The sequence below is a fragment of the Perissodus microlepis genome, chromosome 6 (genome assembly GCF_051167445.1).
Source record: "Perissodus microlepis isolate ML-2025 ecotype Zambia chromosome 6, ASM5116744v1, whole genome shotgun sequence".
Classification (NCBI taxonomy): domain Eukaryota; kingdom Metazoa; phylum Chordata; class Actinopteri; order Cichliformes; family Cichlidae; genus Perissodus; species Perissodus microlepis.
In genome coordinates, this window is record NC_140466.1 from 21,707,078 (window position 1) to 21,768,025 (window position 60,948).

The following is a 60,948-nucleotide window of genomic DNA, read 5'->3' on the forward strand; positions in this document are numbered from 1 at the left end:
TGTCGTCTTCTATAGTGACTCACAGGATGGCTGTAGATCAGGGCTATTGGCAGAGGTTTGTTTGACGGAAAAGGTCTGGTATGCGCCCAACTGGAAATAACATTGGCGGTAAATAAGAAGCGACTGCAGCATCAAAGGATGTAGCATAAATCACAAAGAATGAATTTTTATCAGCCCCAAATAATGTAAACCAGCAGTCCTCTATGAAGTCTCCAGCTTTGTTTCAGTCATGCCTTTATAGGCAGGGAAATGTTCCAGAGTTGATGCATGGGAAGTATGATAACCTGACTTATCAACAATGTGCTTTATCACCTCTTTAAGTCTTGAACTGTTTAAATAACAGAAGTCAAATAGTGAAGTCGGTGCATTGTTAACATGCCACCTTTCACCTTTTTGTACTGTCTGGTGTGTCTGTTCCAAACTTATTATGTGGAAGAAAGTTCCTGAAAGCACACCAAGCCTTTCACTCTGTTTTTCTGCGTGTTTGTGTCCTTAATGCTTCCTAGCCGTCACAGTAATGTGGACGTATGTTCCGTTGCTTCCGTTTCCCATAACCCTTACTCAACACCATCAGTCCCCAAAATTCATCTATTGTTCAACCTGTTAGTAATTCTTCACATTACTGCCAGTGCCAGTCATCCATTGAAACTGCTTGTTTTTGTTGTTCCAAGTGTGAGAGAGTTCCTGTTGCCCCGACTGATGGACTTTTGCCCTCAGAAAGGACAGAAAACTTAGTTGTTGGTTTCAATCCAAGTCAACTTTCAGGCCAGCAAGAACAACATGTTCTGTGAGTCAATTGTGAGCATGCAGAGGGTTTCTGAAATGAAAAGTATATAAAATTACAAAACTGGAATACTTTAATACTATTATAACTAGCCTGCAGCGTTTTTTCAGAGTGGTGTGTAGAAGAAAATTCCATCACAGACACAATTTTTAGTGACTGCAAAGTTACGTATGCAATGTACACTGAGCGTGATGTGTGAAACCAATGCAAATGGAGAAAATTGTTAGTATTATAGTAAGTTTTAAGATCTTATTATGAATTTGATGTATGTGAAACAGCTCATGGAACATATCACAGTTAATAAGGTTAAATAGTAACATGCTTGGGGGAGGAAATAAAAGCATCCTGTTTCTGTCACAAGATTGATGTAGGCACCGTGAAGTCACCCACTGGTGTTTCGACTCCACATATTGAAGCTTCAGTGTTATTTATGACCACTTTATTAGGTATACCTTTCTAATAACCGTTTTCTTTCAAGCAGAGGTTCCGCCCTGTACTAGAGAGGTTTTATTTTTATTTATTTAACCTTTAGTCCCATTGAGACTGAACGTCTCATTAACAAGAAAGACCTATTTTATTTGTGGCAAAGATTCAACAAGGTTCAACCAAGCAATTTTGGTCCGTATTTAGGAAAAAAAAAAAGTTGTTCATCAGCTTTGAAACGATCCACAGGAATGGGAGTCGCTGAAACTTGAGTGATAAATTTAATTAGTGTCCAGCTTTGTGTCACGTATGTCACAGACCTCTGTTTTGTACAGTCGAGTGCGAGGAGAGTCACATCAGGGCTCCACCCTTATCTTTGCCTCCCACAATTATACTCCTCAGATTCCCCAGCACTTTCTCTCAAAGCAGAAGCACTAATCTAATGTCATGTATCTTATCTCACATCCTTCTATAATCTCCTGGCTGATGGGCGCAGTTTTCCAGATATCCGGCTATGCAGTGACGTTTTTGTCAACATATATTTGCTGGCAGGAAAGGGCGTTGGCTCGATAAGAGTAATTTATGTAAAATATTTCAGGCCAACTGACTTGATGTATAAGGTTTACAACAGAAGTGAGCATAGTTCTGTCCATATGATGAAGTAAGCAGTTCAATATTTACTCTTTCTTTTCTTTTTTCTACTAAATAAGTGTTTATTGGGGATTTCTTAGAGATGATTCTCATAGCTGCTCTTTGCTGCTGCTTTATTGCTCCATGTTTATGATTAAAATGACACATTTTTTTTTTACCTGTTTACTGAAGCATATACTAAGCACAGACTCACAGCTTTCATTTGAGGGTATCCACATTCAGATTGGATGTAGGGTTTAGGAGTTTCAGCTCCTCAACATGTGCCACCCTTTAAAGGGGCCAAAAGTAATTGGACAATTGACTCAATTTCATTGGGAGGTGTGGGCAGTTACTGGAGTTGATTTGAGGTGTAGTTCTTGTATTTAGAAGATTTTGCTGTGACCAGACAGTAGACAGTGGAGAGCTACTTGGCCTTGTTTTCAAAGGAGCTCTCCGTAGAGGTGAAACAAGCCATCCTTAAGCTGCAAAAACAGAAACAGAAATTGCTACAATAGTAGAACATTGGTGAATGATCGCAGAATCATTCCCATGGTGAAGAGAAACTCCTTCACAACAGCCAACCAGGTGTACAATACTCTTCAGGAGATTGGCCTTTTGATATCCAAGTATACCATAGAGAGAAGACTGTGAAAGTAAAAACAGAGGGTTCGCTGCAAGGTGCAAGCCACTCATCTCCCCCAGAAAGACCAGATTGGACATTGCTAAAAATCATCTAAAAAGCCAGCACAGTTCTGGAAAAACATTCTTCGGACAGATGAAACCAAGATCAGAATAGAGTGGTGAGAATGATGACAAGAAAAAATTATGGAGAAGGCATGGAACAGCTCATGATCCAAAGCATACCACATCATCTGTAAAACACAGCGGAGGCAGTGTGATGGCATTGGGGTGCATGGCTGCCAGCTGCACTGGGACTCTAGTGTTTATTGATGATGTGACACAGGACAGAAGCAGCCAAATGAATTCTGGGGTGTTCAGAGACAAGCTTTCTGCTCAAATCCAGCTAAATCCAGTCAAGTTGGTTGGTCGGTGTTTCATAATACAGATGGACAATGACCTAAAACATATAGCCAAAGAAACCCAGGAGTTTATTCAAGCAAAGAAGTGGAATATTTTTGAAGATCCAAGTCAGTCACCTGATCTTACCACAGTCGAGCATGCATTTCACTTGTTGAAGATTACATTTTGGACAGAAAGGGCCACAAACAAACAGCAACAAGCAGCTGGTTGCTGCAGTAAAGGCCTGCCAGAGCATTAAAACGGAGGGAACCAGCATCTGGCGATGTCCATGATTTCAAGACTTCAGGCTGTCATTGCCAGCAAAGGGTTTTCAACTAAGTATTAGAAATAAACATTTTATTTTCAGTTATTTAATTTGTGAAGGGAATGTGTTAATAATGTATGTCATTTGAAAGCGCTTTCCCCCATTGTTCAGTAATGTTTTTTATCTTGCTAGACAGCAAGCGAGTTTGTTTGTTTTTGTTTTTTTAAATGACGCTATCCACAGAGGTTGTTGTTGGGTTTTTTTGCACTGCATGTCATAATCTCTAATCTGCCAAGTCTGAAGGGCACGCCTGTCTGTCTTTCAGAGGCTTGTTATTCAACTGAAGCACTATGTGCAGCATAATTTCTATTAGGACGTCACAGTGGCTCTAATAGCAGTGTTGTTTTCTCCCCCTGTACTTCCAGATTACTAGCCCATCTGTGCTTCTTCTAAGTTTTAATCGGTTACTGATCTTCCTGTAGCTCATTTTTCATCATTACAGAGTCTCAGAATAAGATTTCTTATATTCCTTTGGTAATTCTTTTCCATAGGGAACCGAATTGTGGAGATATACGGATAGAAACTCCTGTTCTATGGTCATTTTATGAACAAATTCATGCAGCTGAAGAGAAATAATCATTTTCCCCCAGTTTTGATTCAATGAATCAGAGGGTTTTTTTCTACCTTTGCCAGCAGTGCTCACAGGTGTTTTTCAAGTCTGTTTCATTGACTTTCTGTTTTGAGGCCTGTGCATTTTTAATGCATAAGCCCCCTTTTAAGCTTTCTTTTCTTGCTTTCACATATCTTGTCGTCACATCTTCACAGTTATCGATTAGTTTATATTTTTTAAGCACTTTGACACTTAAATTGTAATATAAAGACGTATAGCCACTCTTTTTGTGTTCTGTGATTAACTGGAACAATCAGTTTTTACAGTATTGATGACAATTTAATGACCCACTTCCCAGTGGGAAGATGCATCACTGGCCATCTATTTTTGTACTTCCTGTTGCGGTTTCATAGCTGTGACACCCTTTTTTCCTGCCTCTCTCTGGGCAAGTTATGTAATAGAGGCAGTTTACCAGTTCAGTTCACCAGCACACTTACTTTAAAATAAGAAATCTTTAATTCTGGTGTGATGGGTAAATTTTGCAATTTCTGTAGCTGTTGTTATTTTTAAATAAAAGATGTAGAAAAATAAAGATGTAGCACCATTTCTCACTGCTTCCAGGGAGTCATCCACTTCTGAACATACAGTATGCAGATAAATGTACGGGTCCACCGACGTGTTACATCTACAGGAATTGCTCGGCCATGGAGCTCCCAGCACACAGTTTTTGGGCTGATGTTAATGCCAGAAAAAGTCTGGAGCTCTGCAGTTAATGAGTCAGCAGAGCGTTTGCGACTTTTGCACTCTATGCCCCCTAGCACTCGTCAGCCGTGCTCCGTAACTGAGTTGACTTAATCCAGCGGTGGCATCCTATTACAGTTTCATGCTGAAATACAGTGAGTTCTTTAGAATAACCCATTCTTTCACCAATCTTTACAAAGTGTAAAGGCAGATTGAATGGCCAGGTGCTTGATCTTATACACCTATGACAGTGGGACTGAATGAAATGCCTGAATTCAAAGGTTAAGAGGTGTGGTCTAGTACTTTTGTCCATATAATGCAATGCTGGCAACCTTAGTATTCCTTACTGGCCAAATTCCACATTTCCACAGCCTTATGATTACAGTGCAAATTATATTAAATTAATTAAATAGGAAAAGTGTCGTGACAAATGTTACATTCATGGTGTCAGAGCTTTCGGAGCTTTTTCGCTTGAATGACTCCCACATTCCCTGAGACCAGACCGCCTTTATCAGTCAGTGTGATCGCAACTGACTGCTAATTAATCTAATCTCTGCTTTCACTGTCAGTGTAAAGTCGTTCATCTCTGCTTAAAAAGATTCCTGAGCCTCTGCGTGAGAGTGATGTTTGCCGTTTAGCTCAATCCGGATATGTTGCTGAGCTGGAAAGGTTCTGTGTCATCCATGGATTCGTGTCACCTTGAAACAATGGTGACTCAAAGGTAGAGGCTTCTTAAATGGTTTGACTTCATCAAATGCACTGACCTAAGGGCAGGTGACAAACTGCCAGTCCTGTATTGTCAGCACCGTTTAGTCACAGTCAGGCTTCTGTGTTCCCCTCTTTGTCTCTGCACTCTGTTTGGCCTGGCTCTGACTGGTGTGCCTAAGGAGGGCAAGACTAAGAATAGTTTGGCAGTGGCACTCTGGATTAGCACATCTCTCTAGGTCAGAGGTGTATCCATGAGGATATTTGTGCAGATAAATCTAGCTGGAGCAATCATCGTTGCCATTAAAATTGCTAAAATCCTCCTGCTTTTAGAGCACCAAAATTGGGCAAAAAGGCCAGTACGTCCTGGAAGCGACCGCGTGAGGAGGCTCAGAGGTTTTCTATAGGCAAGAAATACGATTTTCAGAAGTATTTTATTGATAAAAAGAAATGTAAACATGAGGATCAATATTTTAATGTTAGTTTGCTAAAACTGAGAAAATTTCCACTATGATTTTGTAGCATTTTTATATTACAGTGGATTAAATGATTATGTAAGTGAATGTCATTGGGAGAGTTGGCAGCTGAAGAGCTAGATATTAGATAATGGAGTTATTTTAAGACAGAAATGCAAACGTGTGCCTCAAAATAAATGTGGTAAAATAAATGTTAATGTTTGTCTGTATAGTCTGGATGTGAAAGAGGAAGAGGAATAAATGATGAATATATATGCTGCCCACAAGTGGCCAACGTGGGTTTAGCAGCAATGTACTTTACATATATGATTAATTGCATTTATTTTGTAAATATTTCAGATTGTTTCGAGAAAATCTGTATAATCTGTAATTCTAGGAAATGTATTGCTATTTTAACAAAATTGAACTGTTTCTATTTATATGCTGAATAAATCATCAAGTTGGTTGCATTTGTATTTTCACAGCTCACATTGTTCTTCACTGTGTCATCGCAGGTGTGAAAACCCACGTGTGTTCAAGCTGGGCCTGATCTCAGGGATCTGGTGGGCGCTGGCTCTGCTTTGCTGGATCAGTGACAGGATATTCTGCGAAGTGTGGTCATCTGTCAACTTTCCCTACCTACACTGTGCTTGGTAAGCTCAAAGTCGACTCAAAGTCAAACTCAGTGCTGTATAAGGTGTTAATGGTATCATTTATTCACAATGTGTATTTTATCCTGTGAGACTAAAAGGCAAAATAAGTGCTACAAGACAGTTACAGTTGCACTGTATACTTTTTTTCTTAAAACAAATGAATAAAAAATGTCAACCAGTTTTCATTTCAGGTGATTTATGTGTTTTATATGAGGAGGAATGGGGAGGGGAACTAGGCAGTAGCTTCAATAGACTGAAGGTAAATCAAACAGAAAAGAGGAATTTGAGAAATTAAGTCACGTGAAATAGAAATTTGTAAAAACCACCTTTCAGCATTAACTTGAATAACTTGTTTTCCGTATGACTTTATCAGCCTCTCACATCATTGTGGGGGAACTTTGGCCTAGCGTTCTTTACAGTGTTGCTTTATTTAATTGAGGTTTGTGGGTATTTATGCACAGCTCTCTTAAGATCATGTCACAGCATGCTGTCATGGACTTTTTTGAGATAAGGGACTTTCTGCTTCACAGAGTGAATGGGTTAAATGCAGAGAGGAATTTCCCCACGGGGATCAATAAAGTATACATTATTATTATTATAATTATTATTATAATGTCTTGAACTTTAACATGTGACATGCTAAATGCGGTTCTGAGATGTAGCTGTTGTTATTTTGCAATTTCTCTGCATGGTCTCAGGTGAATTGGCTGTCATTGTGAGAACCAATACCTGAATGTTTTAGACCAGCAAACTGTCAAAACTTCTGGTTTTATAGAAGTGTTCACACTTACTGGTAATTAGTTAATCAAGTGCAGTTGTTTACTAGAACCTGACTGTTACGTACCCTCTGAATTCCTATGAAAGCCATACAAGTTTGCTTATTTTAATGTTTTATTTTTCAAACTGCATAGAGTCCTGCGAAAACTTTCTTTTTTCACATGGCTGCAGAAGTAGTTGGAAAAATCCCAAAAAGTTGATTCTGTTCATCTGGATGTAGCGTTTTCAGTGGGAGAAACCTTTTGTCACTCATTCAAGTGACTTCTTCAGTCTCAGCTGACTGCAGGTTTCCCCAGATTTGTTTTAGGGAAAACAAGACACTGTTAAACTTTTACAGCTGTGCCTGTAAATCATTTCAGAGATTAGGCTTATTCATGATCATTTTGCTCTTACAGGCACATCCTCATCTGTCTGGCTTCCTATTTGGGTTGCGTTTGCTTCGCCTACTTTGATGTTGCTACCGAGGCACCGGAGCGAGGTCCCGTCATCATGTTCTGGCCCAGTGAGAAATGGGCCTTCATTGGTGTGCCATATGTTTCCCTACTCTGCGTCCATAAGTCTACTATAAAGGTGACTTAAAGCAACGCTGATGCTTCCACACCGAGACACACCATCTGTGACTCATCTTGCATCAACTGGTGCTCTTGTGACTTGAGGATATACGTGATGCACGTCTTGGCCGAACGAAAGGATTTTGGATTTGGCTCATGTTTATGCAACTCGGTCAAAGAACAACAGGTTGTTTTACACGATACACAACTACTCTTAAATATCAAAGCCAAGAAACCTTTACAGTGTTACAAACGTATCTCAGGCTTTGCATAAGAGGTATTTAAAATCTCTTAAGAGTTTAAGTGTTAGTATTTTACATTTCATACTTCTTTAAAGAGAAGATTTTCTACATTTTCTGGGAACTGAGAAAACCTCACTGTAAAGAGTTATGTTGCCTTTACAAGAGTAAAAAACATAGCACCTCATGAGTGCAGTCATGAAACCATGTTTAGAAACAATAAAGCACTGGATTTATTAACTGTGATTAATGCGTCACGCATTAAAGCGTCACGTTGCTAATACACTCAGCAAATCAACAGCAAGCTTTATTGGTTCATAAAATGTTACTAAAGCGTTACACAAAGGTCATTTATGCAAAGCTTTGTGCTGTACGCCTGCCCGCCCGTGCTTTCAGGCTTTTTTTTTTTTTTTTTTTTTTGCTTTTGCTTTCAGGCTTTTTGCTGAAAAACGTCAGAAACACACGGGACATTTCTGCTACAGATCTGTTCAGTTTTACTTTAAGGATGCTACTGTAATTTTTCTTTTTTTAGAATACTAAATGAGGAAAGTGTTTAATATATACCTGTATATATTTCCTAATTAAATAGGCAATAATACTCTCAAGAAAATAATACCATTCATATATTAGTGAATGACCAGGTACCTTTTTAATATTGGCACCCAATGTAGAAACCCAAAAATCTGAATGTGATGTGAACGTAGCATTTTAAGATATAATATCTACATTTATTTAATCAAACAATTAGCTTGCTTGTGTTTAGCCTCTAATCCCGAATGTTTTTTCTTTCAACCCAGACTTCTCAACTGACCTTCAGGGCTATTATTATTTCAAACTTTGTTTGGCCTTAAACACTAAATAATGGATTCCAAAGAAGAATGAAGGTGATTGTGCTTTGCAATTTTAGAAAATGTTTGGAAAGAAGATGCAAAACCATCCGGTATCTGCTAGCAGTTGTAGTCTTTGGAGGTATGATTTGTTAATTTCTCCGTCCAAAAGCTAAAACTTTAATTTTCTTTTTATTTGGCAAAAAAGGAAAAAAAATGCATACAGGATACAAAAGGGATGTATTTTGAATGCTGCAGACTAAATCCCTGAAACACAAAGCTCTCCAAAGCATTTTTTTTCTTTTTTACTTTGTTGGACATGTTCCTGAAATCTGCCTCTAGCCTTTTAACTAATATCATTTTACCCCTGTCCTCCCGCAGAGGACTCTGGGAACTCAAACAACCAAAATAACTTGTGCAATCATGAAAGGTCAAATGAATCATGTTTTACAAAGAAAACGAGTATTTTGGTGATATTCTGAAGCAATAGTTTTGTAACAACATGATGTATTTTCTTATTATAAACCGTTTATATTTTTCTACGTGAAGTGCAGCCAAAGGTGAAGGGGAATAATTTTGATAAAGCATTATTACTAACTTTGTTGATAAACATTTTTAATGTATCTTCATGAGAAGCCTTTTGGGTGAACTGACAATGGAAAATGTGAACAATGCAATGAGTACATAAAACTGTGCTGCAAATTATACAGGGAAACGATGACGGTGGGTTTGTTGAGTGATGATACTTGGGAAGTAAGTCAGTGAATTAGTATCAGATCAAGGACTTTGAAAGCAGCAGCCTCTTTCTGTCTGCATCATGAAGGTTGTCTTGGCTATGACTTAATGTGTTTTTATTAACCTACATGTATATAGATCTCAGCATTTCTCTGCCTGCTTTGACAGTGCAAATAAACTGCACAGAAATATTTATTTTCATTAATGATCCTTTTTTTGTAAATGAATATGTGTAATAGATTAGATAATTAATATATTATTTTATGCAATAAAACTCAATAAATCCCCCAAATGACTGTTTGTGTCTATTCCATGTTTATCTTGGAATAAATACTTTATCAGAAGTGCTTGTTTCACTGTACACTTTTGCCACTCTTGTAGGTTTTCAGCAGGCTGACTTACAGTGATGCAGAACACAATTTTAGTCACTAGGGGGCGAGATTTTCCCACATCTAATTAAATAAATCTATAGAACTGTCACTTTTCAATGTAAGTGAATAAAATAAATAATAAAAATTGTCATTGAATTAATCAAATATTTCTTCAATTTCATACCAAAAGTAGTACATGTGAACAGATTTTCTTTTTAAAATGACAAATCCAATAATATGCATAGCAATATAAAGTCATGTGAACAGCTAACAGCATTCTTACTTGTTCAACAACATTAGCCAGGTGCTGCTAATCAAATCCACTTGATTAAATAAATTAACAATTGCGAGCGCCTCTATAAAAGTAGGCCTCATTTAGCATGTTAAATGATAGTAAAAAGGGGGTGGGGGTCTGGCATTGTTTGAAAGGGTTGCCTCTTCTCTATAATATGGTAGAATGGTTTAGGTTTGCAAATTCAAGAATGCCGATTCTGTTCGTTCTATCCCTTTCTCTGTGAAAGAAACATTTTGTCACTCATCCAGGTGACTTCAAGTCTTCTTCAGACTGAAGAATTCACTTGGATGAGTGATGAGACATTTCTCCAGCTGAAAACATAATGTTCAGATGAACAGCTTTCTGGGATTTCCTTACCTGGATGATTGAGCATACATCTAGAGATTAGACTTGCAGGTTTGCAAGTTTCATCTAAGAAAAGTGCAAGACTTCTCCTTTGGATAGAGGAGGCTAGCTAGTTAAAGCTTGGTCCAAATTGTGCCACACAACAGGACAATGATCCTGAGCACAGCAGCTGAAAAAGAAAAGAATCAAGGTCCAGTTAAAGCCCAGACCTCAGCCTGACTGTAACAGTGAGGTGGGACCTTAAGTGAGTGGTGCACAAGTCGATGCCTGCAAATTTCCATGAACTGAAGCAACGCTGTAAAGAAGAGTGGGACACAATTCCTCCACAATGCTGTGAGAGACTGATAAAGTCACATTTATTGCTGCTGCGGGTGGTTGTACAAGCTACTGAATCACGAGGATGCTTATTTTTTCACATGTATATTTGCCCTAATCCACATGTACATTATAATAAAGGCCAAATGTATTTTAACAGTATGCCACGCTGATCAACTGTAAAGTTAAATGTAATTTCTAAGAAGGTACCGATGTTTAAAACAGCAAAATTACAAGTTCAAAAGAACACTGTAAATAAAATATAAAGCAGGGACAGTTACACTCTCCAAAAGGCGTAAACATCACATCCACCTTATAAAGATTAAGCCTAAGAAAGTAGAAAATTTAAGTGCGTTTTGAAAATAAACAATAAAGAAGCATCGCATCTAGGCAGTTTGTGTCTCATTAAACTGGAACTTTATTTTGTTTTTCTTTGCTGACATTTAAACACAACAGTGAACCATGAGATCCAGCCTGCTTTATTTCTGTGTTCTCTGGAGTTCTTTCTTCATCGGGACTAAACAAGTCTTTGGAAAAGACAATGTGAGGTAATGTGTTAAAAACATGAAATCTTAAATATTCAATAAAAACCTTCAAGTAACTAAAGGAAACACTTAATTTATATTTTCTGTAACTACACTTGTAATTATACTCTTTATACTTTCTATTTCAATTCTTGTTGATAAAAGCATAAAGTTCGCATTACAAAATGACCTGTAATAAAGTCTGGTGAAGCAACTCAATCCTGTTTCTGTCTCAAAAATATATTAATTTTAATATTTAACAACAACTAAAATGTCCATATTTTTGACTTATTGATTGATTTAATACCCTGCAGCCTCAAAAAACTGCATAAATGAATTATTATTTATTCCACGTCAACTTGAATTACTATTTCAAGCCTTATAGCCTTATTATTGCCTAATAGCCTGATGGTTGTGATGAAGTTTACTTATGTATTCCTGTCGTATATCAGCCACGTATTTAGTTAATGGGTAATAAATTACGCTATAAATGATTAACTACCTCATAACCAGTACTATCTGCCACTGTAATGGGGCTAGAGACCCTCTCATGGAGGAAGTCCCGCCTTCTCAGATCACTAAAGGAAATCATTGGTTCCTAGACATGGCAATCAAATAACAGCCATGTCTAGATTACGGGTCAGATAGGAGACCGTCGGTTTTAATCTGGTTGACTTTCAGTGTGGTTTATTTCAGCGTTACACCTCTGAGGATCTACGCAGGGTAAAAGCTGAGATCTGTAGAGGGACGCCGACGGACTGTGAACGCCCCCCGACGGCTTCATCTGGGACTTTTATCCGCACAAAATCAAGATGGTGTTAATAATTAGACGCTAGAAACGGCGGCATGTGTTGAGCCCGTAAAAAAATAATTAAAGGGTGTTTCCAGAGGATCCCGGCTGCCAAACACAGAACAGCTGCAAATGTGATTCCTGCTCGTTGCAGAGGCGGCGAAGGAAAACAAAATCCATCCAGATGATGTCAGGAAAGCATTTCAAGGCTCACGAAGTGAGCTGCTGCATCAAGTATTTCATTTTCGGATTCAACATTATATTCTGGGTAAGTCCCCCGTCTGCTGTTTGCGACTTCAGGCCTGCCATCGTCAGTTTAACACGCTCTTTGTTCCCAATCAGCAGCTGTGAGGTGCATTTATGTGTGCGTATGTGTTTGTTGTGGTGTTCTGTGTTGTCCTGGGTTTCGATTCGCTTCCACTTTCTCTTTTGCTCCTGTGCACTTGCTCCCTGTCACCCATCAGCCCGCTTTGTTTTCGTGTGTCCTCCATCAGAGTGAGAACAGCTCTCTCTCTCGGCATCATCGCGTGTTTACATGCCCGTAGCCTTCAGCTGAGGCCTTTTTTTCTTCTTTTTTTGTGGTGATGTTTAGGTTGAGAAATCAGCCGTCACCTTTTCTATGCATGAGTGAAACCGCAGGGGAAAAAAAAAAAAACATTCCGTCTTTTAAACCCACAGTCACCGTGGGCCGCCAGTTCCTGGCTTGAAACAATAACCTGCATGGGTGCTTTTTTCACAGGTTGTTGATGAGGGAAGGTGGGGTAGGCTTTACTAATGGTTAGTTAAGTTATTAACAGAGCGATGCTCTCGTAGAACCGCAGCGATTAATCGATTTAAGCAGTGACTGTTTTGATCGATTCATTGTTTTATCTCATTTAAAGCAAAAACGCTGTCAGTGAGTCCAAGTGTTAATTGTTTGATATTGGCTGCCTCTCCAGTACTTGCATTAAAGTAAGTAGAATAATCAGTGGATTTAGAGGATTGTCGCAGAAAACAATGCCTAACTTATAAGTGATGTATGAAATAGTGTGGCCTGGTTTGAATAAGAGACAGCAGGGACATTATGCTCATCATTGATTGTTCTGTCATATTTTTTTAACCATCCGTCAGTCAATAAACAGTTTGGTTGAAATAGCAGAATAAAACTTCACATAATGTAGTGATCCAAGATGCTCAAGAAAACGTTGAGAGTAAGAATTTTGTTTTTGAGGGTGTGTCGGCAGAGCTATGCAGCATTAACCTTTTTGGATAACAGGAGCTCCTTTGTAAAACATGCACAGGCCACTCAGAAGGGTCATACCTGCGTTTGAACCCAGGATTGTCCGGCCTTGAGGCCATAGTGCTAACCACTGAGCCCCGGTGCTGCCTGAGACATTTGTTCATTATCATATTTGGTGCCAACAAATGAACTGCTTGCTCCACAGCATCATATACGGCATGTTCTTTGGATGGATTAAATATGGGCATATCTACTTTTGTCTACATACAAATACAAATACAGATACAGTAAATTGCAGCAGTCCTACTGATAGGCACCGTTGGCCACATAAGGCCTTTTTAACAGCAGGGATTTTGTCTTGTTATTGTGGGGAAAACACAGATGCTGACAACATCTCTGATGATATTAGTAACAGTTCAAGTGTCCTGGTAAGTCATTGTGGTGTGGGAGTGTGGGACTTTCGGCCCAAGCCCCTATCTTTTCTTATCTTTTATTCACCTATTTATATCAGTAATTTTGACTTGTGCTAGCTGACATAAAAAAATTAAATAAAACAAAGAAGCTAAAAAATACACTAAATTCAGCACATGCTACTTAAGCCATGAATGGCATTGGTGTGCCCAGTGGTTCTTCACGGATTGTGGACTGATAGAGACAAAGGCCTTTTGGGCTGTGGAAAAGCTCTCAGCCAACTGTACAGCAATCGGCCCCTTTGAGCTTTGTGTCATTCAGGTATCATCAGTAGAAGCTGCTTATGTCACAAACAACTGTTCCCCTGCCTTAACAGCTGTCTCACAAACAAATACTTGAGATGGTCTGTAAAGTTCATTATCTTTAATCTAAAAAAAGTCCTTAGTGCTTCTATCTGGTGAATAAATGGGTCTAATTCAACAAAAGACTTCAGTTAAAATCAGTTATTCAAAAACCTATTATTTCTCATCTTTATTTTAGTGCTTGTTAAAGTCCTGGTAAGTTAGTGGGGTTTTAATTTTATTAGTGAAGGTGTTCTTGGATAAAAACATATCCAACAACAATAATTATTGTTGAAATCCTCACAAATTAAGTGGCATATAAAGTATACTGTTTTTCTCAAATTTCTCTTGTCATGGTTTGTCAGTGAATATGTATCACAGTAGACACTGAAGCGTAAATATTTTTTACCGAGTTTGTCTCTATGCTTTTTTTTTTAAGTGCATTGTGGTGAGTAGGATGTAAAAAAGTTATTTCAAATAGAAAACCAAAACTCATTGCAAGTGAATGTGAAAGTAACAAAAGGCATGGAAATGTGACAATTAAATAAGGTGTTTATTAAAAACATATTAAAGTAATTAGCACAAGATTTAAAAAGTCTTGTAAACACAAACTACCATAAAATATTAAATCATAATACTGTCATAGTAATAATATTCCCGATTACTGCTTCTACACTGCGGCGTACAGTTATGTACAGTCAAGCTGTTTCAAGATGCTTTCTAATGTGGAAGCCTCCTGCTGATCCTGCAGACTGGGATGAGAAATATTTAGTAATGGACCACTGCCAGGAAAATCTCTCTGTGGTTTCTGTCAGTGTGCGTCTGTGTGATGACTACATGTAGCAGTCACAGCAAAATAATCCTGCTCTCTTGTTTCTCTCTTTTCTGCCTCTGTCAGTTCCTTGGAGTAGCGTTTCTTGCCATTGGTTTGTGGGCATGGAGTGAAAAGGTTAGTCGTGTATTAATGTGTAATAACAAGTTGCAGGACTTATTTCTGTGAAGCTTTTTACTTACAGGTATCTGCAAATATTCCATAAACCCGGCATATCGTTGTGGTTTATACTCGACTGTGTGCAAGGAATGGTCACAGTGGCTTTACTGAATCAGAAAGGAATGCTGTGCTTTCCTGTGGGACTCATGAACAATGGGCTATGAATTGATCTGATGCATTTCACAGATTTGTTCATTGTGTACTGAGAGTCCAAAAAGCAGACAATCTACTGAGAGCACTGTTTCACCAAAGTACATTTGAAGATCTTGATTGTTATCTCATCCTACATACGTGACTACAACTAATATTATTTAATTATTTGTTAATTGCTAAATTATTATAATGGGTTGATTAACTTTAAGATTAATATAATGTCAAATGTATGGTGTAAAAAGTGTGGGTTAAATTAGACTGTTAGCTTTGGACAAAAACAAACAGCTAGCCAGGCTCTATCTAGAGGTAAGAAAATCTCCATACAGCATCATGGGCTTGAATGTATTCTTTTTCCAGCACAGAATTATTGTACAGTATGTACCTTTAATCTTCAGAAGAAAAATAATGGCACAGGTTTAAATTTTATTTGGATTTTCTCTAATCCACACAGGGTCAAAAGTATAAATGCAGGTTCAAATATATACATATTTATAATATCTGGTCAAATGTCCCTTAGTTGCACCTTGGTAGCCATCAACAAGCTTCTGCCATAATTCTGCCTGAATACTTGACCATTCACCTTGGCAGAATTGGTAAAGTTCCTGGCATGGACCTGGCTTTTAAGCTTAGTCCATAAATACCCAAAAGGGTTGAGGTCAGGCTTTGGGAAGGCCACTCCAGAAGCTTAATGTTAGCCTGCTTTATCTATCCCAAAACCACTTTTGATGTGTCTTTGGATCATTGCCCTTTTGACTTGTCAAAAGCTGCAAATTTCAATCGAGCTTGAAAGTTTTGGTTTTGGACCAGGGGCTTCTTTCTGTGATGAAACACTCGCTTGACTGGAGACAGTGACGCTGGTGTTTCAGCAGTTTCCAGTTCATAGCAGGCTTGAACCTTAATTTTTGAACATCCTAACCAATTACCGTTCATCCGAGTGTGACAGTTTGGATCTTCTACCAGACTTTAGCTGGAACTGGTGGATGTGGTGACACATTCAAATAACTTATACTTACATAGAATTGTTTGAACTGATAGTCTTGAAATGTGAAGTTGTTTAGAAATGACTTCAAGAGATCTACCCAATTTGAATTCCTTTTTCTCCATTTTCTCCATCTCCATTTTTACGCTGTTGTATTGAAGAATTCAGTGAGTGCTGTCAAACAAATCATTTTTATGCTGATAAAGTTGTGATCTAGTTGTGGTCAGTCATGATCACTACCAAGTTAATAGGCCTAGACTTTGCTATACAATCATTCTACCCTGGTAAAAGAGCAGTTCAAAGAAAACAATACCAACACTACCATGGCATTCATGCTAATGATAGGTGCATGTCAACTTCCGACACAACTTTAATAGCATATCTATAGCTCACTGGTTTACATGCTAGAGCTTGTTTGTTTCGTCACTGCAGAAATTGAAAAATTAAATTAGGTTGGTTAGCTTTGTACAGATCCAGGAAGCTAATCGTAGCTAATATATGATAAGCTAAGTCAATTAAAACATATTTACATTTGCTCGCTCTGAGCAAGAGTAAATTAGCTTGTTCCCCAAAATCAAAAACAATTGACAATTTTATTATTAAATTCTTTTGAATAATTGCTTACATTGGTGTGGATTGTACTTTATGAAATTTGGGTTTTAAACATGCTTACAAAATTATTACTTTACCTGGGAAGAATGTTAGCAATGTGGTGATATTTCAGTGGTTTTTCAGTTGATTTTGACCTCACGTGCTTTGCTCCCAGGGTGTTCTGTCCAACATCTCATCCATCACTGACCTGGGGGGCTTTGACCCTGTCTGGCTCTTCCTTGTCGTGGGTGGTGTCATGTTCATTCTCGGGTTTGCTGGTTGCATTGGAGCGCTGCGGGAAAACTCTTTCCTGCTCAAGTTTGTATGTTTGTTAAAGGCTTTCTCAGAAATCTATAATTCTTTATATTTCTTGTTTTCATAACAGTTATTAAATTCAGAAAATTCTCATGTTTTTCAGTTCTCCGTGTTCCTGGGCATTATTTTCTTTCTTGAGCTGACTGCTGGAGTCCTGGCCTTTGTCTTCAAAGACTGGATCAAGGACCAGCTCAATTTTTTCATTAATAACAACATTCGGGCCTACAGAGATGACATTGATCTGCAGAACCTGATCGACTTCACCCAGGAATATGTAAGCAACGTTTCTTTATTTGTGGCACCGATTTCTTTCTAGTATTTTTACCTTGTATGTGTGATATATGTTATTGCAGTGGGAGTGTTGTGGAGCTTTTGGGGCTGATGACTGGAATTTGAACATCTACTTCAACTGTACTGATTCAAACCCGAGTCGTGAGAAATGTGGAGTGCCCTTTTCCTGCTGCACCAAAGATCCAGCGGTATGTCTCTCTATCACAAGTTAACATTGTGGCTGTTGGTGTTTTTGTGTCCTTTGTTAGAGTTTAAAATAATTTTTAACATGCTGAAGCTACAAGACTTGAGGGGAAGTTGTGAAGGGCCATCTTGTCACAGACAGCTTGTTCTCCAGAAGAAGCAGTGACGCTATCAGCGACAATGGCTTGCATCCAACAGGACGCTCAGGATGCTGTGTTTAGTCGTGTCAGGCCCTGACTGCAAGTCAGAGTCTGAAAGCGGATGGGTGGGACTCTGGACCAAGGCATTTTTTGGCAGAAAAATACTCTTAACTGCTGCTCACAGCAGTGACAGCACTTTACTTCAGAAAAACAGACTCAGGAAATTTGACAATCTAAGGACACGCTGTCCCACCAAGGTCATTCTCTATAAGGGGAAAAAAAGGAAACACTTGGATTTAAAAAAAGTTGTTTTTCAAAGGCACCGTGTGCTCTTAATGTGTCTACCATATCAAAACATTTTCATTTTTTTTAATTTGAATTGTTTAGTTGGGTTGTGCAGCAGGTGTCTTTTGTGGTTATATTTCAGGTCAGGTCTTTATCAGCCAGTTTTAAGTCAGTTGAAAGTTGGGTTTTTTTGCTGCTAGCTTTCCATCAAAAAGTATTCATTTAAAATAAAAGGTGACATTTAAAAATTAGTTTTGTTAGCATCTTTAAATGCCATAAAAATGACATCCAAAAGCTGAAATGCTTTTTGTGTTTTTGTTTTTTTTACATTGCTACAAGTGCTGCTGGAAGTTTGACTTCTTTTAAACTTTTTCCTCTGCTTTATGGATCTAAGGAAAAGGCAAAGGTTTACCAGAAACCTCTGCCAAGCAATCCCTCTGTTTGTGACGCCACATCCAGTGAAGCCATTTCATTTTGGCTGACCATTAAGGAAAAGATTTCCACCAGACTTTATTCTCAAACATTGCCCTTTGTCAGCGATGTTTTACACATTTTATTTTAATGATCTGCCCACTAAAGTTTTTATTTGTTGTTTTCAGAAGTCTAAGAGAACAAAATTTGACTTCTGGGAGTTAAATGTTAGTGTAGCCCAAGTTTCTGCAGCTGTGGTCCCACGCAGTCTTATAAAGGTTAACCTGACCAGAAAGGCAGATGCATCCTTGCACACAAAACTTGGAGTTGTTTAATCTTCACAAGTAGAATATAATAGGCAAGCAAACATAAACAAATCCTTGGTTTATATGCAAAAATCTTCACAGTAACTGTATAACCATGGATTGGTGAGTTTTACTCATGATCATCTAGTTTTACAGTTTTTAATGTGTATGCATGTTTTATTGTTTTTCACTGTAAAGGCCAGTCTAGAATCTCTAGCTAATCTAAAAATGCATGTGTGTCTTCTCTTCACAGGAGGACGTCATTAACACTCAGTGTGGATACGACATCCGAGCAAAACCGGTGAGCTACAAACGGAAACTTAAATTTATCACCGAGACTGAGACCCTGATGTAAAAAGTAAAAGGAATAGAAAAGAGTAGAAAGCATGAATTGTTCTGGCTTATTTTGCCTCAGGGAGGTTTATATGGCTATATGAGGTCGTCAGTTGCTCCACCCTGGACACAATATTCCTCTTTCAGTATGTTTCTCAACTCCTCACTCGTGAAAATACAGCAGCTGGCTCTCCATCAACACTTTGGGCCTTGTGGCATTACTCATGCAGCAGCAATGCAATGGGAATTGAAATCCCCTCCCCCGCCTGTCATTAGCTTTGGCCTTACTGCGCGGCCAGCGTAATGTAAGGAAAAAAGGCTCTGTTTGTTTTCTTGACTTTAAATGTGAGCCGGAGTGAAGCGGTTTTAACAAGAGTCAGAGGAGGAAAACAGTGAGCCGAGTGTGTGTTAACGACTACATAACACTGGATCAGAGGCATTTTGCTGTGGAGGGCTTTAGGGGAAACCGCAAAATGAAAAGGAGAATCATGTGCTATTAAAAATAACTGTGTTGTTAAGTGTCGTGGAGCAAAATAAAACCAAATATATTTCAGATGAACTTGATTATCATGCTGTAGTATTGGTTTGACTTGTAATTGTTTTGACAGGACTCTGACCAGAGGTCATTCATCTATATCAAAGGCTGCGTACCACAGTTTGAGAAGTGGCTTCAAGATAACCTGACAGTGGTGGCAGGCATATTTATTGGGATTGCATTACTGCAGGTGGGGATCAGTTTGTCCTAAACATCTGAGCTTTTGTAATTTTTTTCCATTACCTAACAATTTGTTTTCCTTTTTTTTTTTTTTTTTTAGATTTTTGGCATCTGTTTAGCGCAAAATCTCGTGAGCGACATCGAGGCTGTGAGAGAGAGTTGGTAGGTAGCAAGGGTCATCAGGGTGACGCGTCAAATTTTGTGTCTGAGTGCATAGTTTTTGTAAATCAGTTCACGGCTTGTAGGGGTTTATTTTGTAATTTAACTTAACATATTAACCTACATGAGTTAAATTTAGCGGCTCCATATTTAAGAGAGCATTAAAAACCTCTTCAGACAGCCATAAAGACCCGATGGGCAGGGCTGCTTGTGTATTATGAAATATCCTTTTGACTATTATTACTTTTGTATGTAAACCTTCATAATAAAAGTCTCACGATTATGGTTGCAACACCCTGACATGGAAGAACATACAAATTATTGGACAGTTGCACAAAAGCTTTAATTATTTGAAAAGCTTTACAACTATTGGTATTTATAAATTTGGACTATATTAACACTTAAAAATAAAAAAAAGCACAACAAAGTATTTTGCTTTAGACTATACTATAATTCTTTTGTTTATTATCGTTTCAATTTTTCTTAGTCCTCTTTAAAATGACAGTTGCCCCTGACTATAATGATCATAGCGTATCTTTGCTTTTATGTGTCATGTTCAACATACGTAACTCAGTGGTGACGATAATTTGTATCGGCAACGAAATTTTATTTAGTCACCACTAAATATGGAAAGTGCAGCAAGCCTGGCAAAAGCGTTCCGTATCCGTTTTTACTAGATATTGTAATGCACTGAAAATGTTTTGGAACTAAAAAAAGGTTTAACAGAATAAACTCCTACTGTCATGAATTATTTTAATCTAAAATGATGCATTATGTGTGTCACGTCAATAACTTATGAGCATGATTTCGTTGTTAAAAGTTAGTTGGCGGCTGTAGAGTTGGCTTTGGGTGTATTATGGTTCAGAATGAAATAAACATGTAATCTAATAATAAATGTAACAACGTTTTAAAAACACATTCCAGGTCCACAAATGAAGTCCTGAATTTGAAATTGCCTGAGTTTCCCTGTATTAACACCAGCAGGTTGATATCTTTGCTTCTAAGTGAGATAACTGTGTGAATTGTCACATACTGAGTTGCTTTGTGGTAACTTTGGTTATTCAGGGACTTTCTGCAAAGCACCACCGTCAGGCTAGAAAGGTGCCCTGATGAAAAAATGAAACGTTGTTGCAAACATCATAAACTTAAAAACAAAAAGAATCACAAACAGCCTCATCGGTATTACATCATTAGTGCTAATGGCAAGTGTAATGTAAGGAAACAAGCTGCCCCAGTTATTCTAAAACTTAAAAAACATCCACCTAATTGGAAACTTGAAAATGTGCTGCAGCCCACACAAACCTCTAAATACCACCATCACCCGCTGCTTTGAAGGTTGACTATTTAGTCAGCGTTTTCCTGTCGCCATCTTGGTTATTTATTTCATTCTATATGGGATCGTAATTCACAAAATAAGCATCTTGTATTAACTAACCCTCTGCTTCTCAGTGTTGCAAACAAAGCTTATTTTGCTTGTGCTTTTTATTGTCTTGGTTGTTTTATTGTTCCGATTCATAAATCTGCTTCCTGTTTTTGTGCAGTTTGTTTACCTAAGACCTCCAGAGAGTTTTCAAAGGCAAGAAAGATGTACAAGGTAAGCGCTTTGAGATCAATATAGCAGTATAAATTATCGATCTCCTCCGATGTTTTTTATTTTTTTATTTTATTTAATTTTTACAGGACTGCGGCTCGGATGCCAGGGTTGAAGGGAAGTACTTTAGTCACCTAAAATGTGCAGTATGAAGAGTCTCGCTCATATGTAAATAGTAAATTTAGAATTATTTTTAGAGTTACTGTATTTTAAATGAAGCACCCCCCCTCTGAAATATACTACTATTCACACAAAAACAATGGAAAATAATATTTCAGTATAAGCTACAGTTACAGTAAAGGCTGTGTTGAAGAAGCCAGGAAGGTAATGTGTTTTGCCCAGATAACAAGCGGAGACGGCGTTTCTCTGAGGTAGTGCTTCATTTAGAATGTGGTCTGTGGTTTTATATGTCTCACAGCTGCAGTTTTTTAACAGCTGCATGTAAAGGGTGTGTAAGAAGATAAAAGTGATTCTGGAAATGCACTGCATGCCTTTTGTCTCTTGATAGGACATCGGCTTCTAACTGTGTTAAGTATTTTAAAGTATTTGTAAAATAGTAATTTCGAGTGAATCGGCTGGTTAGCACTTTGTTGAATGTTTGATGGAGTCTACTTAAGAGAACGAACTTTAGATGTGGACACTGTTACAGATTGCAGTTTGACTTATGGGGGATGTAGTCACCGTGTAGTTTCACGAAGAGACGTGGTGGATGTGTTCAGCTTTGTAAACTTGCTTTTCTTGGAAAGAATGACAAAATAATGTAATACATGTACTGAGAGAAACCCAACAATGTGGCATCTAATCAAAACTCAGCCTTAAGCACTTTAATCTTCACAGAGGACAGAGGATAATGAAGTTCATTTCAGCTGTTCGGCTTTTTGTCATGACAGACTGTTATCTGGTCAAGCAGCAGCCACTGGAGGGGGCACTTTCCATAATATGCTTATGTAACATCCTGGTACTTCATAAGTGTCACCTTGAAAATGGGTTTGGGGACTTTTTTAGTGTAGTCACCTTCTTTGCACACAATCTTTTTGTCCATTAGTGTTCTGTCATACCTTCATTAATTTGCCTTTATTTTTAGTTGTGGCCAGTGTGTTGAAATCGTGAAAACCCTTATTTGTTAGATTTTTTCTTTTTTTTTTACTGCTTGTTGGCACTTAATTGAACATAGAAGTAAATTATTTAATCTACAAATGCACAGTACTTGAAAGTAGAGCGCGCAAGCTCTGTTATCAGCAATTATTAAAAATTCAGTGATATTAAACAATAACACAAAGTTTTCTCTTAACAGAGTGAAAAAAGCCATTTAATGTAAAGGACATGTGAACCTGTGAACTTTTCCTCTGCAGCTGATGACAAAATGATATTAATCAATGTATTTCTGGTTTCTACCACATGTATAATCTTATACTGAGAAAATGTTAGAATGCCAAAATGGTGTCAGATATCTGTTTACCTACCACTTAGTGCCATATTTGCGATTTCTACATACTCCCGATTATAACCACACTTTTCTTTCACGTGTACTCCTGATTCTTGTAAATGACTGGATTGTGATGAGATGTAGATACATCTGAATAAATGTTGTTCTTTGTATTATTTTGTCTATTTCTGTGTATACTTTGTCTGGATAATATGTTACACTGATACCACACTTACCTCAGACTAAAATTAATGGTAGCGCTGCAGAGGAATTGTACTCCAGTGTGACTGGGTGAATGACAACTCACTACCTCCATCTTGTGTTTAAAACAAAATATATGTTGGACCTTTTTTCACTGTAACCCTCCAACTGGTCTCCAGCTGTGGGTATCACATATTTTTAGGTTTAATTTGCGTACGGTTTTCATATACTGAAACTAAAGGCGTGGTACACTCAAGCAATAATAATAATATTAAAACATATGCTGGGGTCGACAACCCCAGGATTAAAGGATTAGCTCCTTTAATTCTTTGTGGCACAGAATCAGTAAGGTGTTCAGGTCCTCAGAGGTTTTAGTCCATATTAACATGATAACATCACACAGTTGATGCAGATTTGTCAGCTGTATACATGATGTAAAGTTCCTGTCCCACCACCTTCCAAAGGTACTCTTTCGGATTGAACTCTGTTGACTATGAAGGCCGTTTGAGTACAGTGAACTCATTGTCATGTTCAGCAAACCAGTTTGAGATGACCTGAGCTTTGTGATAATGTGTGTTATCTTGCTGGAAGAGCCATCAGAAGATGGGAACAATGTGGTCATAAAGAGATGGACATGGTCAGCAACAACACTCAGGTAGGCTGTGGGGTTTAAAATATATTTCGCTGATACTAAAAGGCCAAACGTGTGTCAAGAAATTCTGATCCGAATCTTACAGTAGAAATCAAAACTGCTTTTTAACTCATCTGTTGTTCAATTTTGGTGAATCTGTGAATTATAGCCTCAGTTTTCTGATGTTTGCTGACAGGAGTGGCACCTGGTGTGGTCTTCTGCTGCAGTAGCTGCTTCAAGATTTAAAAGGTTATGTGTTCAGAGATGTTCTTCTGCAGACCTTGGTTGCAACAAGTGGTTATTTGAGCTACTGTTACCTTCCTATCAGCTAAAAGCAGTTGGGTCATTCTCCTCCAACAAGGCATCTTCACGCAGAGAACTGCCGCTCATTTTCTCGGTTTCAGACCATTCTCTGTAAACTCCTAGAGATGGTTGTGTAGAGAAATTTCAGTATATCAACAGTTTCTGAAATACTCATATCAGCCTGTCTGACACCATCAACCATGCCACGTTCAGAATCACTTAAATCGCTTTTTTGTCTCCATTCTGATGATGTTGAAGCTTAAAAAAATGCATCATAAAGTACTAAAATGTTGCTGTAGCTTCAGCCTCGTTAGAATATTGATCTTTTTCACACAGCTTTGAAGTAGGTGAAGTCGTGCCAGAAATTTAACTTTTGGTTCCCGATTCTGATGCTCGGTTTGAACTTCAGCAGGTCATCTTGACCAATGTCAACGTGCCTAACGAGAAGCTGAAAAGGGGTGCCTAATAAGGTAGCTGGTGAGTATGACAACACAGCATGGCAAGTTTCAGGCTTTGCTGGAATTAAACAGTTAAGTATTCATCTTTTAAATGACCTTAAAGAAAATTTGAGTTCATGGTAGATCAGATCCTTTCGGTGTTTTAGCTCAGTCAGTTCAACATGTAGTTGAAACTATTGATTATGTCCCGTAATCCATTAAGGCAACACATGGAGGTAACAACATACGATTTAAAATTCTATTTAAAGTTTGATTTTGGATAATATCTGAAAAATAAAGTTTAACTATGAGATATGGATTTTAAAAATAAAAGTTTTGGATCCTGTAACACTTGTTGGATGTAACTTGATTTAACTTTCATATAAAGTACACATACATTCCAATGTGGCTTAGCTGCTGCCATTGTTGTTCACTAGCCAGCAATCACCAGTACATTATGTGTTCTCAGTTGTGCTTCTCAGTAATTATTTATGATTACATTTTAGCTATTACAAATGCTAAAATTAGGTGTGTATTCAGATATGATGTTAGCCTTCAGATGAGTTAGTGAGAGCAATGGTACATGTGTTAATTAGATTAGAACCACACACACATATACTTATTTTTCTATCAACATATCGCAGATAACCAGCATGCAGTATCTGTTTTCTGAGTTATCAGGAACTGACCTTTGGCATACATTGGGTGTTATCTGCCTCAGTGTGAGTTTTGATCCTTTTCAGGCTGTAAAGAGAAAAAAAGGTTGACACGTGCCCACTAATCAGTTAATAGTAATCAGTTTTCCTCTCAAACGTGTCCACTCTTCTGTACTTTGATTATGAGTGCCAATCTAATGGGATTGTTTGGAGTTTGTTTCTTGTTTTTTTTAAATCCAGATTTCCAAGAAGCACACTAAGAAAGCAAATCTCCACCAAGGCAGCTCAGACTCTGGGGAGTATTTACTTTTACTTGAATGTTGTTTGATATTTTAGCTAAATGTTATGTAGGAGTAGGTGATGGAAAAGAGGTACTGATTTGTAAATAACTGGACGTGAATAACTTATATAAAGATTACAGTGTGTTTATTTTGTGAAAGTTTGACCTTATTTGACCTTGAAGAAAAGGTCAGAGCTCCAGAGTAATGTGACATTTAGAATCCCCATATATCGTTCCTATAAGCCTGGAAATTATCACTATAAACAATGGCAGTAAGGAACGTAGCTTTAAATAACTCTGTATCGTATCATCATTTTGACCTTGAAGTAGAGGTCAGATGTCAAATGACATGACAATTTAAATCTTTATATGGTACTTTCTGTATATTGACAATACACACCACACTTGTAGCAATAATACTTTTTATGTTATAAGACTTTTTTGTCAGTTTTCGACCAATAAATCGTTAAACTAATCTTGGTGGATGGAAAAATGCTAAGGCTATAATTCTTCTTCTATGAATAACATAATCGTAACTCCTTTTTGCAGTGTGGGGACACCAGCATCTGCAATTTGTTTGCATGTGAAAGAAGTCACTGAATAATTAAAACTCATGTCTATGTCATAAAAATGCAGCAACTGACAGAAACTATAAACTCCAGCTGTAACAACTATAAATGGAATGGCTGTTTGTTATTAATAAAAATATTTTGCATCAATCAGAGTTTGCATGTTCTCATTTTCTCTGCGTGGGTTCCCTCTGGGTACGCTGCTCCCTACCACAGGGTAAAGACATGCTTGTTAGGTTTACTCTTGATTCTCATACATGTGATTATAAATCTCTGTGTTAGCCCTTGATAGACTGCTGACCTGTTGAAATTGGATGTATTTGAATCCACCAGTTTGCTGGGGCCTTTCTGAGTGGAGTTTACATGTTCTCCCCATCCTAAAACACACACACAAGTTAGGTTAACTGGCAAGTCAAAATTCAGAGGTGTGAATATTAGCATGAAGGGTCTGTCTCTCTGTGCTGTTCCTGCAGTAGACTGGTTACCAGTACAAGGTTTTGCCCTTTCTCTTGCCCTGTAACTGCTGGGATAGCCATCCCCACAACACTGAACTGGATAAGTTGAAGAAAATAGATGGATTCTTATGGCAAGACATCATTTTTTTTCACTTGGAAAACAAGCCAATACATTTAAATAATATGTAGGTTTAAATTTTAACAATGAATATGTATGCAATATTAAGATATATTAAGACATTAGTAAAATCTGTGTCTCAAAGAGCCACCCTATTTGGTCTTGTTATTGTAATTTTTTCTGCTTTATCTGAGGTATCCAAACTCATTTTTTTTGTTCTGTACCTGTGTTTGTACCCTTACTTTTAGTCAGTATGCCACAGGCCATAACACACATCCTTCTCTCTTATCTGCAGATAATCTGTGACAGATGTTGAGTCCACCAGAAAAGCATAACAGCTTTTTTGGCTGCTGACTATAGTTCGCAGTATTTACTTTCCAGTTGTTGGAGTTTGTTATCAGTAAATTATGAAATAAAAAGAGGTCGTTTTTAAATCTAATTTTATAGAAATCATACATCATACTGATCATTATCACCATCATCCCCACTGCTACACTGGAACTGCTGCATCCAGCGTTGATGCATCAGGATTCACTTGTTTACTTGAAAATAGCCATGAGATATTTTATTATTACTGGTTAAAAAAATACATTTTTGGGCTCATCTCAGTAAGGCTACTTCCAGCTGCTCCCTTATTCACAAGAGGTCACCACAGCAGGTAGCTCTGCATGATTTTATTTTATTTTTTATGAATAAAATAAATATGGGTCACTGTGCACCCACCTCCTGCTGATGTGTGTCTCCAGAATTAAACCTGGAATCTTTGACTTGTGAGCAGATGTGTAAACCACTACCAATGGAGCCACGTGGTAAATGTTATAACAATGGCATGGCTTGTTTCACAGCATGATTTTCTACAAGGACATTTTCCATACTTACATTATCTCTCCACAACAACACATCTGCCTAGCTACAGGGCTAGGACAACAAGGCTGTAAAATTAAAAGAAAAAACCCTTTACAGTCACAAAGTGGCAGATGTGTTTTCATACATGACTAGAAACTTTTTTTTTTAATTCAACCGATATTTTTTGTGTGTGTGTTCAGGCTCTGCTAAGAAACAAACAGCCAAATAAACAGTAAATATCTAAACGGATCTCAGTTGAAACACAGTCTGGCCTACAGGAGCCATTCCAATTGGTAGGTCCATAAACAACAGCGGCTTTCATTAAACAGACTGAGTTTTGCAGCAATTAATGCATCTGCACGAGGGAAACTACACATGTTCAGTTATATATCGCGGTAATAACCCACACACTAAATATTCGGGCCCACAGTAGAAATCTGCGTTTTTACAGCCCACACTGAGATGCTGTAATCTGAGCTACGGGGCTGGTTTCTCCGACAGACTGCCCATTTCCTCCAACCAAGACTCGACGACAAAGTCTCGACTGTTCACTGCAGATGAAATAAGGTGAAAGGTGTTTAACGCGAGGACCTCTCCCTCCCTCTCTCTCTATTAAACTCATTGTCGGGTTCATTCTGATATTTTCGCACTTTTATTTTTAAAGTAACTTTACTCTGTTGATCAGTCGAGGGGAATAACCCGGGGAGCTGAAATAAATCAGACGGCTTGTCTCACTTACTTGATGACTTGAGTCAATCAGATAACCCTGTCTCATTGATTAAGCCCTCGCGCAGACTCAGACGCTGCACCGCCGCATTAAAAAGGGGACACATGGCTGCATCTGTGGATAGCAGATGTTCCTGTCAAACCTGTGCTGCTGAGGTTAATGATTTGCTGGTTATCTCGTACTTAGTACTTGAGCGTGGAGTTTGGAGTCTGCCCTCCGCTCCGATAAAACAAAGCAGAAGAAGCTTGGAGCTGCTTTGCCTTTCCTTTTTTGGCCCTGTGGTGCCACTTCATCCACTGACTGATTTTTAAATTCATCTGGCCGCAGAGAGAGGACGCACAATGCTGACTTTTGTTGTGTTCTTGATTTGTGCAGCCTTATCTGTCTCAGCTTCTGCCAAAGGTGAGTTGATGAGTCTTTCTGAGGGGACTTTGGGGATGTTTAGAGGAAAGCTGTCAGTTATAGCGAAGCCTGATTGAGTTTATTTGGGACTAGAAGATTGGTATCTTGATTTGTAGGAATTGGTCAAAACTCTGGCACTTTGCTGTTTTCTTGAGGCGTTTACAGAAAAGAAATGTTTGTTAGTTACTGATGGGCTTTCTAAGTTGTTTCTTGCTTCTTGCTTCTGAGACACTGAAACTTTCAAAGGCACAAATGAATGAATGCTGGCAGGAAAACAACCACCACATTCAATGTCAGTGGAGTGGCTTCCCATATAGTGCTGTTTGTTGAAATCACCAGCTTATAAGAGGTAAAGGAGACATAACATAAAAGCACGTAACATGTGCCATTTGTAATGATGACTGGCTTCAGATCTCTCTGAAATATCCTTTGAGGTTTCCCAGGGAACAAAAAGATCCACAAACTGATCAAATAGGCTTCAGGGTGCACAGTGACCCATGATGAAATCAAATACTGACACGTCAGTCTGTCTTCCCCTGTGGAGTAATCTCATAAAGGGTGTCACTAATAGAGCCCGGGAGAGAGTTTTATCTTCTCTCACTTGGAGCACACCCAGTTAAATGACCGCTGATTGAATCACAACAGCTCTACAAACGTACCCACTATGCAGTTTGTCCATTTATAACAGGGAATTTGTTGCAAAATATATGTTTTTAATATGAACATGTTACTTTGATATAACTGGCAGTGTATGCGGCACCCCAGTTCATCTCAGCATTGCTCTGAAGTTAAATTAAAAGCTCTAAATTTTCAAATCTGCACATCACTTCCTCTAAGTGTTTTAATAATCAGTCTGAAAGCATTTATTTGATGGCATTTAAAATTTTCTACTAAGCAAAAACTTTTCAAATGAAATAAATGACCAAATTATGTCTTAAACTTTCTACAAACCTGAGCTGTTGTGTTATTGATGTGATTTTCTGAGAAACACTATCAGCTTATCAGCAACTATTCCTCAAATGTAAGAATTTGGAGCCTCAATGATTTAACTACACACAGCTTTATTCTCTTAAAAATGACAAACACTTGATTTTTGAAGTGGTGGATTACTATTTCACTCTCATGATAATAATAGTAATCATAATCATAATAATGATGCATTGTCTGAGCTAATAGTCTTTTCATAGATGATTGTAACCCAATGTTTGTTCACAAGCTGTGCTTCCTGTGTTTCTTCAGGTGCTGCTGCTGGACCCCGGCTGAACAACAACCAGCTGTACAAATTCAGCTACACCACTGAGGTTCTGGTAGACAGAGCCAGGGGGTCAAAAGAGGGCAGTGCTGGCTACAAGATCTCAAGTGATGTGAACGTTAATCTGGTTTGGAGAGATCAGAGCAACAAGGATGACCAGCTGATTCAACTGGCGGTATGTGGACCCGAATCTATGCTGAGAGAGGACATGATGAGATTATATCGTACATTAATTTAATGTTAACTCCAAATTCATTTGAATGAAAAGTCTTACTCAAGCTAGCTTGTGATAGAAAAAGAAGAAAAGAAGCTTTTTGTTATAATTAATCAATCTCTCTTTAACAGATCTCAAATTTGAGGATAGAGCCTGTGTCGCCCAGATCAGAGAAAAAGAACATCCTACATGGATCCACAACCGAAAGTATTTTGGGAAAAAATAAACTAGCAGCTCTAACAAAGCCTTTCTTGGTGCATCTAAAAAATGGAAAGGTAAGAAAACCACTGTTGTACCTTCAAAGGAATCTCTGACCTAATGTAATTGTCAGCATTTTCGGAATGACAATCATTATTTTCTTCTTCTCTTTTAAATGGAAGGCATGCTGATATAGGTAGTGATAGAAAGTCAGTACTGTCCTTTCAGAACTCACAGCACTGTTGCTGTCATCAGAGAGTTAATGAGTGTACTTTCATTATACTGAAGTGATGATGCTGGCAGCGGAAATACCAGACAGATGTGTGCATGCATGTGCAAAGGTCAGCTGGTTCAAAGGGTCAATAAATGAATGAATGAATGATGGAGTCTGACTAAAAGAGGGACTTTGGGCTTAAAACTTTAATAATTATTTAATAATTATTTAATAATTAAATATAATAATTATTATATGGTTGGTTTCAAAGATTTATACTTTAGACGAGCATGAAGCGTGATGAGACTGGTTGAACTTTCATGTTGGCAGTTAGTTAAAACAAATCTAATAGGACTTTGTAACCAGTTTTCATTCAATAATTGTCACATTTAACAATGTATTAAAAATGTATACATTGCAATGCAATACAGTATAATACAAAGACCTGCAATAACTTGTTTGAAGCAGTGTGTTCTACAGATAAGAGCACAACCTGCAAAAAAAGGGTTGAAAGTTAAATAAATGTCATTGAAATAAATTATACAAAATATATAAAAACTGCTCATCTAGAAAATCCTGACTAGATAGAAAAATAGAAAAGCTAGACGATAATATAATTAAAAAATGATTTTTGTGGGGGTTTTTTTTCTATTTTTCAAATGTTTTGAATTTTGATTTGTTTTTAACACATTTTTGTGAAAACTGAGACAATCAAAAATATAAAATTTGCAGAGAAAACAAAACAAAACGTTTTTTTTAATGTAACTATCTGGCATAATTATATTTGCTCTTTCCAATATGTTTTATATCTTTTTAAAATTTTTAACTTTTACATTTTAAATTTTAATATTTTAAAATATGTTCATATTTATTTTTGGTTTTTTTTGCTGATAATAATTTTTAACAATTCTTTTAACTTTTCATATATTTGAACATATTTGTAATAATTTATTTTTTAAATTCTAGTATTTTTGCATTTTTCATCTTGAAAATAATTACACTATTAACACATTAAAACCTTTTGAAGGAAAAAAGTGATGCAGTTATTTCTCACACCCAGTGTGTGGTGCAATCAGTGAAGAGTTTTTTGTGTGTTGTTCATACTGGTTTCAGACATCGCCTTCACTGGTAGATATGGATGCCACACTTCATCCAAACATATTTAAATTTGTGTCTTGTACTGATCTGTAACTTCTGTAACAGGATTCAAGAAAGTCTCACACATTTAAGCTAAAATATCATCTTAGCTCCAGTTTGGAGAAAAGTTTTGAGTGTATGTGAAATACGATAGAAGAGTGTCTCCCTTGGTGTTGTTAGTTTATTTTTACCGATGGCAAGCTGTGGCAGGAAAAATACACAGAGTAGCAGTGGAGCGTCTATTTATGGTGGTCCTATCTGATATTGTGGTTGGGGGCCACGAATAAATTACATACTGTAAAGGAGACACTGTAGGGTGATGTAACTGGCTGATCCCTAAACTCATGACTGAGAGTCAAAGTCCATTATTGAGCCAAACTGAAGCCTCATTGGAGAAATTTGTGGTGTGATAAATTTAAATATGTGGTCAGTCTGATCTGAATCATTTCAAGTCTGTTTACCAAAAAGCCTGAGAGTGATACAGCCGCGTGATTCACAATATATCTGAGAGCACCATTTGCCATGTGTTGCATGTGTCTACAACATCAATAATACATTTGAGGTGATTTAAAAACACCCTGGATCTCTCAGTGTGCTCCTCAAAGAACTGACATGTTTCTTTTTCAATTGTTTCAACATACTCAACTCTTAAGTAACTTCCAGACTTCTAGTATGTTTTTTTGTGTTGAAAGTAGAAGTGTGATGTGTTATATATTTTAAACTAGAATGATTTGAAAATATATTATACCATTGCATTATACTATTTCTCCTTCCGGTCTTTTAAATATTTTATGTGCTAATGCTAAAGTCATTCTAAGTTTTTAACATTTTTTATCTGCACTTCAAAGAACAGCGCTAATGCCTGCACGTAATGCAAATAGTCCCTGATGTCATAACTATGCACACATGTTTCTGTACACGAGTGCGCAAAGGAAAACTGACACCTGTAAAGCCATTGTCAGTTGCAGCATGCACAAAACGGAAGGTTGTTTGCCTCAGTTGCTATTTTAACTGCTGGTGCAGTTTGATATGCATTGTTTGAGAGCATAAAATTCTGCTCTGACATGTTGCTTTCTTTTTACATCTACACTGTAGGCAAAAGCATTTTATTCCTACCGGTCAGAACCTGCAACAGTCAAGAATCTAAAACGAGGCCTGGCCAGCTTGCTGCAAGTGCAGCTCAGTGCTGGGAAGGTTGTAGAGGTTAGTGAAAACTAATCATCATTTCACAATCATTTTTAACATACATCCATGTATGTTACTAATAAAAACAAGCTGTCTGTTTAAACAGAATGATGTGTCTGGGAGGTGTACTGTTGAGTACAAGGCAGTAAAAGGTCAAGTAACAAGAACCAAGAATCTAGAGACATGTAAGACAGAAGAGACTGGATTTACCACTCGCAGTAAGGTCAGTCAACATCCAGAACAACTCCAACTCTAACCATACTAAACACTAACTTTTGCAAGCTGATTTCTGAAGTATTTCTGAATCCCGCCCCCTCCAGGTCCTGGGTGTGAGTAGGAAGTCCAGTTCTGTTACAGTGTTCACACTTGAAAATGGTTTCATCCGCTCAGCTGAGGCTGAAGAAACACACTCCCTGGATGTTAATGCTCGCAGATCTGTTGCAGCTAAAGTCTTGTCCAGGTAAGTACCCTGACTGGGAATTCATCTGAGATTCCATGTTTTATAACTGCACACTTCAAATTGTACTTCCTTCTATCCTAGGCAAAGCCTGAAATTGGTTGGTACAGAGGCAGGACCACTGGAGGCTGCCGGGAAAGATGCTGCTGCAGTTGTCAAGTCAATAGATGCCAAACTGGCAGCTGTTGGTATTGTGGCTGAGAAGGTCAAATCTGAGTGCAAAGGCTGCCCATCGGTGAGTAACTGTTTACTTACAAATCTTCGCTGTCACACAGCTTTGTTCTCATGGATGCTATAGTTGATGATGGCTGCTCCTCCCTGACCCTGGTTCTGCCAGAGGTTTCTTCCTGTCAAAAGGCAGTTATTCCTTCCTCTCCCCTTATAAGGGGAGTTGCCTGACTGCTGGGGATCCCTCCCTACTATAGATACTATAGAGATGTGTAGAATGCCTTCAGGCAACTGTTGTTTTGATTTGGTGCAATATACTGTAAATAAAATGTAATTGATCTGAATATTTCACTATCTTTTTTCGTCTCTTTTGTTATGGTATTATCACCCATCTATAGCTAACATAGCTTATCTGGCTCTGAGAATTAATTTGCTATTATGTATTTCTATTCACATAAATAACATGTCTCTTTAAATTTGTATTAACAGGACAGGGAAAGGTCTTGTACTTGTGTTTCCTCTCCAGGAGCACTTTTCATGCATTTAAACCTTGTTCTGAATAGGAAAAGTGGTTTCAAGTTGAGCTGTTCAAGTCATTAAAACAAAATGACTTGTAATAGTACAGTCTTGGTAAACGGATACAGTTTATTTTTGTACTTTGATTACTAAGTGAAGATGATCTGTGTTCTAATCCCCTCTCCCCTGTGTTCTTCCTCTTAGCTTTTTGAACATTGGCAGGCTGAGAAGAAGCAGCTGGAGCCAGAGAGCCTGTCCAAAACCAGGGCTCCTCGGAGCTTCCTGGCCCTCATCCAGACCATTAGGAAGGCGCCCAAGGGCGAGATCCTCAAAGTGCTGAGGAGTGCCAGCAAGACGTCTCTGTAAGTGAGAGCCTTGCTCCATATATATATATATATATATATATATATTTTTTTTTTTTTTCTTTGTATCTTATTTCCTCTTTACTGCTCTGCTCTGTTTAACTTATTTCTGCTGGTATCAGACCTCAGGTTGTTGATGCTGTAACATCCTCCCAGACCTCTGAATCCCTGGATGCCATGCTTGAATTCCTTAACTTTACTGATGCCAAAGGTTTGGTTCTGCAGGAGAGGTTTCTCTATGCATGTGGCTTTGCTTCACATCCCAATGAGAGAATGCTCCAGGCCCTGCTGGTGAGTTAAAGGAAAGTTTAAGAATTTCTCCCACTTAGAAGGTATCGTAAGAAACTGGTGCCCTCTAGGTAATAAGATAATAATGCAGTATTCACTCCCAGTTGGTTGTAAACAAAGAATAATTTTGCTTAAGGTACCTGCCAGCAGTCAGTGTTTTCAGCAAATTGTTATAAGGAACATTTTCCTTTCAGGATATTTCTAAAGGGAAGATCGGCAGTACAGACATCAAAGAATCTGTGATGATCATTATGGGAGCCCTGGTCCACAAACTGTGTCAGAAAGGAGGCTGCAACTTACCTGTGAGTCATCTAAAGAAGAAGTGACACTGAACAAAGCCCAGCATTTCTTAAGGACTAGAAAGTGTACCCTACATACTGGAATATACTACAAATGCAATAAAAATGACCAACAGTTAACTGATGATTTTTCTGCTTCATGTTTGTCCCTCAGATCGTGGAGCAGGTCAAGAAGATGATATTGAACGCTCCCGACAGCACAACGGTTGAGTCGGAGGTCCAGATGTACCTTTTGGCCCTAAAAAACTCTCTCCTGCCCGAGGCCATTCCTATTTTCACCAAATATGCAGAATCAGAAGTGGGAGCCTACAACACCATTGCCCTCACTGCCCTGCAGAGATACGATGTGAATCTCATGACCAGTGAGGTATGTATCGAATATTACTCTGTGGTTAAATAATTACACACCAAAATACTTTCCTGCCAGCTAATCTTTTTTTTTTTAGGTCAAGCAAACAGTGAACAGGGTTTACCACCAGAATCGCCGCATCTATGAGAAAAATGTGAGAGCCGCCGCTGCTGACGTCATCCTCAGTAGCAACCCCACATACATGGAGGTGAAGAATCTGCTTCTGTCCATCGGAAACTTGCCACATGAAATGAACAAGTACATGCTGTCAAAGATCCAGGACATCCTACGCTTCCAGATGCCTGCCAGGTGTGTTACAGGAAAATAACCTGTCTCTGCATCATAGCTCAAAAGGACTTGACAGTTATATGATGACGATATGTTAAAACTGTTAAATATGTTTCCCATTTTTTTTTCAGCAAAGTGCTAGGGCAAGCTATGAAGGACATGATTTCTTGTAACTATAACCGCTTTGCAAAGGTTGGATCATCATCTGCATTTTCAGGATTCATGGCTCGTAAGTGACAAAAGAATGACATACTTTTTAATTGTGATGAAATATTAAAAGTAAGTCAGCTTAATTAAAGAAAATATCAATCTTTGACTATTTTTGTATGCAAACACAGTTACATGCATACTAACTGAGTACTTCTAATGTCTTGCTCCCTACAGAGTCCCCCGATCTGACCTCCACATACAGTTTGGACATCTTGTATTCAGGCTCTGGGATCCTCAGAAGAAGCAACATGAATATTTTTGGTGCTACTAACGAAGCAATGCTACATGGATTACAGGTAAACTTAAAGAGTTTCATAAAATCACTGAATCCTCAAAAATAGAGCGAATTACTGAAATAAATGGGAACATTTCTCTTCCAGGTGGCAATCGAGGCCCAGGGTCTGGAGACTCTGATTGCTGCCACACCTGATGAGGGGGAGGAAGACCTGGAGTCCTTTGCCGGGATGTCGGCTCTGCTTTTCGACATCCAGCTGCGTCCCGTCACCTTCTTCAAGGGTTACAGTGACCTCATGTCTAAAATGTTCTCCATGACCGGAGACCCCATCAATGTCGTGAAGGGTCTCATCCTGCTCTCGGATCATTCTGAGGTAAGATCCCAATCACAGTTATCAGCTGTTCTCAGAAGCCTTTCCACTCCTTCAAAAACAGTGTCAGATTTGCAGATTGTAGTTCACTCTGTTCAAGGAAAAGCAGCACACACTTAAAAACATACACGTGTACACTCTGTGTGAAGTCAGACGTGCCGTCATTGTTGCTACATCACGTTGCCACGTGGATGACTAAGAGTGCAATAAGCAGACTTTGACACTGGAGACGGAGGCTGAAGAGGCTTAACGCTGAAGTCAAACTTAGCGTAAATGTCAAGAAAGCATAGAGGAGGCAGGGCAGAAAAAGCTCACATGAGTCATGCTGGGCAACACACGTCTTTTTCACTTGGTCAGATGCAACGAGTATGTGTAGAGGAACGGGTCACACTTAATAACTCCAGCTGTCGAGGTGAATGACGCAAGTGTGAGTAGGGTCTAAATGTGTGAAGCTGAAACAAGGATGAGGTATTGTGAAACAGGTGCTATTTTAAAAACAGTGCTTTTTTAAATTTTACTTTCATATGATGATACTCTATCCCTTTTGTATTGGCTTTTCGGTGGAAATACATGGAATCGGTTCTGACTTCAGTGTATCCATAGAAAAGGGTTACTTCCTGTCTGTGACTGTGACAAGCTCATTAGTTCCTACAAAAGCAGATTTAAATCTAGAATATTTCTGTGTATACAAAAGCTAAGTTGATCATTGTTATTTTCTATTTTGGACTGAATTCAGACATTGATCATTTTATTTTTTGTCAGCTTGTGAGTATTTATGTTGTCGACTTAATAAACTATTGTTAGTTTGGGTAGTAGAAGTGATTCATTCTCATTCATGACTGATATATAATTCAGTTATATAATTATACGTTTGTCAGAGTGTGATGAAGACCTAGAGTTAATATGGTCTGGTGTATTTTTTCTCATTTTCTGGCCTAATATACACAAAGAATAAATGTGATATGAAGTTTAAACTAGAAAAGAAGTTTCTTGTTTTCCTAGGGTTAATTTCCACATGCTTACAGCACTTAATATCTAGAAAGACTCACATTTCTTTCTTTCTTTTTCTTTTTTTGAAAACTATCTTAATTTCAATTAAGCATCCATTGTGGGATTTCTTCTTATTTGCTGTCTTTCAGGTCATCCAGCTCCAGTCTGGTCTGAAGGCAAGTGCGGAGTTTCAAGGAGGTCTCGCCATTGACATTTCTGGAGGCATGGAGATCAGTCTGTGGTACAGAGAGTCTAAGACCAGTGTCAACAACAGGTACATCCCTAAAACATTGAAATAAACAACTTTTACCATAAAACAGCGTACAACACAGTGCAAAAAGCCTTTTGATAGACAGACAGTTCTTAGAAAACACTCTCTGCGACTGAATGTCGATTCTAAACCACATCACTCCACTGCAAATAGATTTCTGTTGATGTTGGATTTACGTGAACTTTAGACAGTCTATAAGTGTTGTCTGATTCATTTGTTCCATCTGTACTTTGGATTTGCTCCAGTATTGTGCTTCACTCCTGTCTCACTGGTAGAGTTGTGTGGCTATGACATCAGGTCTGTCTGGTTCTCTATTTTAAAAACATTACAGTCAATGCACAACAGTAACTCGATATCAGTTAGCTGTCGGCATCCGGTGATGAAAGAGTAATGCTACAGATTTTTAATATTCATATGTGGTTTGATGGACTGCACATCAGTGCTCATGTCCTGCATCTAGAATGTTTAAACTCGAGTCCCAGAGCAGGTTAATTAATTAATCAAGTGATTAAAGAGAAGCTTCAGAATGATTCACTGTGATGATGATGTTAGAAACAATGCCTTGGTTTGTAGACCATTGTTTGGAGGGGTGTTCGCAACTTGAAGTTGGACTTCAGGACTGTTTGTGTGCAGGGGAATGGCAGAGGCAGGTGAATGGATCAGCATAGCTGTACCTCTTCCACTCTGATAATAGAGTGGCAGACTATCTATAGAAGCAGAACAAACCACATTGGTATCTCACCATGTCTACATGAGCAAAGTTTTGACTATTTAGTGCTCAGGCATTAGGGTAGACATTGGGATTGGGCTTATGTATGTACCTTTCCCTCTGTGAGTGTCTTCTTAACTGAAACTTGCTTGACTTCTGTTCACTTTATCCTCATTCATGTGATAAACCCCACCAAGAAGTAGGCTTATACTGGTGGTATCACCATTACGTTGATAGCATATTAGAAGGAGAAGCAGATTATAGTCAGTGGTGGTTCTATAGTCTGTTCACAGGGTTCACCTCCAACAAGCATTCATCACCACTGTGTTATAAATAATCTGACATGAAGAAAACAATTCTTACTTGACTGTGACGTGTCATGGCCAACAGAGGAGGCAAATGTAACGAACTTGTGTCAAAGTAGACAAAAGAAAATATTGAGATGCTAGTTATGTAATAAAAGCACCTCTGCCAAACAGTAAATGATAGACTAGACAGCTTTTAGTTATTTAGCATTATATTTAATTATCAGCTACACTCACCAAGTTTTGCTATTTTTTCATTCTCAGAAGGTTAACTGCTTTTTTTTTTACTGAGTGGCTTTCCTCACTGTCATTAGGTTTGTTTAAACAGAATCATGCACTGTAGTGGGAGGGAGTGGAGTCAGGTGGGGGCCCCAGTAAATTAGGTCAGCTCTCTCCTACTGTCACTGCAAACTTTGCACATTGCAACTACTGTGGTTTAAAGTTTGCCATTCCATGTAGTGAGGCACCAAGAGTTTTCCTGCCCTGTCTTATGACACTGAAATTTTATGTTGCAAAATGTATTTTTTTTCTTTCTTTTTCTACAAGGAAAATATTTTCCGATGCAGAGAAGAGGTTTACACAGAAATCATTGCACATGCACTACCAGTAAGAAGTTTGGACACATGTTCTCATTTAATGGTTTTTCTTTATTTTCATGACTATTTACATTGTAGATTCTCACTGAAGGCATCAAATCTATGAATGAACACATATGAAATTATGTAGTAAACAAAAAAAAAGTGAAATAACTCAAAACACGTTTTATTTTTTAAATTCTTCAAAATAGCCGCCCTTTGATTTGATTACTGCTTTGCACATCATCCCAAACCATCTTGACTGAGTTAAGGTCAGGTGACTGTGGAGGACAGAACATCTGGTGCAGCACTCCATCACTCTCCTTCTTGGTCAAATAGCCCTTACACAGCCTGGAGGTGTGTTTGGCATCATTGTCCTTTTGAAAAATAAATGATGGTCCAACTAAGTGCAAACCGGATGGCATGTCGCTGCAGGATGCTGTGGTAGCCATGCTGATTCAGTGTGCCTTCAATTTTGAATAAATCCCCAACAATGTCACCAGCAAAGCACCCCTACACCATCACACCTCCTCCTCTATGCTTCATGGTGGGAACCTTATATCTAGAGACGATCCGTTCACCTTTTCTGCATCGCACAAATACTCACCAGACCAAAGCACAGATTTCAAACGGTCTAATGTCCATTCCTTGTGTTTCTTGGCCCAAACAAATCTGTTCTACTTGTTGCTTTTCTTTAGTAGTGGTTTCTTAACAGCTATTTGATCATAAAACCCTGACTCCTCTGAACAGCTGATGTAAAGATGGGGTGCAGTGACTGCGCCTGAGGACACATTCAAAGTTTTGGCAATTTTCTGGACTGACTGACCTTCAGTTCTTAAAGTAATGATGGACTGTCATTTCTCTTTACTTAGCTGAATGGTTCTTGCCATAATATGAATTCTAAAAGTTGTCAAATTGGGACAATTAGCTGTATACCAACCTGACTTCTGCACAACACAACTAATTGTCCCAACCCCATTAAGAAGGCAAGAAACTCCACAAATGAACAAGGCACACCTGTGAAGTGAAAACATTTCAGGTGACTACATCCTGAAGCTCACTGAGAGAAGGCCAAGGGTTTGCAGTGCTTTCAACAAAGCAGGGGGTGGCTATTTTCAGGATCTAAAATATTAAACACATATAGAGTTACTTATATTTTTTTCCTTTGCTACATAATTCTATATATCTTGTTTCATATATTTGATGTCTTCAGTATGTATCTACAATGTAGAAAGTAGTAAAAAAGGTGCATCCAAACTTTTGACTGGTAGTGTATTCCAACTTCAGACCTACAAAGCCAAGAGTCCCAGCATTGTCTGTTGAACACATTGTTTTGATTTGGCTGTGTTTTCAGAGCAGCATTAGTAGTCACTGGCAACGTTACTGTGGACATGGACTTTTTAAGAGCGGGTGTGGAGGTCAGCTTTGATACAGAAGCATCACTGGACTTCATCACCACTGTCCAGTTCTCAGAATACCCCTTCCTGGTGTGCCTGCAGATGGACAAATCTACCTTCCCAGTCAGGTACTAAATAAAAAAAAATGTTGCCATCTTTGAATAATCTCTTATATTACTTAACTTTTTATTTGTAATGCTCTTCCTTCAGTGAATACCTGACCAAGTATGAGAGCCTGCCGTCAGGGAAGAGTGTTGTATCTCGCAAAGGCAGAAAGACACTCGTTCCTGGTTCCGAATTCCCTCTTCACCAGGAGAACTCGAACATGTGCAAGAGGGTTTTCGACTCCAACTGGTAGAAAAGAAACCGTCGGTTTTCCACACGCCCAAGTGCTTCACTGCATTCAGGGACAGCAGCCACGACTCTGGTGTGACAAAGCAGGTTGTGAAAAAGCAGTAAAAGACCATAAGAAAAGAAAAGTGGTGCATTTTTTTTATTAACAACACATGCAATGTTTACATTCCTGTGAGTATTTAAGTAATTGTAATTCAAGCGTTTGTTTCCAATCAGGGATCCTTTCTTTGTGTTTTTATGGATTTATTTGAAAATATATTTATGATGGGCACATACAAGATGTATGTTTTATATGATGTGAAATACTCAGCATGAATAGTGCCACTGCAATCTTCTCCAACACAGTTACAGCAAAGAGAAACATGTAAATATCAGACTTCAGAGCGCAGGTTAACTCAGAACACATGTGCTCTTTTCCTGAACCAATTCTTCTTCTTTCTTTCTTTTTTTTTTTAATTAAATGTATTTTAAAGAGGAGTAGTTTATTGTTTTACATCACTGTATAACCCTTGACAAGCTTGAAATCACTTCAGGGTAATGTTCTCAATTAATTCAGTCTTTTACAATCTTGTTGAAGATTTAAGTTGCTCCTACAAAGTTAACAGATTTGTTAGCTTTGTCATTACTTTATGAATTATTAGATGAAAACTGAATCCATAAAAGTGAATCCATTACCATAATTTATTTTTATTTTTTTGTATAGGAATATAATTGGTGTTTGTCTGAAAATGTTTGGGTACAACATGAACTTGATTCCATGTTAAGGAAACAGATTGGTTGACAAAAAGTGTACACTAAAAAAATAAAGTTTTACATGTTAAAGTCGCTATATTTGTCTATTTACCCCATGAAAGCGATTGAATGTATGCATGTACAGTGCTGCGCAAACATTTTAGAGACAAAAATAAACTCAGGATGCTTCTAAAAACTATTTTATGTTTTAATTTTTGTCCTTATGTTCATGGAAAGTAACACAAATAGAAATAAATTAGGACTGTCTTGTGATGTGATTGCACCAATTACAACACCCGACAACATGTTGGTGGATTCCGTTAGGATGCTTTGTTTGAATTTGGCTTTCAATTAGATCTTAATCACACACATGCAAAGTTTTGTGATGGAGTCAAGTTGAAATCACAATCTAAAATAATATTGCAACTTTGTCATAAATTAACCTTAGCTTCCTTGAGTATTTGGCAGGTATGTAGTTCCAGGTATCTTGGAGAACAAGCAGCAGTTAGTGAATTTAAGTAGTCGTCTGTTTCTTTATGCTATCCAATACTGACTCAGAGTTCAAGACGTTAATCTGTATTCAAAATCCAGTGCTCTTTGGGAGCTGTAACATCTGCAGCACTCCCAGTTTTCTGTTTCTGCGGTTGCTTCAGAATAAATGTGGGACTGCTTCATTTCCTCTGTAGGTACTGCGTGATAAATAAAAATCTAACTTACACAAAATATGGCTAAATTTGATAAAGACCCTCAAGTAACATCACCTACTTATATTTTCAGAAAGCCTACATGTTAACACCACTGAGCTTGCATAACAAAAACCGAGCTCAGTATTGACTGTTCTTTAATATTTTGTCTTATTAGTCTCCTCATCATTACAAACATGAAGACAACACTGCCCCATGGCTTGTCATCAAGTTTGCGGCCACCTGATTAAACACACCTTTAGAGTTATGCTACTTTTTAAAAAATCTATTTATATATCTGTTTTTTAAATTAGATAAGCAGAATGAAATTGATTCATAGATGTTAAATGAGGAGGAATGTAGCTATAGTACTGGGCTAGGGCTGTAACGACACTACAATTTAAAACTTGATACTGATACCCAGGAAAATATTTGTAGTTTTAGATACCACAAGGAAATATTTGACTCTAGTAAGAGGCATAATTTTGTTAAAATAAAGATTATAGTAATTCTGGTTCATCTAGATGTATTCAGCCAAAGCCCAATTTATTTCCTGTGCTTCTGGTGACTTGGCACCATGTTTTTATTGCTGATTAGATAGAGTTGGTGAGTATGGAGGCCTGTTTCCACCACTAAAGAAAAAAAAAAAAAAGCATCCATCACTCGAAATTTCGACTTATTTACTCGAAATTTCGACTTATTAACTCAAAAAAGTAACTTGAAATTTCGAGTTAGCGCTGCCAATCAGTAATCTACGTGAATGATGTCATTTCCTTGTTACCCGGAAGCTGAAGCCCTCAGGTATAAATGCTACAACTAAGCTACCGGTATTACATCCAGTCATGAATGCACAGATTGCTTAGTATTTTCAGCGTGGCTTCAAAAATGATGAAATCCCTGTGTTATTAGCGGAATCACATGGCGTTACTATCAGCAAACGTACTCGCGAAAGCGCCAATGTGTTGCGATCCGGTTTTGAGTGCGCGAAAGTGACCTCATTCACGTAGATTACTGATTGGCAGAGCTAACTCGAAATTTCGAGTTATTAACTCGAAATTTTGAGAAAAGTAACTCGAATTTGTGAGTTATATTGCTCCAAATTTCGAGTTATGTTTCTCGAAATTTCGAGTTTTGGATACTTGGTTTTTTTTTGGTTTTTTTAGTGGCGGAAACAGGCTTCCATAGATGAGGGAAGATGCCACTGTTTCTGTGCTGGTGGACTTTGCTCAGCTTCAGTGTGGAACTTTAAAAGAAAAATAAGACTTTTTAGATGCAAATAATTGTGTTATCATGTTAAATTAACACTCTGTTAATGTTATAGATTGGCAGGACTGATAATGTTTGCTCCCATTAACATTGTCATTTTGTTATTAGGCACAGCCACTTGTCGCTACCTCAATGATTGTCACGGTGAGTAGAATGAGGGACCCAAAAGCGGAGCTTGTGGAATGAATAGACAGCATGTTTATTTACAGTGAAAAAGGATTCAAATAACAGTTCAATGTGCAAGCCGTCCTCCGTGTGTTCCTCCTTGTGTCCCAAACATGCGTGATAGTGCGTCCGTGTCTTCCTCCAAAGTGAATCTGTGCTCGTGACTTCCTTCCCAGCAATCTCCTCTCCGTCCTTAATCCTAAGGATATAAGTACAACGAAGGTAAGTTCACTTCTCTTCACAGTCCTCATATAACAAGACACTCAAAGCTACTACCAGGCTTGGTTAATATTCCCACGCCGAGTGTTGCCTGACTCTGCAGTTAAATAGCCCTCATAAGATGGCGGATAACTGGGAAGAGCATCAGTTGCCGGCGTGGCGACTCCCGTGCGGAGGTGCTTCCAGGTCGGATGTCACCCGGCGACTGAAGATGACTTCTGTAAACCCCCGGAGATGGAGAGGGAGAAAAACTGGAGGACAACACACGGAAAACACACACAGGCAGGTCGGCCGTTGGGGACCATCCAGCCATGACAATGACAGCAGACAGCTAATGTGAGTACCTGCTAATCGTTAAATTGCTAACATTAATGTGTGTACCAGCCAGATTAATTAAACTGTTTAATGCTTACATGTTGTTGAAATAGGAGCTATACTCACCTCACAAAATTCTTCCAGGGTGTCAGTCTTTAAGATGCTTTGCCAAGTTTGTTGTTCTACTATTCACATGTTCAGCTGCTAGTGGGGGGAGGAGCTGTGTCTGCAGGTGCTAACAGCTGAAAGAGGCAAAGACACCTGCTACAAATGTAAATGTAAAAGTTAGTATCCAAGTAGTAAACTGCCCTACTCTTGACATATGCTGCCAACAGCACATAAGGTACAGAATAAAGAACTAAATTCATTCATCAATTCAAGATGAACTCTTCATATAACATTATTTGATCCTTTAGAGCATATAAAGGATTGATGTTTTCTTTATATTCCCAGGTAGCAACCCCTAACGGCCCTTACACACCAAGCGCACTGCAAAAAAGCAACACAAAATTCCAAACTTAATCTGTAAAATATATAAACACTGAACATGCGGCGTTTTTCTGGAAAATTTGTCCTCAAGAAAATGTGCTGTAAAAAAATGAGTTAGACATTAAGGGATGATGAGCTGGTTCTTATGTTTCTAAACAAGAAAGGGACGAAATGTAAACTCTGGGTTCATTCAGGGAGAATTTCATGGTTTTCATGGTTTTGTCTGGGGGGTTTCTTTCCTCCTCTCTTTGTTTCATAAGCTGCTTCCTGGAAAAAGCTTTTACTCTACCATGATCTTTCATGACTTGTGTAAGTTGGAGGTACAGCCACAGTACAAACACGGATCGTAGTTTGCAGTGTTTTCATTTACAGCTGTAAAGTACCTCTGTCTTCCCACTCACAGAGCAGATAGTTATTAGCAGCAGTAATTAGCAGATGCATATCTGGGTGTTTTGCACGCACACTGTTCATGGGTGCATTATGTAAAGACGGCATGCTAGTCTTAGCTGACAGTAGTTGTACAAACAGGGTCCCTTCTGGTTCCAAAAGAGCCGAGCAATCAAAAATGATGACGTTAAGGCTTTAAAATGAAGAGTCCAGGCTATGTTCCTATCTGTGAAGGCTGTGCCAGCATTAGCATGGACTTTTGATAGATCATTGTTTTGCAATGATGATATACCTTAGTGGCTTAAGTGCAACTCACACTTGGTGATCCAGGTGAGCTAATAAATCTTGTGTTTTCCCGTGGTACAACTGTGCCATCAGAGTACCTGCTGGCATCCGAGGACAACAACTGGTCCTTAATGTAGATTCTTTAGAAACCACTGAGAGCAGCTGGGGGCAAACCAGTGTCTGCCAGTCTCCCTGCATCCATGGCAACCAAGTAAACACAGCAGCAAACTGTCAGGTTAAACTTAAGCCTGGCCGGGTGATGTTTCAGTGTCACCCGAAAGCTAACCTCGCACGCTGCTAGATGCCAAATGTGTACTTATGTTGGCATAAATCTGTTTGACTGCCTTTCACCCTCGTTTTTTTCTTTTCCTTTCTTTTCTTTTTTTTTGCTCAGTGGTGAAACTTTACAGTAACTAGGTCAGTGAAACTGAGTGTACAGCTATGGTAAACGCACAGGGAAGATAAAAGAAAGTAAAACAAAAAGTGTATATATGTATATATATTTATATAGATAGATAGATAGATAGATGGATAGATGTATATTACTTTGATGTGGCACATTTTTTTTATTGCTCCTGTTTACCTCGTTTACTTTTCAATAACATTCAGAAGGAAAATATAAGTTCCAATCATAATAGCCTTCATTTGATTTATTTATTATTAATCATGTTCAGATCAGTTATTGCCATTGCCATGCTCACTTCTACATGCACTGACCGTCTAACTAGGCACATGGATTTCACACAACATGATATCCTAACAGTGTTTTGGTAGTGGATGAAAGCATTAATGAATTAGTAATTATTCACTAATAAAGCTGCTTCTTGCAAAAAACGTGTATTGGGTTTCACTTTAGAGTATCTTGATGAATAAGCACAGCTTCTGTTTATTCACATCATTTCCTTGTTGATGATACCACCTATCAAAGATTAATTGAATAAACATTAATTTTATTTAGTTAAACAAATGTTTGATATTAGCGCAGCTGTTTTGAAAGTGGCAGTAAATGCATTTCATTCAAACACAAGGAGGCCTTAAAATGATTAAAATGGACACACACATGTTCAGTAGCTTGTATTTTGAATTTATTGCAAACATATGTAGGCTCGTCAGTCTACATAACAGTCACTAATCATGTTCTTATACTTTCCAAGTTGTAAGTGCAAACACAGCACTCACTTCTCTTTTCAAGGTATCTCTCAGCTGTCGTCCTGACCTCTTCCTGTTTCTGGGGCAGCCTCGCAACACAGTTGACATCATGCATAGAAAAGGCTGTGGGTAATACACAGCTGTATCTCATTAGAGGACATTTCATTGAAACATGTGCCCCTTTTCTTTAACCGTTCACACAGTCTTTGCACTTATCTCGAACCACTGTCACCTCACCGTATCCCTCTTGTTTAATACAAAATCAAGCACTGATGCAATCACTTTCTCACATTAAACCTCAAAATCAGCAGGTGTTGTATTTGTTTGTTGTTTGACAAACATTTTCAAGAAAGTTTTCAAAGAAATTACATTGTCTCTACGTTACAGTGCAATATTGGGCAAAATTCACCTGAAAACATGAAAAATGTTATTTTCAAATGAAATCAGATTTTAACAAAATTAAACAAATCTACATTGTGCTGCTACCACCAGTGTTTACAGCCATTCATTGTTGATGACAGGTGCATTAAGTACATTATTATTATTCACAGATAAAAATCATACATGGTGTTCATAAAATGCATGGGAGAAATTATGCTTTACATTCATAACAACATTAGAATAGCTGGTTTACTGGAGCCTGCAATTTGTAATATATTACTTATTTAAATTTCACAGGGTTTAAAAATGATATGTTAATGTGATAAAAATAAAATCATCTAGACTTAGGAAAATATCACCTTGGACACCTGGGGAAACACATAAAAGTTCAAAACTGGGAGGCAGTGTTATCGTTTTTGTACTTCAAAATAAAAAATGTGTTATTTATTTATTTAAAAATGTTTTTTTTTCATCTCTTAGGTCATTTCTGCCATTTTGTACAAATTTTAAATAAATAAATGTTCAGTAGCATCAGTTGCTTTATTTGCACTGCTCTCATTTTACAATGGAGTAAACTGATTTCATTCAATAGCAAACCTACAATTTTAAAGGAAGTGTTATTAGTTACAGTTACATATCTTAGTTACATTTACCTCAAAATGAATTAAATTTGGCAACATTAACATGCTCCAAAGAGCAGCTCGTGCACATGAATCTGTTATAATGAAATCAATTCATAAGAATAAAAGTTGAAAAAATTGCATTTTACATTAAGGTACATAGACTGTCCAGCATGTCCAGATACCTTTAATCTGTGTAACTAGGAAACGTGATAAAAATAGCAAACTACATGTTGCAGTATTACTACATGTATGCTTGTATAACTGAGTAAAATCAAGCACAATGACACATGATGCCCCTGCATATTCAAATGGAAACAGGTAAGAAAAAAGAAAAAAGTATTCAAATAAAAATATTTGAATATATTTGCTCAGTGATTTAGATTTAAACTGGCATTTCTCCGTATGCTATGCAAAAACACTCAAACCAAACACATGACCAGTCTATGCTCACGTCTGCAGCGAAGTAACATAACTCCTCGTTGTACTCACATAATGCTCAAATGCCACACATAACTCACAGGCACAAACACAGACACACATCAGCTCCCATCTCAGTACACAAAAGTGTAAACTGAACCAAAGCAAATAGAGGAAGTCATCCTCTAAATGTCCCAGCTGGCTCTGACGCATTAGGCCCAACGCTACTTAGTTACCTAAGTAAACTAATAAACCAGAGTCCCAGCTTTGTTTCATCTGACATACACACATAGTGTATTACTTTTCTCCTGAGCATGCTTTAAAAATATAAATGCAGACCACTTCATACAATATATCAGTTATGCAGCAGGTTTGAGCATCATTTCGTGAGTCATGACAGGACGGTTATATAGACTTCAAGACAAGCATGGGCATGGACTGCTCAAAAACATGGAAATGCTGCTGCTGTGCATGTGAAAAATATGTTGGTGAGTTGTAACACAGCACATAGTAATGCCAGCCGATTATTCTTTAACATATATTTGGTAGGGAATTCTTTACAATATATTTATTTTAAATCCAACAATAAATGATTTCCTTTTTTGACTGAACTTACTGTAAAAGAATAAAAAATATATACAGATAGTGAGGTCTTAATCTGTCGTGTTTATTTTTAATTAAGTGCAGACAAATGGTCCCTGTGCAAAATGTGGATCATATGATGTACAGCAAAAATGTTTTGTTTAAAACCAAGACTATGCAACTTCCACTGAACAGCAACCACTGTGGCACAAACATCAAATGGAGGAAAGCAGTACTTGAATGAAAGATACCATCATCATTACACCCATCTGGCTATTTTTCTTGGTTAAATAAGATTACATACCTAAACTTTTAAGTGTGAAAATGAATAATATATGATACAGAATTGACTTGCTTGGTATCTATGTTATCTTGTTTATTATTTTACTGGATACATACATACATTCATTTTCTGTGGCTGATCTTGGTGACAGCAGGCTAAACAAAGTTGCCCATATGTCTTTCTCCCTAGCCACATCCTATGTAATCCCTCCAGGGTATTCTGACTCTGTGCTGTGATCTCTTTCCAGTTGGATCTGTCTGGAATACCTCCAGAGAAATCAGATGTCTGAAGAGCAGCGTCTCTTTCAAATGTCTCAGATCACCCTCTCTTTGCATCACCCTGCGAATGAAACTTGTTTCAGATGCTTGCATCTACAACCTCATTCTTCCAATGACTAATGGGTAGGGTTAGAAAGCAGATCCACCGGTAAGTCAAGAAGTTTGATGCCAGGCTCAGCTTTCACTTCAGCGCTTCCACTCCACTCTGCATTACTGCTGATGTGGTACTAATATCTGCTATCAACCTCTCTGTCCATCCTCTCATGGATGAATTCACTTGGAGTATTAGTTCACTCAGAATTCCAAAAAAGATCTGTGTACTGTGGTCTTGGGATCTTCTACATGTTACCTGGCTACTAAGGATCCCAGTGTCCACAGGAAGTCAGAGCCTTTGCTGTGGCTAGAAGTTGCTCAGTGTCCACTGAGCATGGTTGACCTCTTTAAAATGGTCCTGATCCACTACCAGGATGGATCTAAAGTTAGAAGCTTTAATGCAAAATTATATAAACTTTATGTAGGAAGTTGAGTAATGTGATACCCCAAAAATAAATAAAAATGGGACCCACCACTTGCTACCTGCACTGTCCCCAACATTCACATGGCATTCAGGATTGTCAGTCAAATAAGCCCTACAATGCCCCGGACCTGAGTAAGACATCCTCTGTCCTACCGAGCAACTGATGTGTGCAGATGAAAACAGCAAATGCAAAGCACCTCTTTTGATCCCTGCTGATACACCAGAATCTCATATTTGTCTCTAATGCCGTACTGCATTTGCCCACTGGGATAAAGTGGCTACAAGACCGCAATGCCTAGCTGTTGTCATACGCTTAGAATAAGTGTGACCAAGCATCAACCGCAGCAGACAACCAACATGTGCTCTTGTCAGGTACATCTTTACTTCTTGTTTTACTTTTCTGATAAAACCATAGGGACCTGTGACATCCTTACACAGTAGTGTTAATGAATTGCACACACACTCAGTAAGGTCAGGTACAGTGTAATGATCACAAGAGGTTATAGAAAACAAATCTTGGGTATGCGGACTTTAATAAAGTTGAATTTTATTTTGCACATATTAAACCTTTTTTAGGTTAAATATGTTTTTTCAAAAGTTACATAGTCTTGCTTAAAATACTTGGCGACAGTAAAATATCAGTAAACCAGTTGCTTTTGGCCAGTAATGAATAACACTGAGCAGGAAGTGAAGACTTGCCTTTTTTCCTTTTGAATAAGCATGCTGCAGGGCACAAACAGCATTTCAACAGATCTATACAGCAGCTGAATGGAAAGTATTATAAGCCTATTCACATCAGAACTTCAGCAGGACAGCGTGGCAAAAATGTTGAGTTGACCCTATGTAGCACTGCAGTGCGTATACAGTAATGTCTGCTGCAAGTTTAAACAACACAGAACTGGGGGCAGATGATGGTGGTGGAGGTTGTCCTGGGAGTAGATCACGGGGTGGGTGACAGGTGAAAACTGAACTTACAGTGACTGAAGGCAGAATCCTCAGCAGAAACATCTAAAGGTGATAAAGAAGACAAAACATGGGTGTTAAAGTCAGATGGATGCAGTGAAAACAAGTTGAAAACATAAAGGAGAAAAGTTACTGTGTGGTGCAGCTTGTGAAAGAGCTACTTTCACCAGCCACTGAAACGCATTCACTCTTCAGATTTCCTCAACCTTAGCCAGCTGATCAGATTCAGCCAAATCACTGCTGAGGGCACGCTACTAGATTTGTTTACATAGAAGGACAGCAGTGCCCTCCACCTCCCTCTCCCCATTTAGGAATAGGCAGAGGGGGAGGGGGCTATAAAAAGTTGACCCCATCAGAGTCCCGCAGAATCGCCTCCAAGCTGGAGCTGCAACAGCATCTGATCTCTCCGAGCAGCTGTCCTCTCCCTGCATCAGCACAACAAATACTTTGCATTGCCTGACCTTTTCCTCCTGCATCACTATCCCAGCAATCCCCCCCCCCCCCCCCCCCCCGCGCCCCCAACACACACATACACACACACATGTCCCTCTGCCCCACCGACACCAGTTACACACACACGTACTCAGACACACATGCACACGCCCTGGTTTCCCTTCACACAACTACTCAACCCCGCGCTAGGCCTCTGCCTGACACACACCCAGCTGACATGAATCCCTCATGCTCATGGGGATGTATTATTGCTCTGACACATTAGCTGAGAATGGACTGTGGTTAGTTGTAAATGTGTATGTCTAAAAGAAAAGAAAGAATATGACACTAAAAAGATTTCTTTTTATAATTTTGCATTTATATTTGGTTTGTTTTGCTGGTGTTTTTTTTTTTATGCCCTTCTTAATTGTTCATTTGCAGAACTGCTGTTGATGTTTGTCAACTCAGATTATTGCCTTGGTAACCTGTCAACCTGTGTTCATATAAACATCTGCTGATAAAACAAGCATAGCACAAACATAACACATTGTGGGCCGCACACACCCCAATTTGATGCTGAGAGGACCAATCCAGTAAACAGAAATGTTTTATTAGTTAGCAGACAAAAGTGTCATTTTATTTATTTATTTGTTTGTTTGATGTTTGTGTGGGCCTACTATAAAAGTAAACCAAACAAACAAAAAAGACACCCCGATACAGTATATAGGCATTTCTGTGTTATCGATTGGAATTTGTTTTTAATATATGTAATTTAATGGTTTATCTTTTAGGCTGCTTACCTTTGGTACTGTTGGACAATAAGAAGACTGTAAAATAAATGAAAATGAAAAATGAAAAAATGCAGTTAAAAATCCAAACTTCTTCTGCTTCTACTTTTTCCAAAGCCATCCAGTGAGCCAGATTTAACCTTTTGACAAGCTGTTTATACGTTACTGCAAAACCTCTGTTGTAGAGCTCTTTAGGATTTTCTTAAAAAGTGTCAATCAACCAAATAAAAAAATAAAAAATGCTTCCTGGATTTACATCACTTTGATCTTACTTACTATTGTTAACCTTTTCTGATTATATTAAAATGCATGTATTCAATTTTAATTCATAGCTACAAAAGCGTCATTAGTAATTAGTAAGTTCCAATGGCTAAAATTTAGATCAGTATTTAGGTCCATGGTTCAACTGTACAAAGTCATAGCTGGTGTTACAGGTCAAAATGTATGCAGTTTAAAATGGCCTGAGAAGTAAGGTTGGAGTGTAAGTTAGACACAAAACAATGTGAACTATAACTCCTTATTATTCTATTACTGTAAAACTTTTGGAGTGAAAACTTTAAAACCAGTGCAAATAAAACTTAAACTATTTGTAAGGAAAATATGCTGCAGTACCATTTACCACCACAAAGATCTCTTTTTTAAATTTGATTTCCACAGTACTGTAAACTCAGGTTTTTGTTTATTATATAAAATTATTTAAAATTATTTCCTGATTTGCATAAGCTTTACATTTAAACTACACAGTCAATTATTCTGTAAAATTAGTGATCAGATTATTTTAGCCCTCTGAACCCACTGCTTGTCTTACTTGCTTAAAATAAATTAACATTATATTGGCTACATTGTGTCCACCTTCACTGCACAATAAACATATTGCACCTAGGAGTTAATTATTTTGCAATCTGTGAACTGATTATTTCTCAAGATATTTATTGGATTTGTGAAATGTCACAAGCAAGGAACGAACACACTAATAAACTGTAAAGTTATACAAGTAATTAAAACATTTATAACGGATTAAGAATAACTTGATGTGAGGTGTCACTAACTGGAATAGTTTCCTGTGACACTTTCCAACCCTGAGAATAAACCATGTAAACAAAGTCGTCTCACACTATCAAAATAGCCCGACGATGTGTAATGCAGAGAAAAGCTCTGGGCCATGGCTGAAAATCCAATCTCACTGCAAGTCCAGCAGAGCTCAGTGGAGTCGGGTTACCTGTCATGAAGCTGCTGCGTGTCTATTAACATGTCACTGTTATAGCATCCAAGCTGGACCGCTGCTTTGACCACATTTATGGCACAAAATAATGAAAAAACAGGAGTTGGTGAGGTCATCTGAATGTAACACACGAGCAGCCTCGGAATGTGAATCTCTATAAGTCTTGGTACGGACTTCAGGAGATTCCTTGAAAGTAACAGCATTAAATTCTGTTGAGATTTTATGTACTGAATTTGGCTACCACATTTGTAAAGAGGCACTTGCAAAATGTGCAGCGCTTTAGAAATGTATTATTCACATGCAATAAAAACAACAAAACACAAATATTTTAGCTATCTGTCAAAACCTTGCTTAAGACTAAAAATTACTGAATTCACTGAACAGAATTAATGTTTTTATATCCAGATTCGAGCACACTGGACTTCTCTGTCTTTTGGCGTCAGAATAAAAAAAGAAAAAAAAATAGTAATGTGCTTTTTAATGTGTATTTTTTCAGCTTTTTTGTAAAACAGTACCTTTGAAAAATCATAATTAAACAACAATAATTAGATTTGAGCATTAAAGTTATCGTTTTATATAAAGACCTTAAATACGCTGGCAGATTAACCACTACAGTAACCTAAGAAAGATCTTGGTGATTACCCTAACCCTCTATTTAATGTAGCTGTTGCATAAACCTTATATTATTTGGTGGTGGTGTAATTAGGTTAAGCGCTGCAGATATAGCCAATTATAACCAGAACAAATTGGTTCACAATGATATCTTTATTAGTGTGAAATAAGTGCAGAGGCACCTTATCATATATTAAAACTGAAAAGTTTGTTTTAAATACGTGCTTATTTTGAATATGATGCCAGCAACATGCTTCTGAAATGTTGGTTCAGGGCATATCTCTCACTGTCTTCTATGGTATCTTCTTTTAACAGGTGCTTAAAAAGTGCTGAAAGCAATTTCTGCAGTTTTGAAAGCCAAACCTTTCCCCATTCTTGCTTGTTACAAAATTCCATCTCCTCTACAGTTTTTGACCTCAATTAGTTTCTAAATATGTGCACAGCACTGGTTTACAATTATTAATGAAATAAACAAAGCCTTCCTAAAAAAAAAAAAGACTATCCGGATGACAGCATATGTTGCTTGAAGATCTGTATGTATCAGTTAGCATTAATTGGGCCTTTATAGGTGCCAAAGCCAACTCCTCACCCAACCTCTGACACCACCAATACCATCAAGAATATCTGTTGTTTAACTGAGTCCTGTCAACACTTTAGATGATTAAAACCCTCTTACTAATTAGGTAATTTAATTTGGAGGTAATTTTATTTTAGCCTTTGTACAACTTTTCCAGTCTTTTGCCCCTGCCCAAATCCAAGGTGGGGCTTTGTACATCAAAAAGCGCTATAGATGAGCAATGCATGTATATCAAAAAGTATTATAGATCATGATCAGGACAAATCTTAATGAGAATTTGCCTGAAAAGCTAGATTTATGTGCTGAGTGTGCTGAGCAATTATTTTTCCATATGTCAGAAAAAAATATTGTTCTACAGAAATTTCAAATCCCATTGTTTTTGCTTTTTATCTCTCTTTAAAAAAAATTAACTAAAATTTCAGATTGGGAAAATATTTTGCTTTTTGTTTGTGTGTGTGTTTTCTGTTTTTAAATGCTATTTGTTTAAATGCACTATTATTCCTTCCACCCTTTGTGTCTAATCAGAAATTGACTGCAAATATACATCATGACATCACACACAGGAGATTTTGAGCAGTCATATTGATATTAAGATTCTGAGCAAGACTTACAAAAAATAAATGTCTTTTATCTGCTTCCAACAGAATAGATTCAAAATGTAAGAGCAGTTGGAGTGAGGTGAAATCAGGTAAATACTGAGTCATGCAAGTTGCCAGCCTGAATGAGCAGGTGAAAAACTTACATCACTTATGACGAGACGTTCTCTTGGTCACCGATGCTCCACTACGAAGCTCATCGTTGTGCCATCGAAGGAGGGAGGGGCAATGATTCTTGGACCTTGCTGCGTTGTGATGCTGATAACTGGCTTTCTCTCTGAGCTCCTGCCCCTTCCCCTGGTGGTCAAAAGTCCCAAACTCACAGGTAACTGCAGCTGCGCCTGGGAAGTTTCTCCTGTTGCACTGTAATATGTACTCTCTGTGCCTGCTGTCTTACTTTCTGGCTGAGGACTAATATTCTTTTTGATATTTTCTCCACCTGCATCTTCAGAATGACATGGGGACTGTGGCAATACCGTCTGGGCTGCTATAGTGGGTGAGGAGATGAAGCCTGGGTAGATCATGTAGGTGGGGGCATATCCTCCTGGGTTAAGTGCCAGGGGAGACACAGAAAGAGGCACCGGGGTTACAGGTGCCGCAGGTGAATGAGGCATGGGTACATCCACGTACTGACCTGTTTCAGGGTCAAACAGTCTCTTAGAGGTCGCTTTAATGGGAGTGTCCACCAAGTAATAATGTCCAGTTGTGGGGTCCACAAGCATCTTGCGCTGGGTTTGTTGTGCTGGCTCTCCAGTAGAAGGTGTAGGCGACACATTTGGGAGGTAGGGAGAGAAACAGAGCACCTGCTGCTGTTTCTGAGGCCCTGTTGCTGCTGTTGAGTGATGGTAGATGCTCGTGCCTGGGTACTCCATGATTAACGGAGAAGTTTTCTGCTCAGGTGCCTTGAGGTCAGCTGCACTGACTTTACTGTTATTTGAATTGCCCTCCTTCGAATCGTGTTCTGGGTTTGAAAGTTTGATTTCATTTGTGTAGGCCATCCCTGGTATGGTTAAATAGTTCTCAGAGTCCGAGCAGCCCTGTGTAACAGAAGGATTAGTGGGGCTGATTTTGACCTTTCCATTCTCCACCTGGCAATGTCTTGGCTCCTCTATTTTCACAGACAGTGGAGCCGCTGGAGTTTTGGAGCTTTTCACAGTTGGTGGCAGTGGAACCGCAGAGCTGCTGTCTGAGTTAACACTGACGCAAGCCTTGCTGCCAAAATGGAGGACGCTTTTGTTAGTAAATGTTTTGCTTTGTTGTGTTTTAAAAGCATCACTGTCATATGGAACATGGATGACGTTGAGGGCTCTTTTGTCTTCATGCGGCCTCCCCATTTCTGACTGAGGAGTGCTGTCGGTGCTGTCCTCTGCTCCCTGCTCTTCCCTGGCAATAAGCGACAGCACATGGCTGCCTGTGATGGGGCGTGGAGCCTGACTCTTGCGCTTCCACTCATTTTTGTCAAAAAAATAAAGCTGCTCCATCGTTTTGACAGCAGCTTTTATTTTCTCCACTGCATCCTGTTTTGGAGCTGCCGCCTCATTTCTCCTTTCCACCGTCTCACCTGAAAACTTCTCCTGCCTCTGTTTCACCAGTTGAGTTGTTTGAATGTCTGATTGGTCAGGGCACCCCTGCTTGGTTATGACTGGTGGTGCCCTGTTAGCCACAGAAGCAGAAGGTACACTTTCACTCTGGGGATTTTCAGATGTCGCTGCTTGTTTCTGTGCTGCAGTTTTCTCTGACTTGACATTTGTTTTAACAGAGTTGCATTTGATTACAATAGGAGACGGTAATAAATGTTTAACATGCTCTGTTTTTGCCTTTTCCTCGGGTTTATCAGCTGCTGTGGAACATTTACTGCCACTATTATTCAAGGAAACAAAGCGATATGAGCTTTTTACCAACTTGCGTACATCCCTTACGTGATATATTGGTGTTTGAAGCTTGCATTTGGTGTCTCTTATGTCTCTAACAGTGAAATTTGGAACCCTGTCGGCTGCTGACAAAATGGGGACTCTGGTATCATCTGCTGTCCTGAACGTGTTGACATTGTAACTTATTTTAGGGGTTAGGAGATTGGCAATATTCAGCGTGCAGCCTTTATTTTCTTTCACGCTTCTCAGACATATTTTTATCTCGGGTTTCTTCCCTCCCTTCCCATTTTCTTCTTTGTTTCCGTTATTACTCGCTTTCAGCTCCTTTTCACTTTTCTGTGCAGCAGCAGGTGTGACAGAGTCAGGTGTGTGTCTTAGTAAATCTGAAAAGTTCCTCTCCTTTGAGTGTAGCTGGCAACTTGGAACAAAAAGAAGTTTTGACAGCATGCTGCTGGTGTCTAATCCTTCCTTTGCTGCAGTCTGTGTGCCGCTTACAGATGGAGGTTTGACCTGTTTTACAGGTTCTGGATCATCTTCTTTTAATGAATTAGATGAAGTACTTTGACTGTGGATGGTTGAATCCTTTTGGAGTTCATCCTGTCCCTTGTCTGAATCATCTGGTGCTTTGCTGCCTTTTGTTTCCTCTCCATCACCACAGGAACTCTGTTTGCCAACCTCCGGACACTGATCATCAGCAGAATTCACAGTGAATCCTGAGCCCGATTCTGATGTTTGCCTTTGTAGGCCTCGTCCCGGACTCCTTTCTCTCATCACCTCTGGATCTTTTATCTGAAAACAGGGGGATGTGTCACAGATTTCACCCCTCTCCATTTTGCGCTCCTGCTCAAATTGCATCTTTTTGGAAATCACATTTTTCAAAAGACTTGATGCAAAAATTGCCCTTTTGTGAGTATCTCCTAGGTTATCTGTGTGATGATACTGCATCTCATACCCAGACCTGGCCAGCACAGCCCCGGTAGCCCCATTGGGTCGTGCCTTTTTGGGGCATTTTGAATCAGCTGTTTCATGTGATTCAACATTACAGCGGAAATTCAACGTGACACCGCGCTGCACTGGCTGAACGTGATCTTTCACTTGGATCTTTTTGCTGGAAGATGATGCTTGCTGTGAAGTTATTCTTTTATTTAGCGCGCATGTTTTGTTTTGCGGGGTTTTCGTGCCGGTAACAGACTTACCATGCTTCTTACTTTCCACGTTCTTATTCATTTCCAGCGTTGCCCTGGAAGTCTTGTGCGCAATTACGCTGCGCTCTCCGCCTCGCGTTATGTTTCCATAATTCCAGTCTACATAAGCCGACCACTTATTGAGGCCGTATTCCGAGACAGAAGATTCACTAGAGGTGCTAAGATTAATAGCATCGAAGTACGGACATGCCAGGCTCCGGAAAGACTTGGCGGTTAAATTACGCACCTCTTTATCAGCGTCATCCAGCTCACTGATCGAGCTGGACGCTCCGCTGGAATACTCATTAATATCTTTCCGTCTCAGTTTGGTTGCAAGGTGCTGACGGCCCGGAGCAGGGATGAAATATGGGGCTCTGTCGCACAGGGGCCCCGCGCTGGCGCCAGGGCTCACAAAAGAGAAATTGCTCTTGTCTCCACAGTGTTTCTTGTACCCAGAGAAGTTGTTGTCAAATACATTAACTGGGTCGTTAACTGCTCTAGAGGAGGTTTTTATCGACAGGTGGATTTTCCCCTCACTAAGGTCTTCACTTGGATTTTTACACACGCTTTCGTCCGAGCTGGCGCATTTGTCCGAATCACAAAGATCGCTCTCCTCTTGCTCAGTGCTGACAACTGTTCCACGGAGATTTGACTGCACTTTCGCCTGGCCCCTGCCCTCTAGTATCAGAGTGCCCTCCTGAGTATCATCGCTTTCAAAAGAGGCGTAATCCACAAAGGAATAGACCAGGTTGTCGTCTTCAAACTCCCAACAGGTCCCGCGGCCTAAGTCGTAATCTACGTCGTGGTCGAGCTCGGTTAGCTGGATTTCGTGCGTGGTGATATAGTGGGACTCGTCCTCCACGGTGTCGGAGCCGCAGTGGTCGGACAGCAAGGCGCTGGCGCCGTCATCGGACTCCGTCTTGCTGTTCAGATACATGTCCGTGTACCGGAGCTCATCACTTTCACTGCACACATTGTCGCAGCAGTCACTCGGGTCGAGCTCGGCCTGGCGCTGATTCTCATTCTCGGAGTCCTGATCAGTGTTGGGAAGTTTGGTCAGAGTTTCCGACCGGGGCTCATCCGATCCGAGCCCGGGGACGGTGTCCTGCTTGTCCTTGCTCGAAATGATTTTACTCTTTCGTTCCTGCTCCCCCTGATTTGAACTGTCGCATTTGATAACAGACAGCTGGTTCCCTACACCTGTGAAAGTCACTTTAACCGTTTTGGGACAGTCAGGTTTTACGTCCAGATCCACATAATTGGACTCGTCGCTGTTCGTCTCGGTGGCGTGGTCCTTACCGCCGGTCTTGTCCTTATCCTTGTCATCTGTGAGCAGCTTCCTGTGAAGTCCGGTGTCATCTTGGTAAGTGAGAGTTTTCTCCGCTGCTTCCATTTAGTCCGGTCTTACCGTCAGGTGGTCCTCGTTTACGATGTTATCCTGACACAGGACGGAAAACTCTGCAGGCTGGAGGGACGGAGGGGGACAGAGAGCCAAGAGAGAGAGAGAGAGCGAGAGAGGGGGAGTAGGAGAGAGAGAGAGAGAGAGAGAGAGAGGAAAGTCCCACGATGGTTTCTCTAATGGTTACTCTCAGGCTCAAGCAGCTACTTTATTTTTGTAGCAACAGATCGGTCTTCTGAAATCAACATCCAAAAAGTTCATTTTCAGCACCTTTTCTCCAAGAACAGCTCCTCCAGAGTCCATTATTAGTTTCACTTACATAAACAATACAAGCATTGCTCAATATTCTTTACAATTTTCTAAATAAAAAAAAGATTGGTGTATTTTTTAAACTTAATAATAATAATAATAATAATAATAATAATAATTGTACATTTCCATTTTATTTTAATTATTTACTTATCTGTCCTGAAACCATAAAATATTTTTAAAGTGGAAGATTTGGAAAGTAGTATTTTTTTTAATGGGAAAGTGGCACATTTTAAACAAATCATTTTCAACATTAGTATTATTTTCTTTCCAACAACAGTTACACTTTGTTTTCTAATTGTGCATAAATATAAGACCATGAAATATAGCAAGATATTCAAAGTATGGTCAAACATAAAGAATTGAAGCAAGAAGGTTGCCCCATCAAAAGCTAAAAGAAGATATAAAAACTAAGAAAACGTTTGTCAAACCATTAAAAAACATATCCATGTTCGTGCATGAAAATGTAAGTGCATTGAAATAAAAAGCAAATAATCTAGAGAAAGGAAAACAAAAGTTGCTGTAGCATGAATACCAGATGTAACGTATTGGCACTTTTAACATTTGTGGACACGTGAATGTGCTCAGTGCTTAACCCACTCACCGAAACAGCTGTGAACATGATGGAGAGAAACACTCACCATCAGCTGGTGGAGAATGACATTTTTTTTTACACATGTTGAGCTCATTCCACATCACACCCTGAGCCATTTGGGGCTTGGCAAAAAGTCTGGGTAAACTGCATGAAGGAATATTTTCATGATGATTATTTGCTAGGAGAGACAATACAGAATCCTCATGTCTTGCATAATAATAATAATAATAATAATAATAATAATAATAATATAGTTATGAGAAGTCTGTCTAAGTGTTGAAGACACAAGTGTTGTTTCTGGACTCGGCCCCAGTTTGGTGGTATGCAGCTAGGAGGGGGTGGGCCGACAGTTGCTGCATATGGAGGGCACACTGACAGCAATATCAAGGACAGAGGCCACTGGCATAAAGCTTTTATCACCCTCAAATCCCACTTTTGCTCTCAGTGCCACTAATGTGGTGTAGGGCAGCGGTGAAAACAACTTTAGCATATTTATTTAAGGGGTGTACTAAAGTGCATTTTGGGATTCCATGGACTATGCTTTACAGTTTGGGAACACCTGGAGTAAAATATAATTGTATACAAAGTAGTATAGCTTCACCTCAACTGGTGATATTAGTAAAGTAACATCAGCGGTCTAGAGTTCAAGTAGCCTATAGGTAAACTGAGATCTTCTCCCATTGCTGTTGTTGACGCATTCGCCTGATAGATGAATGGATTAAGGGTCACAATTCATTAGCGCAAAAGAACGAGAAATAAAAAATGAA

General features: G+C 38.6%; 4 protein-coding genes across 5 annotated transcripts in view; 3 read left to right on the forward strand and 1 right to left on the reverse strand.

Annotated features, from left to right (window-relative positions):
- The window catches only part of acer2 (alkaline ceramidase 2), a 16,761-nt gene extending 7,054 nt beyond the window's left edge, over positions 1 to 9,707 (forward strand). The window contains exons 5-6 of the mRNA XM_084931429.1: positions 6,149 to 6,286; positions 7,459 to 9,707. Of these exons, the coding sequence (XP_084787555.1) occupies positions 6,149 to 6,286; positions 7,459 to 7,642 (322 nt within the window). The 3' untranslated portion in view covers positions 7,643 to 9,707. The remainder of the gene's footprint in view (positions 1 to 6,148; positions 6,287 to 7,458) is intronic.
- A 2,168-nt stretch (positions 9,708 to 11,875) lies between these two features.
- Positions 11,876 to 23,070, forward strand: LOC146385626 (tetraspanin-5). 2 transcript variants are annotated; one of them, XM_084931431.1, is made up of 10 exons: positions 11,876 to 12,323; positions 14,925 to 14,975; positions 16,916 to 17,062; positions 17,159 to 17,329; positions 17,409 to 17,534; positions 18,924 to 18,971; positions 19,612 to 19,728; positions 19,819 to 19,880; positions 21,419 to 21,471; positions 21,558 to 23,070. In XM_084931431.1, exons 1-9 carry the CDS (start codon positions 12,240 to 12,242, stop codon positions 21,429 to 21,431), a joined length of 819 nt encoding a protein of 272 aa, XP_084787557.1. In that variant the 5' UTR covers positions 11,876 to 12,239; the 3' UTR covers positions 21,432 to 21,471; positions 21,558 to 23,070. The 2 variants fall into 2 exon arrangements, with proteins under 2 accessions (XP_084787557.1, XP_084787558.1); XM_084931432.1 differs by lacking the exons at positions 21,419 to 21,471; positions 21,558 to 23,070 and having other exon boundaries at positions 19,819 to 19,884.
- Positions 23,071 to 23,187: 117 nt separating this feature from the next.
- mttp (microsomal triglyceride transfer protein) lies at positions 23,188 to 41,793 on the forward strand. Its single transcript, XM_084931430.1, has 18 exons — positions 23,188 to 28,519; positions 29,759 to 29,946; positions 30,117 to 30,260; positions 32,630 to 32,737; positions 32,826 to 32,942; positions 33,040 to 33,179; positions 33,261 to 33,411; positions 34,065 to 34,222; positions 34,345 to 34,513; positions 34,705 to 34,812; positions 34,964 to 35,176; positions 35,256 to 35,467; positions 35,578 to 35,675; positions 35,831 to 35,952; positions 36,037 to 36,264; positions 37,401 to 37,525; positions 40,466 to 40,636; positions 40,719 to 41,793. Exons 1-18 carry the CDS (start codon positions 28,459 to 28,461, stop codon positions 40,864 to 40,866), a joined length of 2,661 nt encoding a protein of 886 aa, XP_084787556.1. The 5' UTR covers positions 23,188 to 28,458; the 3' UTR covers positions 40,867 to 41,793.
- Positions 41,794 to 46,477: 4,684 nt separating this feature from the next.
- Positions 46,478 to 59,350, reverse strand: LOC146385628 (uncharacterized protein C4orf54 homolog). Its single transcript, XM_084931433.1, has 2 exons — positions 54,970 to 59,350; positions 46,478 to 50,641 (listed from the first exon to the last, which is right to left on the reverse strand). The coding sequence occupies exon 1, from the start codon at positions 59,269 to 59,271 to the stop codon at positions 54,997 to 54,999; it is 4,275 nt and encodes a 1,424-aa protein (XP_084787559.1). The 5' UTR covers positions 59,272 to 59,350; the 3' UTR covers positions 46,478 to 50,641; positions 54,970 to 54,996.
- Positions 59,351 to 60,948: the final 1,598 nt, after the last annotated feature.

What these genes read in the sequence shown, in the direction of transcription:
- mttp (XM_084931430.1), top strand. Translation starts at nt 28,459, where the DNA reads ATGCTGACTTTTGTTGTGTTCTTGATTTGTGCAGCCTTATCTGTCTCA. An exon ending in TGTCTCAGCTTCTGCCAAAG is followed by an intron (nt 28,520 to 29,758) that starts GTGAGTTGATGA and finishes GTGTTTCTTCAG; the next exon opens with GTGCTGCTGCTGGACCCCGG. An exon ending in ATTTTCAGGATTCATGGCTC is followed by an intron (nt 35,676 to 35,830) that starts GTAAGTGACAAA and finishes TGCTCCCTACAG; the next exon opens with AGTCCCCCGATCTGACCTCC.
- LOC146385626 (XM_084931431.1), top strand. Translation starts at nt 12,240, where the DNA reads ATGATGTCAGGAAAGCATTTCAAGGCTCACGAAGTGAGCTGCTGCATC. An exon ending in ACTCTTTCCTGCTCAAGTTT is followed by an intron (nt 17,063 to 17,158) that starts GTATGTTTGTTA and finishes CATGTTTTTCAG; the next exon opens with TTCTCCGTGTTCCTGGGCAT. An exon ending in TTGGGATTGCATTACTGCAG is followed by an intron (nt 19,729 to 19,818) that starts GTGGGGATCAGT and finishes TTTTTTTTTTAG; the next exon opens with ATTTTTGGCATCTGTTTAGC.
- LOC146385628 (XM_084931433.1), bottom strand. Translation starts at nt 59,271, where the DNA reads ATGGAAGCAGCGGAGAAAACTCTCACTTACCAAGATGACACCGGACTT.